The sequence below is a fragment of the Coregonus lavaretus genome, assembly GCF_964263955.1.
Source record: "Coregonus lavaretus genome assembly, chromosome: 15".
Taxonomy (NCBI): domain Eukaryota; kingdom Metazoa; phylum Chordata; class Actinopteri; order Salmoniformes; family Salmonidae; genus Coregonus; species Coregonus lavaretus.
This window is the reverse complement of record NC_140002.1, coordinates 28,969,482-29,032,251: the sequence shown is the minus strand read 5'-3', so window position 1 is coordinate 29,032,251 and position 62,770 is coordinate 28,969,482. Positions and strand designations below refer to the sequence as shown.

General features: G+C 41.8%; 1 protein-coding gene and 1 pseudogene across 2 annotated transcripts; one reads left to right on the top strand and one right to left on the bottom strand.

Moving 5' to 3' along the window:
- Positions 1-2,677: 2,677 nt before the first annotated feature.
- Positions 2,678-11,093, top strand: LOC311142509 (gamma-sarcoglycan-like; the record flags this gene model as incomplete). Its single annotated transcript, XM_084178169.1, has 7 exons — positions 2,678-2,875; positions 3,460-3,561; positions 3,678-3,768; positions 8,082-8,201; positions 8,389-8,461; positions 9,491-9,614; positions 9,899-11,093. 7 exons carry the CDS (start codon positions 2,678-2,680, stop codon positions 10,070-10,072), a joined length of 882 nt encoding a protein of 293 aa, XP_084034295.1. The 3' UTR covers positions 10,073-11,093.
- Positions 11,094-16,650: 5,557 nt separating this feature from the next.
- On the bottom strand, positions 16,651-34,757 carry LOC311143091 (mitochondrial intermediate peptidase-like; annotated as a pseudogene). The gene is made up of 20 exons: positions 34,738-34,757; positions 34,501-34,588; positions 34,176-34,349; positions 33,899-33,987; positions 33,712-33,790; positions 33,118-33,190; positions 29,850-30,023; positions 29,539-29,695; positions 29,356-29,404; positions 29,165-29,225; positions 29,018-29,070; positions 28,627-28,779; positions 28,343-28,420; positions 28,086-28,250; positions 22,208-22,317; positions 21,582-21,656; positions 21,352-21,471; positions 20,257-20,378; positions 19,639-19,712; positions 16,651-16,746 (listed from the first exon to the last, which is right to left on the bottom strand). The product of its transcript is annotated as a mitochondrial intermediate peptidase-like (transcript).
- Positions 34,758-62,770: the final 28,013 nt, after the last annotated feature.

Here is a 62,770-nt window from a genome sequence, read left to right as displayed (position 1 = left end):
GCGTTGTGAAAAATTCATACAACTATAACACCCGTGCATATTATTAAATGACACTGATGTTCAACATAGCTTGGTTTTAAATTCACCTTATGTACTGATAACAAATATTGATTGGCTATATGATGCAATACAACTACATTAGAAGTCCTACTTCATCCTAGAAACAAACAAAACCAGAACCGTGGGAAAACCTCAACACTTGTCATTTTGTATAAATATGAACCCTTTTACTGGTTTTCCTGTATCTGTGAATGAATCCTTCGAACACACTCCATTGTACAAAAGAAGTCAAGTTTCAAGTTGTATTAGTCATTTGTACAGGATACACATGGTCCGATAAAATACTTACTTGCAGGTTCCTTCTCGACAATGCAACAACAATAAGAAATAGTAAAATATATTAAAAATACAAACAAAGTAAATGGCTCAGTAGAATGGAATAAACATTTGAGCATCCCAATACTCCTTTGGTTTCACTGCCTTCTGGCACAACACAACTCTTAGGTTGGACAGGATATGCCTATGGCCAATGAGATAGGCCTACAGATGTAGCCCCACCCACATCAACGTCAATGAGAAATATACCCAATTCCGTTATTTTCTCTTATCATTATATTCTTCGAAAAACAGTTTTTTAAATGCAATATGACATCTTCCAATTTAAAAAGAAAACAACTAATTTTTTTTTGTATTTCGGATTTGAAGACATAAAAATGAAAATAAATGAATTCGTACTTGGAAAAATATTTTGTCTGCTACTGTTATCAAATTTGGAAATAAGTGGAAAGGTGGGAAATCAAAGCATTTAGCATTTGATCAGTTTTGGCTTTAAAATTGGCAAAAGGAAAAATAGGCCTTTTTTTATTCTTGTTTTGGTATTCCTCTTGTTTGGCCTTGCCGAGATTAAAGGAAATATGAATTATCCATAAGCACACGGACCGATTTGAATGGAGAAACGCATTGACCAACAGATAGCTTCGCGTGCGGAAAGAAACGTGAGGATACTTTTTCATTCCCACAGTTTAGGATATGTTGTCCAAATAATAAGTACCAGACAGTATCTTCACTTTGACCTTACATTGGGGTACATTTTCTTGTAGCTAAATGATGAATTACTGAATAATTAAAAAGGGTATCAAGACGTGATATTATTGGAGCTGTCCTTGGTGCTGATTGTTTGTCAACAGCACGTTTTAATGAATAATATTTCATTCTATATGCATTTTTTATCCTATGCAATGATTATTAATATTATTACAGAAATCTATAGGTAATTCTGAAATAATATCAGCAACCCTTCAGCAGAATTCTGTACTGAAAACACCTTCATTTTCTAATGAGACTGAGAATCACTTCAAACACTGAATCTCTTATGTCTCTTATCTAATATTCCTGACTGGGATCTTTTTTCTACTACTCTACAAAAAAGTTTTGGACAGAGAATAATGTCCTGGTTTTTCACCTCCAATGGATCTCTGCATAGGTAGTCCATAACTCAGGCTGAACAAAGAGAAGACCGAAGTGAGGCAGGCAGAGAAATGTGGGCTCCTTATAGACCGACCATATGATGCAGAGGGTGAACCGAAGTCCTCACGAGGAGGGATGCCAAGCCTCACTCAGTCAGTGCTGATTCAGTCAGATCGTGATTCATGGCATCTTGCTGTTAAATGCCAGGTCCAAGGACAGTCTGAGCTCCACACAAAAGCCCCATTGCCTCTGCAAAGGAGGGAAACTTTCTCTCTGAGACTTGGGTAAGAGATGCTTAATGTCATTAATGTATTTGTCATTTATTTATGAACATGCTAGTAGTCTGACGATTCTGCCCTAGTGTCATGCTGCATCTTGGTTTGCATTAAGTGCAAGTAACTTATGTTATTTGAAGATCAGAAGTATTTTTGTTGCTATGTTATGAAAATATGCAATACATCCCCTGAACATGAGTCAGGTGATGTAAAAACCAGCAATCACTTAAAGTTATATTATGGAAAATGAAGATTTCTTTTTAACCAATGTGACCACTTATTCCCATAGATAATTGTTCCTCTGTGTCAGTGGGGGGAATACTGAACTGCTCATTAGGATGCTGAACAGGAACTGAACTGACATAATTACTGGGGAGATTTAGCAGAGGAGCGCCTCCACTTGTATAATCAACTATTTTTCAGGGGTTCTTCACAACAAGATCTCATTAGTGTTCAGTGCTGTTCACCCTTTTTGGAGGGAAAGTTATCATTTCATCTAATCTCGATCCCATCCCTCATTTAAAGCATGTTATGTATAGATTGAAAAATGCAAAGTTCACAAATAAATGTGGGCTTTTGGGTCTCATATCCACTCTAAAAATATTTTCATCATACTGCAGAGATGCCATAAATTAAAGGCTTCTAAACATTTGAAATTCAAATTTACTGGGCTTCTGCTCAAAATTCAAATTACCACCCAGGATAATCTCTCTCCCACCAGTTTCTAAACAAGGTATAATCATTTTTTAAATCTAAATAAAGTAATAATGCAACAGCAGATTACATGACTTCAATGCAATGTGGTCACACATACAGCAGCACATTATTGTACATATTTTACTTGTACACATAACATTTGGTTTCACCTCTTTCTGCTATGTTCCCCAAAGTTGTAGCCTATTCTGCATCGGTGCTGTAACTGTCCTCCTCAGCTGATGGTTTTGCAGCAATACCCCCCACCAGCAGAGGTAACTGAAGGCCCTGACACAGAGGAGCAGTATGATGACCACAGGCAGGAGATATATGGCTGGAGGAAGCTCTGCCTCTACCTGCTGGCACTGCTCCTGCTCTCTACGCTGCTGGTCAACATTGCCCTGACCGTCTGGATCCTCAGGGTCTCCTGTCTCAACACAGTGAGTGCATCCCAATACTATTTTCTCGATTCCTCTCTTCTCACCGCCTCAAATGTCAGGGGTACCAAGAAGAGCATGGGGGGGGGGGGGGGGATCTGAGGTTCTTCCTCCAATACTATTCTCGCTTCCCTCTGATGTTTTGAGGAGGAGGCCAGGGGAGAGGATGCATGGAATCAAGTTAAATACTTCTGAGATTCACACAGTGAGTACATGCTCTGTCTGATCTGCTCAGTTCAGTATCACTGGGTTACAGTGATAAAACTGTCACTTTATTAGTACAAGAGCGGTTGCTTATTACTGGACATCCTGGATGAGAGCCTGTCTTGAAATAGGTTTGAGGATTGTCCCCCCCCTCTCATTTTACAAATGGCTTTATCTACAATGAAACACAGGTACTCATTTGTACACCTTTGTTTAATTAAAGACCGTCGAGGCATGTTGGCTGCATCACAAAACACTTCAGAGGTACGATAACAGAACTTTAACTTCTCTGGAGGAGAATATCGGCATAGCACAACAACAAGCGAGAAAGAATGACCAAACAGAGTTTGTATTAAAAGTTGATTTCCTCCTGACGATTTTAGGAAGGAATGGGGCAGCTGAGAATAACATCGGATCGGGTGAGGCTTGATGGAGTGTCCGAGTTCCTCTTCTCTCTTTATGCCCAAGAGATACACTCCATACAGGTAAACTAAGTCAAGTGGTTTACATTGAACATTTACATGTCCTCCTGTTTCCTTGAATTATCTGCTTACGTCATCAGAGTGACACTGCACAAAAATGCTGTTCTCTTGCTTCACAGGACACCTCCCTTCTTATCCATTCTGAGTCCCAGAATGTCACACTCCAAGCCTGCAATGGGAAAGGAGGTGTGTTAGGTAGCCTTACTCTGGGTAAGAGTCCACCTTTGAGTGACGGAGTTAAGAACGTACCGTAAGTTCACTCCACAGCTAGCTTGACAGAGCCATCCAATTGGTACCTTTTGGGTGTCTCAAACCATTGGAACGTTGTCAAGGAGGGCGGTCACGTGTTGGGAAAGCAGAGGTCCTGAGTTCGAGCTAGGTGTGAGCCGAATATGGGGGAGTGGTACTTGCTAAGCAAGCAACGTGACATTTGCTACATCTTTAATAACAATTGGATTTATAGTGGCTTGCAAAAGTATTCACCCCCCTTGGCATTTTTCCTATTTTGTTGCCTTACAACCTGGAATTAACATAGATTTTGGGGGGGGGGTTGTATTTTTTGATTTACACAACATGGCTACCACTTTGAAGATGCAAAATATTTTCTATTGTGAAACAAACAAGAAATAAGACAAAAAAACGTGCCCCCCCCCCCCCAAAGTCAATACTTTGTAGAGCCACCTTTTGCAGCAATTACAGCTGCAAGTCTCTTGGGGTATGTCTCTATAAACTTGGCACATCTAGCCAATGGGATTTTTGCCCATTCTTCAAGGCAAAACTTCTCCAGCTCATTCAAGTTGGATGGGTTCCGCTGGTGTACATTGTCCTGCTGGAAGGTGAACCTTCGTCCCAGTCTCAAATCTCTGGAAGACTGAAACAGGTTTCCCTCAAGAATTTCCCTGTATTTAGCGCCATCCATCATTCCTTCAATTCTGACCAGTTTCCCAGTCCCTGCCGATGAAAAACATCCCCACAGCATGATGCTGCCACCACCATGCTTCACTGTGGGGAGGGTTTTCTCGGGGTGATGAGAGGTGTTGGGTTTGCGCCAGACATAGCGTTTTCCTTGATGGCCAAAAAGCTCAATTTTAGTCTCATCTGACCAGAGTACCTTCTTCCATATGTTTGGGGTGTCTCCCACATGGCTTTTGGCGAACACCAAATGTGTTTGCTTATTTTTTTCTGTAAGCAATGGCTTTTTTCTGGCCACTCTTCTGTAAAGCCCAGCTCTATGGAGTGTATGGCATAAAGTGGTCCTATGGACAGATACTCCAATCTCCGCTGTGGAGCTTTGCAGCTCCTTCAGGGTTATCTTTGGTCTCTTTGTTGCCTCTCTGATTAATGCCCTCCTTGCCTGGTCTGTGAGTTTTGGTGGGCGGCCTTCTCTTGGCAGGTTTGTTGTGGTGCCATATTCTTTCAATTTTTTAATAATGGATTTAATGGTGCCCCTTGGGATGTTCAAAGTTTCTGATATTTTTTATAACCCAACCCTGATCTGTACTTCTCCACAACTTTGTCCCTGACCTGTTTGGAGAGCTCCTTGGTCTTCATGGTGTCGCTTGCTTGGTGGTGCCCCTTGCTTAGTGGTGTTGCAGACTCTGGGGCCTTTCAGAACAGGTGTGTATATATACTGACAGATCATGTGACACTTAGATTGCACACAGGTGGACTTTATTTAACTAATTATGTGACTTCTGAAGGTAATTGGTTGCACCAGATCTTATTTAGGGGCTTCATAGCAAAGGGGGTGAATACATATGCACGCACCACTTTTCAGTTATTTATTATTTAGAATTTTTTGAAACAAGTTATTTTTTTCATTTCACTTCACCAATTTGGACTATTTTGTGTATGTCCATTACATGAAATCCAAATAAAAATCAATTTAAATTACAGGCTATAATGCAACAAAATAGGAAAAACTTCAAGGGGGTTTAATACTTTTGCAAGGCACTGTATATAGTGCTTTTATTTGACCCAAAGGCGCTTCCAAGGAATCAAATCCAAAATGAGTATATACACTGAACAAAAATATAAACGCAACATGTAAAGTATTGGTCCCATGTTTCATGAGCTGAAATAAAAGATCCCCAACATTTCTCTCAAATGTTGTGCACAAATTTGTTTACATCCCTGTTAGTGAGCATTTCTCCTTTGCCAACATACTGTAATCCATCCACCTGACAGGAGTGGCATATCAAGAAGCTGATTAAACAGCATGATCATTACACAGGGGCACCCTGTGTTGGGGACAATAAAAGGCCACTCTAAAATGTGCAGTTTTGTCACACAACACAATGCTACAGATGTCTCAAGTTTTGAGGGAGCGTGCAATTGGCATGCTGACTGCAGGAATGTCCACCAGAGCTGTTGCCAGGGAATTTAATGCTCATTTCTCTACCATAAGCCGCCTCCTAGAGAATTTGGCAGTGCGTCCAACCGGTCTCACAACCGCAGACCACGTGTATGGCGTCATTTGGGCAAGCGGTTTGTGAACAGAGTGCCCCATAGTGGCGGTGTGGTTATGGTATGGGCAGGAATAAGCTACGGACAATGAACACAATTGCATTTTATCGATGACAATTTGAATGCACAGAGATACCATGATGAGATCCTGAGGCCCATTGTCGTGCCATTCATCTGCTGCCATCACCTCATGTTTCAGCATGATAATGCACGGCCCCATATCGCAAGGATCTGTACACAATTCCTGGAAGCTGAAAATGTCAAATTTCTTCCATGGCCTGCATACTCCCCAGACATGTCACCCAGTGAGCATATTTGGGATGCTCTGGATCGATGTGTACGGCATCGTGTTCCAGTTCCTGCCAATATCCAGCAACTTCGCACAACCATTGAAGAGGAGTGGGACAACATTCCACAGGCCACAATCAACAGCCTGATCAACTCTATGCAAAGGAGATGTGTCGCACTGAATGAGGCAATTGATGATCACACCAGATACTGACTGGTTTTCTGATCCACGCCCCTACCTTTTTTTGAGGTATATGTGACCAACAGACGCATATCTTTTTTCACAGTCATGTGAAATCCATAGATTAAGGCCTAATTCATTTATTTAAATTGACTTATATGAACTGTATGTAACTCAGTAAAATCTTTGAAATTCTTGCATGTTGCGTTTATATTTTTGTTCAGTATATATTTTTACTTTCCAAATGACACTTTTGGGGTTCAATAGATGACTGTGATATGAACTGTGAGCTGTGAGTTTCTCTGTGGCTCTGATAAGATGCAGACCTACTGGACTTCTAAATGGATTTATGAGAAATGGACATATCAATAAAGGCTAGGGGCAACTCTGAAGAATCAGAAAGGATAGCTTTAATGTATTCAAATCAAAATGCCATGGATGGGATGCCTCCACATGAGCCCTAAAAAATATGGGCTCATATATTAAATGTATGATGAATACTTTATTTCCCTACATTTGATGGCTATTATAAAGACCCTGTGTGTGTTTGACTAAAGCCCTAAAATGTACCCTTATTCATACCTTTCATTAACACTCTGAAATTCTGGCACAATTCCATATAATAAAATATTTAAAATATAAGAGGGTGAGAGCAGATGTCAACAGTAATTATCTCCCAATTTAATGTATTCGTGATCATTGCACTTTAAAATGGCAGTGTCCTCTCCTTGTACTATATGCCTCATGAGTGAAATATAAATGTGTTTCGGTAATGACCCTCATTAAGCTTACCGTATACTTCCCAGTCGAAACAGTTTGTGCATATGTCACATTTTGGTTCATTTTGGTCTTCTGCAGGGTTTTTTTGGCTGTTTGTGCACACACATTTTTTTCGTGAGGCAAGTCGGAATTCAGTAGCTGAAGACTACGCCCCTTCATCTGTGATTGGTCAACAGTACTACTCCTAGTAGGAGTGGGAACTGTTGACGGGAAGTGTTTGTTGTCATTCAACGAGAGACGACTAGTTTTCATGCACATTTTTTCACTTGAGAAATACTGCACCAAATATGTTAGATGTAAAATTACGCGACTAAGACCACTTTCTTGTTTTATCTCAGATTTATTTGGACTATTTTTAGGAAGTGTATACTGGCTATGTTGTTGCTACGGTGCCTTAAGTGGGACAAACAATAATATTGTCGCTTCTTTCTCGTTTTTCAAGCAAAGGTCTTTTAAGGGAGTATGTGAGCCACAGACGTTCGCTTCGCCTAGCCGAGATATGCTAAGAGCAAACCGAACCTAAGTATGCGGACGCCTTTAGCCAACTCAATGGATCCCATTTATGAAGCACCTTTCGTTTAAGAATCTTTATGTGTTTTTACATATTGGGGTTAACTCACATCTCCCACTACTTAATGTATGTATATGTGGGTGACAGAACATTTCTGTTCTGTTGCATCAAAATGCTATGTGGGTAGATGTCTAGGGAACATTTGAACTCAAACCACTGTGTGCATCTATTTACTTAAAAGTGTTAAATGTCTGTGTTTTAATCACTTTGATAATATAATTGATTATTTGTCTTTAGGTCCAAAGATCATGGAAACCGTAGGACAACATTTTGAGGTGATGTCGAGCACTGGGAAATTGCTATTTTCAGCTGGTACAGAACAGGTGGTTGTTGGAGCAGATAAACTAACAATTACAGGTATGTAGACATTTCACACTATTCAGAGAGACAGTCCAACTTTGTTGAATCATAAAACATCATATGCTAGTTTTGTCTGATGTAACTAAGGGATGTGGCAATACATACTGTATCTGCATACTGATTCACATGTTACTATAAGAACATAATCTAAATTGGGCAGTGCTCCTACATTTGTGTTCTACAGGGTCTGATGGTGCTTATTGTGAACATTCCATAGAGACATCCCTGGTCAGGGCAGAGCCTTCCAAGGACTTGAGGTAACTTTGAAACTTTGAAACCTAATGGGAGTTTTTCCTGATCATAGTGGAGAAAGGCCTTTGCTTTTCTTGTATTGTTAAATTAGACTTATGATAATATTGTAATCTATTTGTTGTAACAGAAATTATCCCACCTTTGGTAAACACATACCTTAAGTGATTAATGAGAATTGGACATTTTACAATTACCATATCTATCACACAGCAGGGCAACATTTCCCAAGACGTCTTCTCTCCTCAATATAAATGTCCCAGGCTGCAGCCCAGGTGTAACAGGAACAACAGTCCCCTGCGCTGGGGGTTCTGAGCAGCATGTGTCTCCTGTGCCATTGTTATCTCTCCCTCCAGCTTGGTTCCCCCAGTGTGTGGCCCTCAGAATGCACAGTGCTCTGCTCCTTCTCTCCCTCAGCATACAAAGTGTCCTACCTTATAACGAATCCTAATCCTAATGCCACACACTCCATGTGCTGCCAGTGGGTGGGAGTAAAGACCTCTGTTCTCTTGTGTACATGAGTGGGCAGACCAATAAGTTGGGACTTATGTATTCTGAGGCTTTACTGTTGATGTAAAAAGATCACGTAATGCTTTTGTAGAAATAAGGAAATCCAATTTACATATTTAATTAAGATAAGAGGTATCAGAGGGGTATTAAGCTGGTTTCTGATTTGGAGGGATCCAGGGGTCTCATAGCAACAGCTTGGAGATGCTGGGTATAAATAGCCCTGTCATTGGCTCATATTGTTAGGTGAAAACCCGAGTGAAGTTGCCCACAGTTCTTCCAGCCTCTGCCAACTAATGCAATTCAAACATGTTCTGAATTCTAATTGATAACATAATTGAATTAATTTTCATGTAGAATTAATAAATGTTCTAAACTGGTAATGTTTGGATTTTCTGCTACCTAAAGGCTTATCGTTGTACATGCAAATAATTAATAAGTCCTATTCCACCTTTAAGTGTGAAGTATGCACCACTTGTGTCCATTATCTTATATATTTTACTGTATACTCTGTCTTTCTGTGTGGTCAGGCTAGAGGCCCCCACCCGTTCCCTCCACCTGGATGCTCCAAAGGGAGTCCATATCAAAGCAGTGTCCGGCAGTGCCCAGGCCGTGTCCAGAATGGACATCTCTCTACTCTCTATGGATGGAGTGGTAAGAAAGAGGCTGGGGGTAGAACAACTAAATCTAGGATAGCATACATGCCAACACTTAACTTCAGTGTCCTGATTACAATACTTATTACACTGTATTTACGAATGTATTTGCATTGGAATAAGGACACTGTAAAGCAGTGTTTCCAAATATATTTCTTATTATTAGCAACAACAAAAAAACATCAACTGTCTTCTTTTAATTCAATGTGCCCAAACGAATAATGAATGGTGCATCATAGTGTGTAGGCTATCAGTTTAAATTATTTCCCCCTCTTTCTGCAGTTGATTCTGGATGCTGAGATGGTGCGGCTGCCCAGGTTACCTCTGAGTGGAGAGGGAGAGAGAGGAAGTCCTGGGGAGCAGCTGTATGAAGTGTGTGTGTGTCCTGATGGGAGACTATACCTGTCCAAGGCTGGTCACACTTCCACCTGCCATGACAACAGTCACAAGTGTTAACAGAACACACTCCATTATCTACCTGGGATTGTCTTTATACAGAATATCATCATAGATATACAGTCTCGCCTGAAATGTATGCAAAATGCCTTTTTAGAAAAATGTAAAGAAACATGTACATGCATGGTGATTGACTCTAGTGGCCACTTAAAATGCCACCCAACTCTGCTGCTTGTTTTGTCTGGGAAAAGTTGAATGCATTTGATCATGCAGAGTTTACAGATGTGAAGATTGTTCACAATGTTCAGAGGGATCTTGATGCGCTAGTATCTGGTGACGTCAAGGTAGGCGGCAACATAATTATTTGAAAAAGTAGCCTACCCATGTCTGCGCAAAATACTGACTGGGTATTTAGGAGTGGGACACCATATACTCTAGGAACCCGTTATGGAATAAAGGCTGTTGCCTGCATATGTCAGGTCTGCCAGATATCTACTTCTATTTATGTAGGCCTACTTAATAACTTATATCAATGAAGATTGGACGTATCAGAAGATGGACCATTTCATCGCATTATTATGAGCGTGGGTGGTATGAAAGTACTAGCCTATTGATTCCCATCCAGGTATTGGCAGAAAAATAAAAGTATTACCTAACTCTGAGACAAAATGGTTAACATGGAGTGGAAGCTAAAGAAGATTCTGTCCCTTTTACTGGAGCTGATTATTTTGTGCTATATGGTAAGGCATAATGTTTTTCATTTACACATTTACGAGTGGAGTTTTTCATTTGTTGTAGTGAATCTGAAGTTTGAGTGATGCCCTTGGGCAGTTCATGGAACAGCAGAGGAGGATAGAGAATGCAGGCAGTGTGGTCCTGGACAGGAGCTATCTATAGTGAGTAGTCAAACTTGGTATCTCCTGTCAATATTATTGATACAACCAGTCATGCTATTGTAGAAATATAATGAATGTCTTTCTTGTCACATACTGTGTTCACATACCACATTTATCCTATTTATCCTAACCCATACATAGTATCCTGTTTATGTTTTGAATTAAAAATAAATGCATAGGCTACTATATTTGTGCCAAGTATTCAAACTGTCTTACACAGCATCACACTATGTCTCCCAGAAATATGAATTTCAATCAGACACAGGTGGTTTAAACTCCTGGCAGTCAGACCAGCACAAAGTAAATTACTGTAGCTTTTCAAGCAGCTTCACAAATGTTGATGGTCACTTGCCAAGCCATCCAGTTCCATTGACTGCACCTGAGGAACCCCAGAATATGGGAAGGTTTGTAACATGCCTCTATGCAAGTTGTCTCTCTTTTTCTCTCAGCCACTGTCAGGGAACTTCCAACCCCCACATCACCACCTCCCCATCAGCTGGGTCTCCTGTATATGTGTTAATCCCCACAGGAATGTGTCTTTGGCTACAGGGCGGGTGCCCGCTGTGCGCCCTGCAGACCTGCAGGCCGTGTCTATCATGTGCCCACGCCAGCCGCCTCCAAAAGGCTAACTGCACCACCACAGGCAATGCCGTGTGTGGAGACTCACTGCCCGGGTGAGGACAGCTGCTGTCTGAACCTCCCCATTATCTCAGAAGTGTGCACCCATTGTGCCGCTAATGCTGTTGTTTATATTACAGGTTCTATAGGAAAACCAAACGGAGTGGGTTTCAGGACATGAACTGTGTACCCTGTAGAGACACTCCTCTTGCCTATGAGCCTCTCTGTGAGTTGGCCTTTTCATCAATGCAAATTATCTCCCATAGGCAAGATTGCGCTTCAGTCCATGTAGGGTGCATCCCTACCACATGCACACTTAATGTTACTGTACCACTTTTAGATTAATTCAAGAAAATATTATCAGGGAACATGTGAAATGAGCTTTACCGATGTCTGTCTGTTTAGCCATCTTTTTGAGATTGTTTGCCCACACGTCCATTATGTACCAGCCTCAATTCATATTCAGATGTAAAATACTCATTTAGATGATTTTGAGTTACAAAAATGTATTTCAAGAGCATCTGAGAGACCACGTGTTTTGATATTTTCCCACTCCACTTTTGTAGTTGAAATGTGAAATTCTTATGAGACAAATAGGTTATTGTATCCCAGAGTGAGGGTGCTCTCCAAGTGTCTTCTCACAACCTCTCACTACATGCCTCCAGTTGTGATGGAGCGGCATTTTATTCATAGTGACGATTAAAAAAACAAAAACAATGTCTAGGCCAGCACAAGTAAGTTCTTGCATATCCTTTCAACTGAAGAATCTTACTGTAGTTTGTACTTCCAAGCTAACCCCTTGATGATGCCCCGGTGGTATGTACCAAAGGGGTTTTGGCACAGAACAGTGTTATGATTAGATCAGCATGTGACCTTGTTTCAATAGGTTGTCCTCTATCTGAACTGATGAGCAGGAAGGCTTTGGGTAAACAGAGACAACCAGACTCGTGCTGCGTCTTTGGCTCTGAGAAGTCACTATTAAAGAGGACGACTTATGAGAGAGCATTCAATGCCTCACTGAAAGACAAAATATACACATGCCAACATACAGTAGCCTACAGACACATGTACACTCACACACACTGAACCTACATTCAATTACAAATCTGAATCATCCCACACTTAAAAACACACATCTGCATGGCATGCTTTGAGAAAATGGGTGTCGTAACTGTTGTGTGGGTGTGCAGTATTGCACCTAAGTATAAACAGCTTAATGATATATGTCCCTGTGCATGTGTATATGCGTGTTTACAGTGTAGGCAGTAGCAGGGTGAACCTGGTGCCCCTTTCATCCATGGTTTCGTCCAGCCCCAGGGACACAGTCCTGGCTGCGGTCATCTGTAGCGCCCTGGCCTCTGTCCTACTGGCCCTAGTGCTTCTCTGTGCTTCTACTGCAAGAGATAGTTGGAGAAGAAACCTCATGGTAACCCTGCCTCAATCACAGATTCTCCCTCATCCCCCTTGTGCTGACTAAGATTGTCCTCATGTGAATTAAAGTATAATGCAGATATTATGCTGTTTTTATACCATGCCAAATATGTACTGCTACAGTGCCTTGCAAAATTATTCATCCCCCTTGGTGTTTTTCCTATTTTGTTGCATTACTACCTGTCATTTAAATGGCTTTTTATTTGGATTTCATCTAATGGACATACACAGAATAGTCCAAATTGGTGAAGTGAAATGAAAAATACCTTCAGAAGTCACATAATTAGTTAAATAAAGTCCACCTGTGTGCAATCTAAGTGTCACATGATCTGTCAGTATATATACACACCTGTTCTGAAAGGCCCCAGAGTCTGCAACACCACTAAGCAAGGGCACCACCAAGCAAGCGGCACCATGAAGACCAAGGTGCTCTCCAAACAGGTCAGGGACAAAGTTGTGGAGAAGTAACGATCAGGGTTGGGTTATAAAAAATTTAATAAAACTTTGAACATCCGACGGAGCACCATTAAATCCATTATTAAAAAATGGAAAGAATATGGCACCACAACAAACCTGCCAAGAGAGGGCCGCCCACCAAAACTCACGGACCAGGCAAGGAGGGCATTAATCAGAGAGGCAACAAAGAGACCAAAGATAACCCTGAAGGAGCTGCAAAGCTCCACAGCGGAGATTGGAGTATCTGTCCATAGGACCACTTTAAGCCGTACACTCCACAGAGCTGGGCTTTACGGAAGATTGGCCAGAAAAAAGCCATTGCTTAAAGAAAAATAAATAAGCAAACATGTTTGGTGTTCGCCAAAAGCCATGTGGGAGACTCCCCAAACATATGGAAGAAGGTACTCTGGTCAGATGCGACTAAAATTGAGCTTTTTGGCCATCAAGGAAAATGTCTGGCGCAAACCCAACACCTCTCAGCACCCCAAGTAACACCATCCCCACAGTGAAGCATGGTGGTGGCAGCATCATGCTGTGGGGATGTTTTTCATCTGCAGGGACTGGGAAACTGGTCAGAATTGAAGGAATGATGGATGACGCTAAATACATGGAAATTCTTGAGGGAAACCTGTTTCAGTCTTCCAGAGATTTGAGAGTGGGACGGAGGTTCACCTTCCAGCAGGACAATGACCCTAAGTATACTGCTAAAGCAACACTCGAGTGGTTTATGGGGAAACATTTAAATGTATTGGAATGGCCTAGTCAAAGCCCAGACCTCAATCAAATTGAGAATATGTGGTATGACTTAAAGATTGCTGTACACCAGCAGAACCCATCCAACTTGAAGGAGCTGGAGCAGTTTTGCCTTGAAGAATGGGCAAAAATCCCAGTGGCTAGATGTGCCAAGCTTATAGAAACATACCCCAAGAGACTTGCAGCTGTAATTGCTGCCAAAGGTGGCTCTAAAAAGTATTGACTTTGGGGGGGGGGGGGGGGGGGGGTGAATAGTTATGCACGCTCAAGTTCTGTTTTTTTGTCTTATTTCTTGTTTGTTTCACAATAGAAAATATTTAGCATCTTCAAAGTGGTAGGCATGTTGAGTAAATCAAATGATATAACCCCCCAAAAAATAAATTTTAATTCCAGGTTGTAAGGCAACAAAATAGGAAAAATGCCAAGGGAGGTGAATACTTTCGCAAGCCACTGTATACACTTATTGTTTTGCACTATCAGAGCCATGCCAGGGTTGTAGCTGCTAAGACGCAGAGTTCCCCAGCTTTGAGCATATTCAGGTCCATCAGGTATCACATCAGGCACAGCCGTACCATGGCACGGCCGTAACTTGTTGAATGTTGTTCTGTTGTTAGCCTGGGCTTGCAAGGGACATTTTCATGTCCTTCAGGTGGTAGAGGTGTCTGTTGAGGAATTTACCCTAGAGCAGGGCTCTCCAGCCCTGTTCCTGGAGAGCTACCCACCTGTAGGTTTTCACTCCAACCCCAGTTGTAACTAACCTGATTCAGCTTATCAACTAGCTAATTATTAGAATCAGGTGCGATAGAATAGGGCTGGAGCAAAAACCTAAAGATCTGGGATTCACTAAACAAACTGTACTGAGTAGGCCTAAAAGCAAGGACCATTTCTTCATGAGGATAACATTTGATATGTTGACTGTGTCTCAATAGATTTGTGGTTATGTGACATAACATTGCAACTGCTCAACCTGACAGACGTGACTTGCTAGTTTCAAAAGCAATTAAAACCTGTAATTTTCCTCATACAGTATATCTTATTGCCATTACCAAAATGTGTGGGCTGGGGACTGATATAGTATAAAGCTAACATCTGCATAAGTTTAAACAGCGCCACTGGTCGCCCCAGGTGCATTTGTTATTGTTTTTTAAATGGGGCAGAGGCGCATCCTGCCTCGTGGTAAAATAATTTTAGTACATACTCTGCTGTTCTATCACGCATGCAATAATATGCAATGATGCCCGAGAGAAAAACTGTGCTCGTTGTTTGAAATAACGTTTTTGTTGTTGTAATATTGCATGTTTCACCGCTATGGATTCCAGCTTTAAATTTGACCAATTATCTCGGAATGTGTCTTTTCAGAATAATCTGTAACGTGTATGTAAATATATTCTAAATCTTGTCATTTAAATGAATGAATAATTACATGTTTACGACATTGTCATGAAGGCATAACGAGCAGGGTGTCAAGTGTTACCCATTGTTTTAATGGTGGTTGTTAGTATGAGGGAAAACCAGAGAATAGAGGAGAGCTCTTGCAGAGGCCAGCACAGTGCCAGATCCCTCTTACTGCTCCAGTGAGTCTCATTTATCTGCAGCCCCTCCAGACCCCCTGACAGACAGACAACCCACACACCTACCGTCCCCTTATCCTCCATGTCAAAACACTGGCAGCCCCACAGCTCTTTCACTTGTTTCACTAATCCGACTGCTGTCGGTCTGACTCGTAAAAGGAGCATTCAAGAATGATTCATTCAATAGCTTAAACCCTTAGCTAGAGTTATGAAGTGATCGCCTATCACACAAGAACACTAGTTGTTCAGATGGCAAATGACCGTAGACAACACAATATGAGGTTGGCACTGGCAACATGCAGATTTTATAAGGGTTCATTATTCACATTGGGACAAGGATGACGTCATAAAATACAATAATACAATATTATACACACTTCATATTTCATTCCGTCATACTCACCAGGACACTGCAGCGGAATAGCACTTAACATTCAACATGTATATTAAATATAATCAATTTATTTCAGGCCACCATTCAGTCATTACGCATTTCCATTCTCTGAATCTGAGGCTGTATCTCAATACATCCTTTACTATTCAGGTGAAAGTAATAATGCAGCCATTATGGCTTCCATCATATTACTATCACCTATCCAGAAAGGGATAGTGTGTCATAAAGGAGGCTTCAAAGTATTGAGATGCAAGACTCCAGATGTCAAGATTAAATAAGGATACTGAGGGATAGGTATGTGTGTGAGGGACGGGTGAATCTCAAGTCCTTCCTTGATTCCTTGTGCCCTCTTCTCACCTGCTCAAACAAGACAGAGGGAAGTGGAGACAGAGGACGCAAGGATTCGAGGAAGGACTTTTGACATTCGCTTTTTGTGTAGGATGAGGTAAGTGGGGAGGGGCACTGCACCTAATTTCCGGTGGTAATTCGCCGTAGGTAAAAAACAAAAGTAGGATTCGCTCATGAGGAATCATCACAGCAGGTTACAGTCTGTGTCCAGGTCAACTACTAGAGCGTCCACGAATTATTCAATGGTAGGGGACCTCTGAAGCAGATTTAGATACAAAGGACTTACAAGGACGTCCATGAAGAAAATTGGAAACTTGTTTGGAGGAAAGAAAATCTTTATTTTTTTTTGTGCGCTTTATCTATTGTTTTAACTCTGATTCGTTGTGTTTGAGTTCATTCATATTACAGAAATTAAACTACAGTTGAAGTCGGAAGTTTACATACACTTAGGTTGGAGTCATTAAAACTCATTTTTCAACCACTCCACTCATTTCTTGTTAACAAACTATAGTTTTGGCAAGTCGGTTAGGACATCTACTTTGTGCATGACACAAGTAATTTTTCCAACGATTGTTTACAAATAGATTATTTCACTTATAATTCACTGTATCACAATTCCAGTAGGTCAGAAGTTTACATACACTAAGTTGACTGTGCCTTTAAACAGCTTGGAAAATTCCAGAAAACGATGTCATGGCTTTAGAAGCTTCTGATAGGCTAATTGACATCATTTGAGTCAATTGAAGGTGTACTTGTGGATGTATTTCAAGGCATACCTTCAAACTCAGTGCCTCTTTGCTTGACATCATGGGAAAACCAAAAGAAATCAGCCAAGACATCAGAAAAAAAATTGTAGACCTCCACAAGTCTGGTTCATCCTTGGGAGCAATTTCCAAACGCCTGAAGGTACCACGTTCATCTGTACAAACAATAGTACGCAAGTATAAACACCATGGTACTACGCAGCCGTCATACCGCTCAGAAAGGAGACGCGTTCTGTCTCCTAGAGATGAACGTACTTTGGTGCGAAAAGTGCAAACCAATCCCAGAACAACAGCAAAGGACCTTGTGAAGATGCTGGAGGAAACAGGTACAAAATTATTTATAACCACAGTAAAACGAGTCCTATATCGACATAACCTGAAACGCCGCTCAGCAAGGAAGAAGCCACTGCTCCAAAACCGCCATAGAAAAGCCAGACTACGGTTTGCAACTGCACATGGGGACAAAGATAATACTTTTTGGAGAAATGTCCTCTGGTCTGATGAAACAAAAATAGAACTGTTTGCCCATAATGACCATCGTTATGTTTGGAGGAAAAAGGGGGATGCTTGCAAGCCGAAGAACACCATCCCAACTGTGAAGCATGGGGGTGGCAGCATCATGCTGTGGGGGTGTTTTGCTGCAGAAGGGACTGGTGCACTTCACAAAATAGATGGCATCATGAGGAAGGAAATCTATGTGGATATATTGAAGCAACATCTCAAGACATCAGTCAGGAAGTTAAAGCTTGGTCGCAAATGGGTCTTCCAAATGGACAATGACCCCAAGCATACTTCCAAAGTTATGGAAAAATGGCTTAAAGACAGCAAGTCAAGGTATTGGAGTGGCCATCACAAAGCCCTGACCTCAATCCTATAGAACATTTGTGGGCAGAACTGAAAAAGCGTGTGTGAACAAGGAGGCCTACACACCTGACTCAGTTACACCAGCTCTGTCAGGAGGAATGAGCCAAAATTCACCCAACTTATTGTGGGAAGCTTGTGGAAGGCTATCCGAAACGTTTGACCCATGTTAAACAATTTAAAGGTAATGCTACCAAATACTAATTGAGTGTATGTAAACATCTGACCCACTGGATAATGTGATGAAATAAATAGAAGCTGAAATAAATCATTCTCTCTACTATTATTCTGACATTTCACATTCTTAAAATAAAGTGGTGATCCTAACTGACTTAAGACAGGGAATTTTTACTAGGATTAAATGTCAGGAATTGTGAAAAACTGAGTTTAAATGTATTTGGCTAAGGTGTATGTAAACTTCCGACTTCAACTGTAGATGCAACCATGTTAAATTGGCCTGTAATACACCACTGATTAGCTGTGCTTGTTCTGTATTGGAACACATCTCAGCTTGGGCTATACTCATGTCATGCTGACAGCTACTAAGAGGTTCATTCCCAGTGATGCATGTCAACACTCTCAGAGCCTGATCGAGTAACCACGGCAATTGAAAATGAAAGCTCTGCCATATACCTCACTTGTGGGAGAGTGATCCCAGTGGTTCATCCATTTCACCTTCTTCAAATACAGACAAATCATGAATGTCAGCCAAATATTACACTTCGAGACTATAGAGCCCCACTGCAAAGGTGGATATGAAAAACAAGTTCGGAGTGACTCCAAGGAATGTTAATGAGGGTGGGTTTAGAGAGACTATTTGGCTGTGAGTGGATGCAATAACATCTAGTTTCAATGTTTTCTAATTGTTGATTACAACGTGGATGTAAAAATCTATCTGAAGAGCCTCCATGAGGTACCACTTTGAATAAAAGGAAAACCATCCAAAAACAATATTTTGGTATTTGTTTCATTAGTCCATTGTTGATATGGTCCCAAAATGTTTTGCATGTCAGCAGTAAGGAGATTATATAACTTTCAAAATACATCATGCAAAACGCATCATACCAGCTGTATTTCTGTATTTTGAAAGTTATACATCTTAAAATCTTGATTGCTGACATGAAAAACACACGTTAAAGTTTCCTGAGATTTACAGTGGTTTCAGGATAACCTGGGAGGCATCAGAGTTGCACAGTAGCAGCCCTTACCTGTTTCCAACCCCAGGGCAAAGCAACTGCCATCATCATACATACCCCTATAATTAAGAGTTTGAAGTAGCAGAGGCCTGCGCCTCAGCCATATACACCAGCAAAATAAACTTAAAGCGCTATGCATTGATGGCATTGCCAAAATGAAATCAGTTGATCATACTATACATAAAGGAGTGGTGACCTGGGGAAGGAACTAATGATCGTAAGTGCAAAACCCCCCATCTCATCATAGGAGGGGAAAGAGTGTGCAATAACCCAAAGTAGTAAGGAAAAGGAGGAAGGTAGCAGACAAAGAAAAGGGTGAGTTTGAGTGAGCTCCTTACCTTGCACCAAAAGCATGGGCTCCTTACTGCCTCCATGAGCTAGCATCTCCCTGTGATAGCGCTCTCTCATCTCCCTGTGGGGGAGATTAAGTGGAGGGGGTGAGTAGTCAGAGAGCGAGAGACAGGTAGAGAGGAAGAGGGAGAGAGGGCGTGAAAGAAGAAAGATGGAAAGAGAGAGGATTGGGGTTTATGCCAGACAGATGAGGATATGGCTGCCTCTGTGAATACTGTACTGGCTTAGTTTGCATGGGGGTTGAGCTGTGCTTTCACTGCCACTGACAGGGAACTGTAGTATGCCACTCTACAAGCCCCCATGACAGAGAAGAAAAGAGCAGAGAGAAAAACATTTCTGAGAAAGACATAACACCCCAGGCAAAACAATCATGCATTTCTAAACACAAATCCCCTGATGTGCAATGCAGGAAGTCACAGTGATATCCGTGATGTGGGCGTGCAGTCACTGTCATGTTCAGACTGGTGTGAGTGAATCCATTTATCAGGTAGTATAGATTTCTCTAAAGTCAAATAGCAGAGGAAGACATGGAAGACCAGACATATAAGACCTTTGAGAAAATAGAACATCTGCTTTTACAACATGGTCATGTGAGTTTCTCTCACCTGTTGAAGGGGTGTTTTAGGAAGCACTGCCTCCACACCATGGAGGCTACAGCGCGTGACATGAGGTAGGAGTAGTACTTCACACCATAGCCAATGAGGTGGCTGAATCTCAGCTTCCAGGCCTAGGGACGAATACCAGTTCCAACTAAAGACACTTATTTTCACTATATTGGAAAATATATATTTTTTAACTCTCTCGTAGCCACCTTCTCAAATATGACTTACACAAAGTAAAGTATTTCACCCAAAATTCAGAACATAAGTGAGACATGCAGTGCTTATCTTCTCTTGGTGAATAATTTGGTGTATTCTCTCTCTTGCAAGTTATTTTGTAACTCCTACACAGTCTTGTTTTAATGATAAGAGCTCGGCTGTCAATGTGGGGACTTGTTATAAGCCAAACCAAGTGGGAACCCTCCCCTTTGCTTCTCACGGTCAATGACAGATAAGGCCTATCAAAAGGCTAGCTGAGTGTCACGGTTCCAAACAAAGACCGGGGTGAAAGTGATTCCATATGGTCACTGCAACCAGCTGTAGTTGCTAGAGATTTTAAAACTCTAGCAACTTAAATAAACCTCAAATTAAACACTACATTTTCCAACTGTAAATAAAAAGTATATACATTGTCAGAAGAGCAGCATCATTTTGTGGTCCAACCTAAATTATATTTGAGTTTCACTACTATTGGTCTTTTTGCATTTGGGAAATGACTTTTATCTTAAATATACCCGAAGGAAGACTTGAGCTCTGCTATTTGGTAACAAAACAGATGGAATGGACTAGAAAATTGTATCTTGGAGTAGAGATTGGTTAGCTGTGGTTCAGCCATTTCAGGGAGCACAATCATTCTTATCGGCATTTCCCCCCACAACTGTAATTACAGTTGAAAAGAAATAGCCTCTGGAGGTCTCTGGGTTGTTCTATTCTATGTTTTATGTTCCTCTCTGGATATTAACTCTCTCACACACAGTAGGCAGGGGTACAGAGCGGATGGTTTATATCAGGGAGAGAGAGAATAGTCGATCTGACATTTACAGATCACTACCGTCCACAGTTTCAGTACTGAGACTCACTCTCAGATATCTATGCACGTACAGTATTTGGAATGTAAGGTAGTCCATAGAATTTCTCTTGCATCTCTTTTAGAATGTCTGTCGTTGACTGATTTTGTGGCTTGCCATGATACACTTGATCCAAAGCAACATTAAAAAAACAGTGAAAAAATAAACATAGCAATTATTTAATTATTTAATGAGTAAAGTGATAGTTTTCCCATTGGTTGTGGTACAACCAGCATAACTGCTAGACACAGACACTGTGGCTACCTGAAGCTGAGTGTCCGCAGCCACACAGATTCTCTTAGATTCACAAAGGCAGGAGACCATGCTCTTGGGCAGGGGCTGAAATAGAAAGAAATCATTCTGAGACAAACAAAACACACCCATCTATCGACTTCTTCTGTGTGGTGAACCTCTCCTTGCCTTCAGGATTTGGCTAAGTAAAACGTTTGCTATTAGCTTGACTTTGATATCAGGATACAACAGTAAGTTTGGATGATGTTGTCGTTTGTATGTGTATATTTTGTATTGTTTATAAAATACAAAATAAAATCTTACAACCAAAAAATAGTAAGTGCTCATGTTTGTGGTCTGTCTAGTCAGCAGACATTGTCTGATTCAGAACCATGACAAAAACCAACGTGTTCAAGTGCATTTGGTTCACAGCTTATGCAGAGCTAGTGATGTGTCTTGTAACTATTAAATAAAGGGCTGCCAAAGTCTACAGTATTATACCAGACAGTCTGATAGGACAGCTGAAGACAGCTTAGAACATTACCTTACCAAACAGCTAAATAACTAATGCTACTCCATATACATAGATTCCATAATGTTAAGAATGACTGTGTGAGAGGGAAAGTTACAGAAGACGGGTATGAACTTGTGTTGCCCACCTGTCCGGTCTGATAGTGCTGTGCAAACTGATTCAACACCTGATAGTCTGTGGCAAAGAACTCCATGAGGATGGAGGGTACTTCAACAAATTCAGTGGAGCATCTGGTTCCTGGAAAATACCATTGTCAGGAGAAGATGAGTCTCTCACAAAAGAGCTTGTTTACTAAAACTCTCTCACAAAATAGCTTGTTTACAAACTTTACTATGTAGTACCTTTTTCACGATAGCATGCAATGCTAGCCCTGTATCGCAGGAGGTCATACAAATACAAGAAGACTGTATGTCACACCCTGGCTCTGGGACTCTATTTGTTGAGCCAGGGTGTGTTTATTCTATGTGTTTATTTCTATGTTGGGTGTTCTAGTTTGTTGATTTCTATGTTTGCCTGAGTGACTCCCAATCAGAGGCAACGAGTGTTAGCTGTTGGCTGGTTGTCTCTGATTGGGAGCCATATTTAAACTGTATGTTTTCCCTTTGTGTTTGTGGGTTTTTGTTCCGTGTTCGGTCTTTGTCACCGTGGACTTCACGAGTCGTTTCTTGTTTACACTTTAACTAATTAAAGTATGTTTGTTCATCACGCTGCGCCTTGGTCTGTTCACTACGACGATCGACAGAAAAACCCACCATACCAGGACCAAGCAGCGTGTCCAGGAGCAGGCAGCCTGGACATGGGAGGAGATATTGGACGGGAAAGGGTCCTGGACCTGGGAGGCCACCTTGGTTACGGATACACCGCCCTGTACGTCCTGTGCGGATGCCTCACACAGAGTGTGTGAGGGTAGGCATTCAGCCAGGACGGGTTGTGGCCGCTCTTCACTCCAGGGCTCCTATCCGTCTCCACAGCCCGGTTCGGCCTGTCCCTGCTCCACGCACCAAGCCTACGGTGTGCGTCGCCAGCCCAGTCCGGCCAGTCCCTGCTCCACGCACCAAGCCTACGGTGTGCGTCGCCAGCCCAGTCCGGCCAGTCCCTGCTCCACGCACCAAGCCTACGGTGTGCGTCGACAGCCCGGCCCGGCCTGTCCCTGCTCCACGCACCAAGCCTACGGTGTGCGTCGCCAGCCCGGTCCGGCCTGTCCCTGCTCCACGCACCAAGCCTACGGTGTGCGTCGCCAGCCCAGTCCGGCCTGTCCCTGCTCCACGCACCAAGTCTACGGTGTGCGTCGCCAGCCCGGTCCGGCCTGTCCCTGCTCCACGCACCAAGCCTACGGTGTGCGTCGCCAGCCCAGTCCGGCCTGTCCCTGCTCCACGCACCAAGTCTACGGTGCGCGTCGCCAGCCCGGCCCGGCCTGTTCCTGCCACTCGCACCAAGTCTACGGTGCGCGTCGCCAGCCCGGCCCGGCCTGTTCCTGCCACTCGCACCAAGTCTACGGTGCGCGTTGCCAGCCCGGCCCGGCCTGCTCCTGCCACTCGCACCAAGTCTACGGTGCGCGTCGCCAGCCCGGCCCGGCCTGTTCCTGCCACTCGCACCAAGTATACGGTGGGCGTCGCCAGCCCGGCCCGGCCTGTTCCTGCCACTCGCACCAAGCCAGGGGTGCGAGTCGTCAGCCTGGTCCAGCCCGTTCCTGCCACTCGCACCAAGCCAGGGGTGCGAGTCGTCAGCCTGGTCCAGCCCGTTCCTGCTACTCGCACCAAGCCAGGGGTGCGAGTCGTCAGCCTGGTCCAGCCCGTTCCTGCCACTCGCACCAAGCCAGGGGTGCGAGTCGTCAGTCCGGTGAGGCCCGTTCCGGCTCCACGCACCAAGCCAGGGGTGCGCATCGTCAGCCAGGTCCGGTCCTTTCCTGCCTCACGCACCAAGCCAGGGGTGCGCGTCGTCTGTCCGGCACAACCCGTGCCTGGGTCACCGGTGCCTAACCAGGTACCGGTCAACGGCTCCACTACGGAGTTGAAGCTAACCGCTCCTGCTACGTCCAGTCCAGCTCCAGCCAGCGGGGCCAGACCGGACCAGGGGCGCTATGGGGGGTTTGTTGGAGGGTGGTGGGCAAGGCCGGAGCCAGAACCGCCGCCGAGGAGGTATGCCCACCCAGCCCTCCCCTGTTTTGCTCTTATTGAGGCGCGGTCGCAGTCCGCGCCTTTAGGGGGGGGTACTGTCACACCCTGGCTCTGGGACTCTATTTGTTGAGCCAGGGTGTGTTTATTCTATGTGTTTATTTCTATGTTGGGGGTTCTAGTTTGTTGATTTCTATGTTTGCCTGAGTGACTCCCAATCAGAGGCAACGAGTGTCAGCTGTTGGCTGGTTGTCTCTGATTGGGAGCCATATTTAAACTGTATGTTTTCCCTTTGTGTTTGTGGGTTTTTGTTCCGTGTTCGGTCTTTGTCACCGTGGACTTCACGAGTCGTTTCTTGTTTACACTTTAACTAATTAAAGTATGTTTGTTCATCACGCTGCGCCTTGGTCTGTTCACTACGACGATCGTGACACTGTAGGCCTTTTAGTCATATACGGTAGTTCACTTTGGATAAATGTGTCTGCTAAGCAAATATACACGAAGAGCTCTATTTTAACAAAGATAACGCAATGGTAAATCTTTGCTCTGGCCGTAGTGTTATAGGTTCGGGGGTGTGTCATAAATATTTGTGCTATTTTCACAACCGGAATTACGGGCGCAGTAGCTGGCGTGACCTTGTTATGATCAAATTGTGGGTGTGTCGAGCATAGGGTGTCGAGGCTTGGCCCCTCACTGGCCAATCAAAATGTGTTCCATGCCTAAATATGTGGTTGGTTCAAGTTGTGTATTTACAGTCTTTATGTATTGCGTTGTCATCAACTCCAATTCGAATATTGGTCCGTTATAGAGTTGATGACAGCCTAGTTCGTTAAATAGCCTTCCCCATATTTGCTAAATATGTTGAACATGTTTGCAGTCCATATTGTTCTAATTGCATTGCTTCAATATGGAAATTCATTGTTAAACATAGGCTATAGCATTCACATTAATATAGGGGCTAGGCCTACTGTAAATTGCAGTCTGGACATAGTCAAACGTAGTCAAAAAGCAAAATTAAATTCACTAAGCTATTGATAAGGCCTAAAAAGACTGTGTATAATTCTAATCAAACATCTAATAAAAACGAAACAACTTGTTTTAAATAGGCTATGTCTAAATACAGTTATAGGCACCATAATTGCTCCCTGACTGCATATAATACAGGCAAGGCAACTTAAGACTATTGAGGGTTTTAGATACATCCAAACTTTTCACAGGAGCTGGATAAAGATCCAATATAAAGAGAAAGCTGGAATGTCCACTCACCGTTATACTGCTCGCAAATGTAATGTTTTATAAACATCATGGAACCTCTTATAGATCATATTTGCAGACATTGCATTCGAGCCATGTACGTTCTCACCATAAACCCATGGACAGTGAATCATTCTAATAAGTTTGTTTTTTAATCAAATTAAACGAAAACCAATCAATCAATTTTTTAAACCAACAACAATATGTATAACTAGGATCAGATCAGAAGCATGATATCATAAACCACTTCTCTGGTTCCATGGCACTGTGTGCAAACGTAGGCCTAAATGTCTTTACGCATAACATTCGCACGTCTATAAAAAATACAAGGCTCCTGTCAATTATATCGTTGCCTATGTGCGAGGCAGATTCTCAAAAAAAATCTGCAGTTGCTGTCATTATAGGAGGACTGAATAGTTTGGAGGAGCGTGTCTTTGGTAATCAGACGAGGGGCGCTCTTTGAAAATGGAGATAGATAGCCTATTTGAACAAGCGAAATGCAGGTACAGTGGGGAAAAAAGTATTTAGTCACCCACCAATTGTGCAAGTTCTCCCACTTAAAAAGATGAGAGAGGCCTGTAATTTTCATCATAGGTACACGTCAACTATGACAGACAAAATGAGATTTTTTTTTCCTGAAAGTCACATTGTAGGATTTTTAATGAATTTATTTGCAAATTATGGTGGAAAATAAGTATTTGGTCAATAACAAAAGTTTCTCAATACTTTGTTATATACCCTTTGTTGGCAATGACACAGGTCAAACGTTTTCTGTAAGTCTTCACAAGGTTTTCACACACTGTTGATGGTATTTTGGCCCATTCCTACATGCAGATCTCCTCTAGAGCAGTGATGTTTTGGGGCTGTCGCTGGGCAACACGGACTTTCAACTCCCTCCAAAGATTTTCTATGGGGTTGAGATCTGGAGACTGGCTAGGCCACTCCAGGACCTTGAAATGCTTCTTACGAAGCCACTCCTTTGTTGCCCGGGCGGTGTGTTTGGGATCATTGTCATGCTGAAAGACCCAGCCACGTTTAATCTTCAATGCCCTTGCTGATGGAAGGAGGTTTTCACTCAAAATCTCACGATACATGGCCCCATTCATTCTTTCCTTTACACGGATCAGTCGTCCTGGTCCCTTTGCAGAAAAACAGCCCCAAAGCATGATGTTTCCACCCCCATGCTTCACAGTAGGTATGGTGTTCTTTGGATGCAACTCAGCATTCTTTGTCCTCCAAACACGACAAGTTGAGTTTTTACCAAAAAGTTATATTTTGGTTTCATCTGACCATATGACATTCTCCCAATCCTCTTATGGATCATCCAAATGCACTCTAGCAAACTTCAGACGGGCCTGGACATGTACTGGCTTAAGCAGGGGGACACGTCTGGCACTGCAGGATTTGAGTCCCTGGCGGCGTAGTGTGTTACTGATGGTAGGCTTTGTTACTTTGGTCCCAGCTCTCTGCAGGTCATTCACTAGGTCCCCCAGTGTGGTTCTTGTGATCATTTTGACCCCACGGGGTGAGATCTTGCGTGGAGCCCCAGATCGAGGGAGATTATCAGTGGTCTTGTATGTCTTCCATTTCCTAATAATTGCTCCCACAGTTGATTTCTTCAAACCAAGCTGCTTACCTATTGCAGATTCAGTCTTCCCAGCCTGGTGCAGGTCTACAACAGGTGTCTTTTATACTGATAACAAGTTCAAACAGGTGCCATTAATACAGGTAACGAGTGGAGGACAGAGGAGCCTCTTAAAGAAGAAGTTACAGGTCTGTGAGAGCCAGAAATCTTGCTTGTTTGTAGGTGACCAAATACTTATTTTCCACCATAATTTGCAAATAAATTCATTAAAAATCCTACAATGTGATTTTCTGGAGAAAAAAATTCTCAATTTGTCTGTCATAGTTGACGTGTACCTATGATGAAAATTACAGGCCTCTCTCATCTTTTTAAGTGGGAGAACTTGCACAATTGGTGGCTGACTAAATACTTTTTTCCCCACTGTATGTGAATTGTGAATAATGAAAAGGTATGAGGGCAAAAACCTCAAATATTTCAAAGCACTCTCAGTAGACCATTTAAACCCTTTTATTCACAGACTACTTTTGGCTAATGGCCAGGATAAAAAGATGCACTTAATGAGATGCCACTAAACCAGCTTTGATTAAGGGGAGGGTAGGCTATGCTTTTTATTTTTATTTTTATGTTTCTATGTACGAGATTCACCGGCACATCTCTCCTTCCATGGGCACTGTGCGTCACACCTGGATAGGCTGCGCTTCCCTTCTCATAATCTAAGCCATTATCAACAGCGTTATCGTTAAGACCTGCTTTTGGTGGGTCTTAAAACCGCCCTTTAGTGCTGCATGAAATTGTCACTTTTGTGCTTGTTTTTAAGGACACACCTGATAATATTGCCACCCCACCCACCTCAACACAAGCGAGCGGATGTTAGACAGGTAAATTGCCGAACCTGGCGTTAGTTTTTACATTACAAAATTGCAAACTATTGTGAGTTTGACATTTGCGCCACCTTAGCGCCAGCCGAAAATATAACTCTAAATATACCATGCAAAAATGAGAGAAGGGAAATCCCTCCAAAAGCATTGGGCCTTGGCCTGGCGTCAGGTCACCTGTGACGTGTTGGTAGCGTGTGCGTCCCAGCATGGAGTGCATGGCGTAAGCAGGGTGGGGGTGCTGCGTGTGGGAGGGGGCAGGCTCAGCATCAGGACAACCACAGGATGTTGGTACTGCCCATCCTCCTTCAGACGCCCCCCTCGGATGGTGAAGTGGCAGTCCTGGGGGCACAGAAAAGGCCTTGGTATGATCAGCACTGGTGTCTTACTCTAGCAGAGGCTTTAGACAGTATTTCTACAGCAGCTTGTATAACCTGGTGTGGTTTGTCAGGCCTTCGGAAGAAGTCACAGTAGATGTATCCCAGAAGACCTTCTGCCTCATGGACAACAGCCTGTTAAGAGAACCAACGGACATGCAGGACTGCATCCCCATGCAGGACTGCAAATCCATCCCCAGCTACCTAAACAGCAGAGTAATGAGACTTTAAAATGACAAAAAGCCAAGCAGCAACTATTACATTTTCTGCTAATTCACTCAAAGGGGCCCCCAGACATTGGTGTTAAGTGCCATTCAGACAGACAGAGACTGTTCTCTAACCAGCTTGCGGATGTCTTCGCTCCACACCTCTCCTGCCATGGGCTGTTCATTCTGGAAGGAGACCCCCAGCAGCTGACTGAACAGCATGATGAGGCCCTCCATGCAGGCCCCCAGGGAGACTGAGGACTGTACAGGCTGGGATCTATCTTATACCTGCACACACACATACACTCATAACATAGCCTTATCGCAGACTGTTTTCTGAATCCCGTTAAGCAATACACAAGCCCCCTCTAGAGGCCTTTTAGTAGAAAATAAAGCTCCTGTCAATCCTTCAATTGTTTATTAAGGATATTCCCTATGATTCCTTGTTGACAAGTTATATTCTGTACACTGAGAAAATATACATAGGTTTATTATAGTACTATATACCTTTGTATAGGTATCTTACCTCTCTGCCCGCACAGCACCGCTGAAGTAGGGGTGGTCCCATGGCATGAGTTCCTGAGATAAATAAATTGAAAGGATTGTCATGATCTCCTACACATGAACGTCAGAACCATGAGAGCTGATTAAATGCATTTATAAGATGACTCACGGTACTTCTTGAGTTCATTTTCATCTTCATATCCCTCATCAGATTAAAATCTTTGGCAGTTCTGAATTGAGAAATAGGGCAATTCTTGTGTGAGCATGTGCCGCATGTACAATATGTTTGAGATGGGCAAAACATTTGTGTGTTGTACAGAGTGGTCATGCCAGTGTCTGGGTCTCTGACTCGTACCATACCTGTCTGAGAGTTTGTCTGTCAGCAATTCAAGGAATTTCATGACAATCTCTGCCAAACAAAACATACACAACACACTGGTCAACACAGTACACACTTCTCTGTTAGAAGAATCAAAGTCAATTCAATCGTTTATCCAAGCAGCGGAGCACTAAGAAATTAGGTTAATGGCCAGAGTGCTTTACCTGGGGTCTTTGCCATGGTTCCATTTAAAGCCCTGTGTGCAAAAGATTCATAGCCCACTAAGTTGGCTAGCTTATTCCTACAAGCCAGCAGGTCATCCAGACAAAGCAGCAGACTTGAATTTGGGAAGAGAAAGATTTTATAAGCAGCCTCCCGCACCTAAGAGAAAAGACAAGCATATAATAACTATAGGCTACTGCACAGCAAACCATCAATGCCAATACCATTTCCTACTATGGGATGGTAGATGGAAGACCACTAATTATGTACAGAGATAGACCTGTGGGTTGCACACACACATGCAAACACACACCAGTTCATCAGGAGAGTCTGCATGGAGACCTCCTATCTGGATGGAGTTGCTGTCTATGGAGAAGCAGTGTCGGATGTGTTCTGGCAGGGCCCTCTTCTCTATCCTACTGGGCAGGTGGGAGCCATTTAGAAACTCATTGTTCAGATCCAGCAGGTTGACATTGAGGCTAACTGCCTTCCAGTGGCGGCTCCTGAAAAAACATTTTCAAAAACCTACACACATTTTCAAAAAGATATGTCCAGCAACAACATGAAGACAGGGGCAGCATATAAGTCAATGCCAGAAGCATTTATTGACTGATCTCAAAAGTGTTGGCTTACAAAAGCAAAATAAGTTATCACAGTAAAAATAATCAAGGGTGTTCTTTCACATTCCTCAACACTGCATAAACAATATGCATTTCCATAAACAAATGAAATATCAGCTGAAAATACAGCATCTTGGTATTTGTTCAGATTGCAGGATCAACAAGAGCTTTTACCACATTTTTTGCCTCATGGTTGAATTGGAAATATGTGCACCTGAGCATAATTCACAACAAGCAAGCAGGAGCTTTTGATAGAGGCTACTGAAAACATTGATGCAAGTTATTGGTAATAAGAAATTTTTATAGACTTCCATATTCTGCCCTCTTGTATATATTTGTGAAAATGAACAGTGATAGACATTTTGCCTGAAAACAGAATTTGAAAATAATTTATAGAAAAGGTAAACACAGCTATCTGTATGGCTTTGTAAAAATGAACAACCATATTCTGGCCAATTGTATAGATTTGTAAATATGAACAACCATATTCTGGCCAATTGTATAGATTTGTAAAAATGAACATGAACAGATTATTATTTTTTTTTTTACTTTTTTTAAAAATGAAAAATAACTATTTTAAACAACATCAACTGTGAACTGATTTGGGCGTGTGTGTGTTAAAGAGACAGACAGGGAGGGACAAAGAGAGAGAGAGGCTACATTACTTGTACTGAAACTGTTCTCTTCTCTCTTTCAATGCAGCAAAGCGGTCAATGACTTTCTCATTGAAATCAGGCATGCTGAGGACTAGTTCCCTCTCCATGGAAAGCATGGCCAGTGCATTCAGACGTTCCTGGCCCATTGAATTTCGCAGGAATGTCTTAACTCGTGTCAAAGTTGAGAAACATCTCTCAGCTTCAGCTGTTGTCATTGGAGTAGTTATGAGGATGTTCAACAGAGTCACAGTCTCAGAGAACGTCTCCTGGAGGTTGTAGCTCATGAGAACCTGGTACAGTGCCAGTGCACCACAGTTTGACTTTCTCGTCGTCGGCAAAAATACCGTTCAGTCTCTCCAAAAGCACACTGGCGATTGAGACTGAGGTTGATTCCGAGATGGGAAGGAACTCAAAAAAGCGCTCCTGCACTTTGTGGTTGCTATCTATGTACCTCAGCACAAGCACCAGCTGTGTCTGTGTAGAAACGTCCGTGGTCTCGTCAGCTTGGATAGCTACGAAGTTCGCCGACTTCACCTCCTCCACAATATGTTCCCTCATGACCGCTAGCATACACTCCAGTAGCTCGTTTTGAATGGTCTTTGATGTGAACTTCTTTCAAAGAGACAATCGAGTTGCACTGAACGTTAGCCATCTTGATAGTAGTACGTGAATTGATTGACGCTGCTACCCGCTCTTTTCTTAGTTACGTTCATGGTTATGTTACGTATGACGAAAGCGCGTAAGTGCAAGCCCTCAGAAACCCATAGAGATTGTATTGAAAGCTCTGATATTTGAAAAAAAAATGTTTTACATGAGAGTCTATGAGAGACTTCTGGGGCGATTTTCAACCTGACTGAAATCGCCCCAAAAGGGGGGGGGGGGCATTTGAAGCACGACTTTAGCCTGATTGGACATTTAGTGGCAGATCAGACGTCTAGATTAGAACACTGATAACTACTGTTGCCGTGATATAATTGATTAGAAAAAAATCCCTTCCTTTTCCCGTTTGGCAGTGCGTCGCCCATATCGCCCTAATGAACACACCGCCCCTGCTGCCTTCCCTCTCTGAGAAATAAAGAGTCACACAGTGAAACATAAAGGTGAAAGAGATGCTGTTAAGGTTACGCTCACATTGTGGTTATACTTCCCTGAGGATGTGGTATAGTTGGATAGCAAATTCATAGTGAATGAGTACATGACAAAAATGGATCACAAAATATATTCCATGAAGTGTCAGTGATAGAAATTACATTAATAGCTTATTACTAGCCAGAGTACCAGTCTCTTTAGCTAACATTCCACTCCTTGTCATTGCCAGAGACACTAGCCTTTTGGCGATCTCTTGCGCAATTCATGCATCTCCACTGGCACAGATGTCATAGGTTTTGAGGGAGTGTGCAATTGGCATGTTGACTGCAGGAATGTCCACCAGAGCTGTTGCCAGACAACTGAATGTTAATTTCTCTACCATAAGCTGCCTCCAATGTCATTTTAGAGAATTTGACAGTACGTCCAACAGGCCTCACAACCGCAGACCACATGTATGGCGTTGTGCTTGGGCGATTGACATGAACGACAGCGTGTTCCAGTTCCCGCCAATATCCAGAAACTTTGCACAGCAATTGAAGAGGAGTGGGACAACATTACACAGGCCACAATCAACAGCCTGATCAACTCTATGCAAAGGAGATGTGTTGCGCTGCATGAGGCAAATGGTGGTCACACCAGATACTGACTGGTTTTCTGATCCACACCCCTACCTTTTTGGGGGGGGTATCTGTGACCAACAGATGCATATCTGTATTCCCAGTCATGTGAAATCCATAGATTAGGGACTAAATCATTTATTTCAATTGACTGATTTCCTTATATGAACTGTAACTCAGTAAAATCTGACATTATGTTGCGTTTATATTTTTGTTCAGTATATTTACAATGAAAATGTATTACACCAGAATGCCCAATGTTAGAATGTTTCCAATATAATTTATGAATTAAGTTAGAACGTTTGCATATTATTATTTTTTATTTAACCTTTATTTAACTAGGCAAGTCAGTTAAGAACAAATTCTTATTTATAATGACGGCCTACACTGGCCAAACCCGGACAACGCTGGGCCAATTGTGCACCGCCCTATGAGACTCCCAATCACAGCCTGGAATCGAACCAGGGTCTGTAGTGACGCCTCTAGCACTGAGATTCAGTGCCTTAGACCGCTGCGCCACTCGGGAGCCCATATGACAAGGAGTGGCAAGGAGTGGAATGTTAGCTATAAATAGACTGGTACCCAGGCTAGCCTATTACACCACTAACCTTTGAATCATCCAGATGAATGCCACTGATCTCAAAATCAAACATGAACAGTTCTGCTACTCTCCTGCCAAATATATTGTGAAATATCTGTAAGACAAGATGCACTGCTACACATCATACAAACAGGAAGATAATAAAAAAGGATTTAAAGACATGCTCCGGAACTTTGGCGACTACTAAGTAATTTTTAAACCTCCCGCTTTGGGCTGGATGTGTCAATGTGTAGTTCATACATGCATAATCTATGAGCAGAATTACTGTCTCACCTCAATTAGCCACGAAATCCCTAGTTTCAAAGAGACTGTTTTTCTGGAAGCTGTGCTGCGCCATTTTCCCTACATTTTCCCCCACTTGGGCCTGCCCCTAGCAATTCGAGTTCTAGCCAATGAGCTTCAGCTCCTCACCATTTGAGTGAGGGTCACGTAAAGCAGAGTGAGCAATGATGTGGTGTACATATCTGCACATACTGTAAATTCCATAGTATGCCATTTTCGGGGCCCAATTTTGGCTACTTTCAGAACTACTGACTAAAAAGTATACAAAAGTACCAGAGAATCTCTTTAATTGATGAAGAATAGTACATGCCTTGTATCTGGTTCCAAAGTGTCCAGAATCTCTTTGTTATCTAATAGGTTCTTGAGACTCTTCGACATTAGTGTTCAGCCTATCTGGGCAAAATATAGAAAACATCAGAGAAAGCATATATTAAACATTTGTTTTGCTTGACATCATGTAATACTTTACTAGAGAAATTACAGAAGAGGGCTCATACTTTTCGATTACTGTCCCAATGTTTATGCATGCCTTCTGAGCAGCATTCCGAAACGCAGGGGCTGGAAGGCCTACTTTGACAAAATCTGCCTGTAAGAAAATAAATAGCCTACAACATCATGAGTGTATCATATTATATCTACACAGGGAGGAGCTTGGCTTGACAACAACATTGATGCCAATGATCTCTGAGTGTGACTAAATAATAAATCAGACTGATACCAATCGTTGATATCACTGTATGATTTATTAAGCAAAGTGTGACTGTGAGACATGACCAAATCTGCCACTTTGCACAGGCTGTCAGCCAGTTGATCGAAGGTTTCCACGGTGAGGGCGCCTGGTGGGTTACTGCAGGCTGTGTCTACCAGCTGTTCCGTTTCACTGAGCGCTCGATGCTAAACCACCTCGAAGCCAGCCGGAGTACTCAATTCTGGAACACCGAATAATCCCTGCGCCAATATAACACAATGTCATGTCAATAGTCTGTGGCCAATCTTGGGTTTCAAGGTTGATATTTGCAACAACAACCCCACCTGAGCCATAGCAGACATTGGGGACATTGCATATAGACAGCTTGAATTTGTTATGCTGCTAATTTACCATGTTCTTCTGAAACAAATCAACACCCCGCTGTTGGTCCTTGAGTTTCTTACAACACTCACAAATCGTTGACACGCCAACATCATAGCTAACAACGTATTCAACTGAGTGTTATGGATGGAAAGACAAGGTCGGTCAAAGGAAGAGGGAATTCCGTGGGTAACTTGGCTCGGGCTAAATGATTAAAGTTATCATAAGCATGCACGTTTTTAGCTTTTGTTCTGCATGCATCAGTACCTCCACGCTGACACTTTCATCATACAAATACTATTAAACTTTTGGATATTAAATTAGTATTTCACTGTCTATGATTATTGAGTTAGCTAGATAGCTGGGAGTGTCAAACATGCATGTAGAATGTTTACAATTTTCAAAATGGTTCTGAAGTTTCGTGTCTGCACTTTCGCGACTGGAGCCTATCTATTCCAAACCATTCACAAAATATAAAAACCAGTAGCAACAGTTTATAAAATGTACCAGCAAAAACTATTTTTGAACGAATCTCAATCAAAGTATAACGAAACTTCTAACTTGAACGAAGTTGATTCTGAGCTAGTCTTCACCCGAAATGTACAGCCATTGGTTGAAATGATGAAACAACTTCAACTTCTTCTTCTTCTGTGGGGTTTAACAGCGGTTGGCATCCAATATGTTGCATTACCGCCCCCAACTGGACTATAGTATAAATCCATTATGTTTTGCGATAAAAACTATTTTTTAAACACCCTTCCAACTAACCCTACACTCATTTAAAAACCACTACCCCAATTCCACTACTTTAACCCTATCTGCTCCTGCACCATGCCACTCTACACACCCTGTACCCACAGATAGAAAAATTACACAGATATTTCACCGGATGTATAAATGTGAAGCATCCGGTTGGCGTTTCCACTCACTACTAAATATGGTGGTGAGAGGAAGCCCAGTGGCTGGCAGTGGGAGAAGATTACTCGAGATGGATTTTGGCCGATATTCTGCTAATTTTCTCATTTGATCTCAATACAGTTTTCTGTTTCCAAAACTAGAATCTGTTACGAACAGATTGGACTTTTGGTAGACTTTACCATTTGCCAAAGTTTTTTTTGTTTGCATTGTTTAGAAGGAGTGCAAGGGTGAATTGAGTTAATGCAAACAAGCGCTTCACAGAGTAGGCGTTCCCTAACGGAAATATGCAAATGTATGCTAGAACACGCCAATAGGCTCTCGCTAGCTCGTGCTTGGCTCTGCCCACCTCCTTGCTTGTTCTGCCCACTATGATTCATTTGCTCCCATTGGAAACAACAGGCTGTGGTCTATCTTGGGTTAGTTATAAAAAATATTTGCTGTAACTCTTCTGAAGTCAAATCTTGTACAAATCAAATTGTATTTGTTACATGCGCCCAATACAACGGGCCTTACCGTGAAATGCTTACTTACGAGCCATTAACCAACAATGCAGAGTTTTTTTTTTTAAGTAAGTAAGAAACATTTGCTAAACTAAAATAGTGACAGTAAAATAATATTAAATAAAATAACACTCCCCACCGGGTCTGCATCACACCAAATGACGGGCGTCACAAACACCAGGAATCTTCTACTTCAATTGCTCCACCTCCACACTCAACGCTACCACAGAAATCACTCATTTCAATGGTGCCCTGTTCTTAAAAGCAAAGTAAGAAACAGATCTTGACCCGAGTTGCGTGGCATGGAGCGCCCGCTTCGTCTGGGCCGAAGAAACACAAACAAACATCACAAGTTCACTTCGGCTTACCTTCACACATTTAACAGTACCCAACATATTTTCCACCCAACCTGATACCACATATGGATCAGCCAAAGGGCCTGGATCCACTTTCTTCAAGAGTCTCACTCCCACTGTACCAGAGTATATGAGCGGAGCTGGAGCCGAGCTAGTAGCGGAGCGTGCCCGATTTGACTGAACCGTGGAGCGAGATTCCCAAAGGCGGGAGTGTCGGCCTTCTCGCCAGCTCCAGTAGCGCTCACTTCACGAGCTCATTTTTTGTCTACTTGTGTGCTGCTAATAGCCCCTTGCTTTAGCTACTGTTATGGAGTTCGGTAAATATTTTCATAAAGAAACTGATAAAACACATAGGTGCTAAATCAAGGTGACTTAAAAAGATGAGGACCAAGAGCAACAGAGGGAGTGATGTGATGTAGTGTCCACAACTATAAAATCATTGTGAAATCTGAAAAGACACGTATCCAAAAAGTATGATGGTGTACTTACTACATGCACATGCTAAAAGAAAGGAATGAGGTGGGTAGATAACTAAGTGTGTCATTGTAGCAAAGTATTTATAAACTAGAAGTCAGATCTCTTCATTTTCGTTCTATTATCTATACAATAGGCCATAATTTATTTTGGCCCAATAGGCCTGGCATATTCCCACGTTCAAGGAGCTTTCCGTTTTGATTGGGTTATTTTGCCTAAAAGCCTTTAGGCCTACCTATAGAAAAATAAGAAAACAACTCTGCATCTCTGCCCAGCCTGGCAAGAGTGGCCAAAAGGGTGTTTAGCATCCTCAGTGGCTCTGGAAGTGTGGAGAGGATATTCTCTGCTGCTGGCGGGCTCTCCAGACACCATCGCATGAGCCTGAAGCCACAGACTGGACAAACTGTTTCTAAAAATGAATTCTAAAAATGAATTCAAAGGCACTAATAAGTCATTTTTCGTTTAATTTGTATTTAATTCTAAGTAAGTCACAGCCTATATGGCAACTTATAGACTATAATGATTTAATACAACGAAATGTTGTTTAAATGCTGCATGCTTTATGTCACTACCAGCCTATTGTGTCGCACTCGCAAATGTATTTCTTTGTAGGCTATAGCCTTGAAATAATAGAAATAATATAGCCTAAATAATTCATTTTCGTTCCTTCTTAGGCTCCCTGTATGGCTCCTGAACTATTTAGAGTGTTTATATGCTGTTTAATATGACATGTAGCCTATTTGAAATGTTCACTTCTTACAGTACATTCCCCTTTTCATGTTTATTCAAATACTTTTCATTCAAATCCATATGGTTTGGTTCCAATACTTAAAAAACAATTGGTAGGTCCAGGTAGGCACACAAATATATGGGTGTTGGTTAAATTATGATTTTAATGAATGGAGCGAATTTGGAGCAGGAGTTTTTTTTCTCCAGTGAGTATGGAGCGGTTTTTAGCGGAACGGTAGTAAAGGACATAGAGCGCAAGTGTAGTGTCGAGTCAAAGTTGCTAGTCATTGCTGATAAACAAAGGAGTCCGCTCATACTGAACCTTTGATCATAAGTTTTATTCATATCACAAGATTCCAGCATAAGTTTTACAGATGTCATGACCACCCGGAGAGCGGCCTCCCAGATTGCAATGGCCGCTCTAACCTCTTCTTCGTTTTTACCCAGTGTATATAATCTTCCCAATATATGGGTGGCTCCCTCTACTGTCCAATCCCCTGTCTACAACACACACTTCCTGTCTGTTGTATGTGGCGTCACACTAAAACAATTCCCTCTGACACTAAAATAAACATCCTCTCAGGTTCCACTGAAAACATTAACAAAGTCATAATCTTAATACACTACATATTCCCCCCTTCGAGACTAACTAAAAGTCTCGAAAACAAACAGAATAGGATTATGACAAGTAACATTTTCTCTTATTGAGTATCTTTAACATTAAACCAAAAACATTTTTCTCTAGAGTGTAAATACCTTTCTATGAAATATGAACAAATCTTTATGGAGTGTGAATACATTACTATGAAATATGAACAAATCTTTATGGAGTGTAAGAGCGAAAAACCTGTCTGGCAGCCTTCTTCGTTTAAATCCATCCATCAATCAAGACAGTAAAATTCTCTCACGGTCCCTCTGCCCCAGGCAACCACCTAGGTACTCCAGATCAATTCATAAATCTTTATCAATGCATTTGAAACTATGATGCAATTAAATACACATGAAAGGCCCTGCAAACAAAATACTATCCAAAAAATATCCACACTAAGGCTGGTCGACCCATCGGACCCTACAGTGGATCTCTATCCCTGCCTAGACTCCATGTCCCTAAACATTCACGAAATAAACAAAAACATCTAAGATCCCCACATGTATTCAATAACATCAAATATCATTCTACAAAAATTAATACCTAAGAATATGACACAAATTATGTATTACACATGCAAATATGTCTATATTTCATTGCAGACACTGGAATGTAGTCCACTACACTTCATCTCCCCAGCAGTGTCGATCCAATGCACCGTTGATGATGGAATCGGAACATTTCCACACCTTCCTTGTTCCATCTCCTCCAGTCATTCTCCTTTCATATTGTCCCTTCATATTGTCCTTGTTTGAGTATTTCAATCTCTACATATTCCCCCAAATGCTTCTGGAAGAAAAGAAAAGACCAAACAGTATCTTTTGCAAAACAACACTTTCAAATTAAAACATCAATATCAACTAAGAATATAAAAAATGATATAAAATGATATATGAATCACATTATCCTATTTCCCCCATTTGATTCATAACATCATACTAAAATCACACTAATATTGAAAAAAAAAAATTTTTTTTAAATGATCAAATAATCAAAAAGGATATTTATCCATCAATACTCCATCCCGTCCCACTTGTCCATCTTCATCCAGATCAGGAACAGTCAACAACGGCATCTGAGCGTTGTCTCCAGGCATCACTACTCCAACCCATCTCAATATCCTAGCTTTCTCAAAGGTTAGTAACAATTTACAAAAGAAAACATCACACACAGTGCTATCAAAACTGCTATTAAATCTAAACCATCACTGCTCCCACTGGGCCTAACTGATCTTGCAACCAAGACTTTGCTGACCATCCAGCTCCTTCAGATCTACCAAATGCATCCCTTATATTCTTCAATGCATTTATAACTATCTGGAATCAAAGTATAGGTAATATTATCAATATGATCTTCCCAAATTTTACACCATACCATGGAAAAATCCCCACTTCTCTCTTAGACTTATCCTCCAATGATAGGCTTCCCAGACTATGAAATGTCGCCATGTCTCTTTTCACCCTATTTCCAAACCTAGATTCAGATTTATCTGTGTCCGGTGCTACCCCTCTTTTAATGGTAAAAACCTCATATGGAAGCTTCAACGTTGACATGTAACAACATCCTGTCCATCCATAGGGTAAGAATATATACGCTTTATCACCACAAACCCTCCAAATATCTCTAAAATTCCCAATAATCACATTGTCATGCCAAAAGCTAATCTTTCACCATCAAAGTCCTGCTCTTCTTACTAACTGGAACCTAAAAAGTAACATTATATTTCTCATTACTACCCTTAAGGTAATGCTTACCCAAAGTCATCATATAATCATCACAATCTGATATTCCCATAAACATACCCTTTCCATCATATGTTTTATTAGAACAAAAACAACTTTTAGCCCTCACTGGTTTCACCTCCAATGCTTCAGGGTTCGCTGTTAACAGATTTTCCTTCCCATCTAACAAATTCACATAGGGTAAACACCTAAACCTAGGCTTAAACAAATGTTTTGACAACAACATTATTTTATCTGTTAATGATTGTTGCTGATACAACAGCCATGACAAAGCATAAGATTGACACGTACTTGATAGAGGTTGAGCGACCGTCTCTAAAATGGAACCCCACGTGTCTGGTGCTGGAATTCTCAACAGACATGGACCCTCAAGATTCCTCACTGATCTTACAGAATGAGTTAACTGTTGGAACCAAAGATTCCTACCTGCCCATTCATCTTTAATCTTCAAAACAGAAGAATCAAATCCATATGCCTTCCATTTAGATTCTCTTTTCCCTAACGAGCGGTATTGATCAGATGTATCTTCTGATGTTATGTTGAAATCAAAGAACTCATCCTGTACCTCCAAGATAGTATCTTGCACTATTTCAGATGAATCTATATTCTTCTCTACCACCATCTGCTCTCCTATTTTAACCCTATCCTTACTACCATTGACAGCACTCTCCATCCGTACCATAAACTCCTGAGTCACTCTTGCTACATCCTTTAATTTCAGAAAAGTTGTTGTTGGTGTCTGTGTCATACTTCCTACATTTGTTATTGCCGTCGTACCATTAATCCCTTTCAAAGTTACCCTTAAAGTAGTTGATTTAGTTGATGTATTAACACCCTTAACTACTTCTAGTGGGAAAGCTACCGATATCCTCTGTGTATTATTTACTGTTGGAGTGGCTACTGTAATATACTTCTCCTGAACTCCTTCGGTGACTGTGGAAGCTTCAACAGACTTCAACTCTTCCATTATAAGCATCACTTTACGAATTACATAGCCTTTTAACCAATAATTCTTAACCGGAACAAATTTTAATGCTTGCACTAGATAAGTACACATATATTCTCCCTGATCTTTCTCTGTAACATTACGCAAAATAAGTGACAATCACTCATAACCCTCTTCCACTTCATATCGTTGTACAAAATATACTTCCTTTGACTAGGTGCAACAGCTTATACTTCTGGTCCTGATAACAATACTTCTCCATAATTATCTCTCCATGTGGGAGGAACATCACCATCCCCACTCCATCTCTCACAGTTACAAGGAAGATGAGCTGTATCACCCATCCTAACCCTAATAACAGTCTTTTCCTCTAAAATTGGTGCTGGAGCTATCTGCTCCCTTGTAATCAAATGCACAATATTTATGGCTTTAATAACTATCAATGTTGAAAGAGTTAAATTGCTTCTCACTGTTGTTATAATAGACTGAAGTGTTGATGTCCTTGTTGTTACTTCATCCATTCTCCCTAAGACTTTTAACTCCTTACTTGTATTTCCATCTATCACCACTAGTGTCACTACATTCACTCTCTCTTCCTACTCTAATCCCTCACTTTCAAACTGTTGATTATAAAAAATACACTTATAATCACCTTGATCTTCCTGCGGGGAATTGTAAATATAGATACTCAATCACCCTCCATCTTCTCTTATCATTCAGCAACGCATACTTTCTCAATGCATCTGATCCTAACAGATCTAAACTCCTACCATATCTATCTTCCCACTAAACACTAAACTCTAAATTTTCCCTCACCACTGTTCTCTCTCTCTTACTACTAACATTAAAACTTAGCTTACTGTCTTAGAGTTCCTTCAACCCTAGTTCTCCTAACTTTTTAAATCTAACTTTTCTCCTAACTTTTAAAAAACTCTTTCCACTGATTTATTCACAAAATCCTTTTACCACCAATTTTTAGAATATGTGATTGGGAAGTCCCCACCTGCTTCTGACTTCTTTACACACAGACTTGGCAAACTATCGAACATATTTTAGCCTAGTTTGAGATCTCTTGGTGTAGGAATGTAACCAAGAATAACAGTCACCCCTTTTAACTTTATTTTTCAGACAGATTGTCTAATAGGCAGTCTAATAGATTATCATCCTTCCTATGATATTATCTTTTCAAGCAAATATGATTCCCAAAAACCCTACTCTTTTAAAATCTTCTACCAGACAGCCGTCTAGTGTACATCTTATTGTACAGTTCAATTTACACAATGCATCTCTTCCCAACAATGCAATAGGTATATGTTCTAATATTAGTATGTCTATTTTAATTTCTCTTTGATTTTTATAGCCGAGCTCAATTGGTTCCTTAAGAGTAATCAACTGTTTTACCTTCTCAAATCCCTATCCTAATTAGTTAATTTTACATAATGAGATGTTTAACCTCTTTAGGCTCAACACAGATAAAAGCTTTTCCTCTATTCCTTCTCCTAGTCCTTTTTATTTTCCTCTTCAATTGTTGGATATTTTCTTCCTAATCGGTGCTATCAGCTGACACCCCCCTTCGGATCTTCTAGGCACTCTAGAATCCTTGCTCCTTTAAGGGTTCACCTGGAGAACAGGTGATCTTCACTTGCTCCTTTATCTTCCTCAGAAATTTCCTCTGTTGTTTCCTCCTGACGCATTGCAATCACAGGTAAAGTGACCAACCTGTCCACAATTTTAACACTCTTCTGAAAGTTGCTGGAAGTGTAGCTGAAATCTTCCTCCTCTTTCTAAGCCTTCTCGTCCTCTTCCTCTCCAATTCTGTGTCTGTCCAGAAACTGGCTGTGGATATGGAACAACTGGTACCGCCATTGGTGGCTGATACAATTGCATTTGACCTTGTTCAGTTGAAGCTATGGCAGTGATTGTTGATTTGGTGCACACTGATTCTTCATAACCAAAGCTTTTCTTCTCCTTCTTCTTCTCCACCAGTTGTATTTGATTGAGTTTTCTGAGAGTTTCTTGGTCCTGTTCTTTCTTGTTGTTGACATATCAGTATTCTTCAAAAGGTTATATTCTAAGTTCTGTCCTCGAAATATCATCTTCCATCATCTTCTTCCTAGTGGCCTTTTTCCTTGGCCTCAATGTATTCTTCTCCTCTAATTCTTGGGATCCTTTTCTCAGCAGTTTTTTCTTCTCTTCTGTATCTTCAGCTTCTCGAGTTGTACTTTGCAGTTCTCTTACTTCTTCTAAACTATTTGCTTTATCCAGGCATGATACGCATCGGTCTATATCTCTTTCTATTTCTTCTTTGCTAATCATTGTTGGATAAAATCCTCTTGAATATGAAGTACCTTTAATCTCCAAGTCTTCATCTTTGTCTTCATCTTTCCGAACCTCATTCTTCTCTTAGTTTCCAGACATCTCGGTTTGTCTTACTTCTGGAGTTTTGGATTCATTTTTATGGTCGTTTCTGCTTGTCCTCTCTCTATTATTCGTTCATCTTCATCTCTGATGCAATAATCACCCTCCTGGCTGATCACCCGAAGCTGAGGATAAACGTCCCTAAGCTCTACTTCCTTCTCATAAGGTGGGGGTCTTTTTGCTAAATCCGTATGTGAGAAAGGTATACTGACTTCTACCATTAGTTTTTCTGTCGCCTTCTCTTCCTTTAGCATTTTCTCTATACCTTTGTTTATCTTATCGCTGGAATCTTTTATCAGTTTTTGTTTGAGAATGAAGGACAACTTAAGAACACCCAGCTCTCTTTGTGTCTTTTCTTTACGTTGTTCCCTTTTTTTCCCTTCTTTTGATCTGCTTTATGAATTGACAGAAGCACTTTCATTATGTTGATTACGTCAGGGTTAAGAGTCCCTCTACTAGCTATGGTTTGTTCAATGTCAGGCCAACTTTTGTTTCATTTGCCGGATAACCTAGCAATACTTTAGTTAAAGGATTACTATTTTGTACTATATCAACTGGTGTAATTACCTTCATAGTCCTTATACCCTTTTTCCCCATTGTAACAACTCTTTTATATTCCTTTATTGTGAATTATTTTATTTTAGACTATATAGCCTATGGCTTCCTCCCTTTAATTTTTAATATAAACCAAATTTTTTATTTTATTTTTTTTGTAAATCCAAACAAAAATCAATAAAAATATGAATATTCAAAAATAATTAATTAAAAAACTTTTCCCAATTAAACAATTACTCAATAAATGTATGAATAGTCAAAAATATTATTTTTTATTTCTATATCCTATTTTACTAATTTATCAATTAGTGGCTATCTTACCACATCCCATCAGGAAAGTAAATGCAAGTAGTCAACTTCAGAGCAATCCAAAAAATAAAGACTTCTAATCCTACAACACTACAATACCCATAAACCCCCTTGCTTTATAAGCACCCAATTATCTTAATTTTACAGAATAATGTCAGTACTCGATTTCCAATAGAACTCTTAATCAAACCCACTCATGCACAGAAACTCCAAAATACAATTTTTAATGAATCAGTCTTTTGCCAAGTCTCTGTGAAATTGTCATAACATCAAATATCCTGTAAGGGAAAGTTTTGTAAACAAAACAGCACTAGCCTGATTTTGACTCGATCCTCTGTCGCGTCACACCTTGTCACGTGATGTACACGTCAGCACCTCCTCTCTTTCTCCTCCTTCTCCTATCATTCCTATTTCCTCTCATATGACAAAAGAGCAGAGAAACAGACAAGAATTTAGCAGTTTATGCAATCACTGATTCACTTCAACCATTCAATATTCCTCCAGTCACATTCGCTCTAAGAATTAACTCAGGAATAATTATAGATAGCTCAATAACATTTTTATTTTATTTATTTTAATCCGTCATTTAATTTAATTTAATTTTAATCCGTCAACATATATCTAACTTATAAATTCAATAGATCTCAACAAATAGTTTCATCTTCAAACAGCAGCCGACATAACAACTAGAACATTCCATTCGTGTTCAAATCTCTACGTTCGTCCGTGTCTGTGTCTCCCCGCAGCACAGTGTAACAGAGGAATGACCTATTTACCCCTACGTCACTCTAGTGTCGTAACATCCCACGTGTCGTAATCTAGTGTAGTAAAATCCCACGTGTCGTAATGTAGTGCCGTCAAATCACACGCATGCGCAGTACATTCAACAATACGATTACACCGTTGAAGGGAGCTTCTCAGCTCTCTCCCCAAGTCAAACAGACAGTTAACAGTCCAGCTGTAACTCCGTTTTCTCCTCATAGTCAAACAACATTTAACAGAGCTCACAAAGCATAGAACCTAAATTCTACACACACAAACATAATTTAAGAGGCTTTTTTCCATCCCTCTAAGGTCACATGGTAGCATGTAGCATAATTAGCATTTAGCATTAGCATTAGCATGTATGTAACATGTGGCATGTACCCTACATTGCGCCTTAAATTTCTTTTTCTTTGTTCCTAACTTTAGGCTGCCGTGAGTTATGGATATTCTATGAGAGGTCACATCAGACAAATGCTTCGTCAAACACCAGCTGAGCGGTAACATGCAATAGAATGTACATTCCACTCTCCAGTTCCCAGAACTCACCTAAAACACCGAATGCGTTATCAGGAGTTATGGCCCACCCTAGGGGTCGCCTCATTTCGAGGTCTTACCAAATCCGCAATGTTCTAAATTGTATACATATCTTGGCCTTATTCACTTCCATCGATTGTTCTAGAATTCCTATTCAAGCCTATTTCTATAGACACTCCCTGAGGTCTCTCTCCCCCCTTTTGCGCTGTCTACCAGTGCAAACAAATGTATGGTTAGCCAGACCCCCAGTTCTCAGCAATAAAGCAACACAAGGCACACATCGGTCCTAACGGTACATCTCTCCAGTGCACACTCAAATCGCCTCCAAACTAACAAATGCCCAAAGTGGTGAGAAAAAAAATTCACCCTTATCTGGCCATGACTTCAGAACGAGTCAGCTTGGCGTGTAGTATCGCGTCAATGCTGGTAATTATTGCTGTCAAAAAAAGAGTCCGCTTAGGCTGTACTTTGATTATAAGTTTTATTTATATCACAAGATGTCAGCATAAGTTTACAGACCCTGCAGGGTTGGAGAACAGTGTCCAAAGATAATCTGTCTGTTCTAACCTCTTCTTCGCTTTTACCCAGTATATATAATCTTCCCAAGATATGGGTGGCTCCCTCTACTGTCCAATCCCCTGTCTACAACACACACTTCCTGTCTGTTGTATGTGGCGTCACTCTAAAACATTCCCTCTAACACTAAATAAACATCCTCTCAGGTTCCACTTAAAAAACATTAACAAAGTCATAATCTTAATACACTACATTCCCCCCTTCGAGACGAACTAAAAGTCTCGAAAACAAAAAGAACAGGATTATGACAAGTAACAATTTATCTTATTGAGTATCTTTAACATTAAACCAAAAACATTTTTCTCTAGAGTGTAAATACCTTTCTATGAAATATGAACAAATGTATATGAAGTGTGAATACATTACTATGAAATATGAACAAATCTTTATGAAGTGTGAATACATTACTATGAAATATGAACAAATCTTTATGGAGTGTGAGAGCGAAAAACTGTCTGGCAGCCTTCGTTCCAAATATCCATCCATCAATCAAGGCAGTAAAATTCTCTCACGGTCCCTCTGCCCCAGGCAACCACCTAGGTACTCCAGATCAACTCATAAATCTTTATCAATGCATTTGAAACTATGATGCAATTAAATACACATGAAAGCCCCAGCAAACAAAATACTATCCAAAATGTCCACTCTCAGGCTGGTCGACCCATCGGACCCTACAGTGGCTCTCTGTCCCTGCCTAGACTCCCTGTCCCTAAGCATTCACGAAATAAACAAAAACATCTAAGATCCCCACATGTATCCAATAACATCAAATATCATTCTACAAAAATTAATACAGAAAGAATATGACACAAATTATGTATTACACATGCAAATATGTCTATATTTCATTGCAGACACTGGAATGTAGTCCACTACACTTCATCTCCTCAGCAGTGTCGATCCAATGCATTGTTGATGATGGAATCGGAACCTTTCCACACCTTCCTTGTTCCATCTCCTCCAGTCATTGTCCTTTCATATTGTCCTTGTTTGCGTATTTCAATCTCTACATATTCCCCCGTATGCTTCTGGAAGAAAAGAAAAGACCAAACAGTATCTTTTGCAAAACAACACTTTCAAATTAAAACATCAATATCAACTAAGAATAAACTAAGAATATAAAAAATGATATATAAATGATGTATGAATCACATTATCCTATTTCCCCCCTTTGATTCATAACATCATACTAAAATCACACTAATATTGATTTTTTTTTTGAAAAATGATCAAATAATCAAAAAGGATATTTATCCATCAATACTCCATCCAGTCCCACTTGTCCATCTTCATCCAGATCAGGAACAGTCAACAACGGCATCTGAGTGTTGTCTCCAGGCATCATAACTCCAACCCATCTTAAAATCATAGCTTTCGCAAAGGTCAGTAACAAAGTACAAAAGCAAAACATCACACAAAGCGCTATCAGAGCTGCAACTAAAATCTGAACCATCACTGCTCCTACTGGGCCTAACTGATCTTGCAACCAAGTCTTCGCTGACCATCCAGCTCCTTCAGATCTACCAAACGCATCCCTTATATTCTTCAATGCATAGTGATACTATCTGAACTATCTGGAATCAAAGTATAGCTAATATTATCAATATGATCTTCCCAAATTTTACACCATACCATGGAAAAATCCCCCCTTCTCTCTTAGACTTATCCTCCAATGATAGGCTTCCCAGACTATAAAATTCCTCTAAAATTGATGCTGGAGCTATCTGCTCCCTTGTAATCAAATGCAATATATTTATGGCTTTAATAACTATCAATGTTGAAAGAGTTAAATTGCTTCTCACTGTTGTTATAATAGACTGAAGTGTTGATGTCCCTGTTGTTACTTCCTCCATTCTCCCTAAGACTTTTAACTCCTTACTTGTATTTCCATCTATCACCACTAGTGTCACTACATTCACTCTCAGTCCCAACTCTAAACCCTCACTTCCAAACTTTTGATTATAAAAAATACACTTACAATTACCTTGATCTTCCTGCTGGGAATTGTAAATATAGATACTCAATCACCCTCAATCTTCTCTTATCATTCAGCAACGCATACTTTCTCAATGCATCTGCTCCTAACAGATCTAAACTCCTACCATATCTATCTTCCCACTAAACTCTAAATTTCCCTTCACCACTGTTCTCTCTCTCTTACTACTAACATTAAAACTTAGCTTACTGTCTTAGAGTTCCTTCAACCCTAGTTCTCCTAACTTTTTTAATCTAACTTTTCTCCTAACTTTTAAAAAACTCTTTCCACTGATTTATTCACAAAATCCTCTTACCACCAATTTTTAGAATATGTGATTGGGAAGTCCCCACCTGCTTCTGACTTCTTTACACACAGACTTGGCAAACGACTAAACATCTTTTAGCCTAGTTTGAAATCCCTTGGTGTAGGAATGTAACCAAGAATAACAGTCACCCCTTGTAATTTTATTCTTCAGACAGATTGTCTAATAGGCAGTCTAATAGATTCTCAAAAACCCTACTCTTTTAAAATATTCTACCAGACAGCCGTCTAGTGTACATCTTATTGTAAAGTTCAATTTACACCATGCATCTCTTCCCAACAATGCAATAGGTATATGTTCTAATATTAGTATGTCTATTTTAATTTCTCCTTGATTGTTATAGCAGATCTCAATTGGTTCCTTAAGAGTAATCAGCTGTTTTACTCCCTCAAATCCTATCCTAATTAGTTAATTTGACATAGTGAGATGTTGTCTCCCGAGTGGCGCAGTGGTCTAAGGCACTGCATCGCAGTGCTAGCTGTGCCACTAGAGATCCTGGTTCGAATCCAGGCTCTGTCGTAGCCGGCCGCGACCGGGAGACCCATGGGGCGGCGCACAATTGGCCCAGCGTCGTCCAGGGTAGGGGAGGGAATGGCCGGCAGGGGATGTAGAGCATGGCGTTTGCAACGCCAGGGTTGTGGGTTCGATAAAATAATGTATGCGCTAACTGTAAGTCGCTCTGGATAAGAGCGTCTGCTAAATGATGTAAATGTAATGTTTAACCTCTTTAGGCTGAACACAGATAAAAGCTTTTCCACTATTCACCTCTCCTAGTCCTTTGTTTTCACTTCAATTGTTAGATATTTTCTCTTCTTCTCTAATCGGTGCTATCAGCTGACACCCCCCTTCGTATCTTCTAGGCACTCTAGAATCCTTGCTCCTTTAAGGGTTCACCTGGAGAACAGGTGATCTTCACTTACTCCTTTATCTTCCTCAGAAATTCCCTCTGATGTTTCCTCCTGACTTATTGCAGTCACGGGCATAGTGACCACCCTGTCCACAATTATAACACTCTTCTGAAAGTTGCATTTGACCTTGTTCAGTTGAAGCTGTAGCAGTGATTGTTGATTTGGTTCACTCTGATTCTTCATAACCAAAGCTTGTTTCTTCTCCTTCTTATTCTCCACCAGTTGTATTTGATTGAGTTTTCTGAGAGTTTCTTGGTCCTGTTCTTTCTTGTTGTTGACATATCAGTATTCTTCAAAAGGTTATATTCTAAGTTCTGTCCTCGAAATATCATCTTCCATCATCTTCTTACTTTTCTCTCTTTCCTTGGCCTCAATGTATTCTTCTCCTCCAATTCTTGGGATTCTTTTCTCAGCAGTTTTTCTTCTCTTCTGTATCTTCAGCTTCTCGAGTTGTACTTTGCAGTTCTCTTACTTCTTCTAAATTATTCCCCTTATCCAGGCATGATACGCATCGGTCTATATCTCTTTCTATTTCTTCTGTGCTAATCATTGTTGAATAAAATCCTCTTGAACATAAAGCACCTTTAATCTCCAAGTCTTCATCTTTATCTTCATCTTTCCGAACCTCATTCTTCTCTTAGTTTCCAGACATCTCGGTTTTTTCTTACTTCTGGAGTTTTGGATTCATTTTTATTGTCGTTTCTGCTTGTCCTCTCTCTATTATTGGTTCATCTTCATCTCTGATGCAATAATCACCCTCCTGGATGATCACCGGAAGCTGAGGATAAACATCCCTAAGCTCTACTTCCTTCTCATAAGGTGGGGGTCTTTTTGCTGAATCCGTATGTGAGAAAGGTGTACTAACTTCTGCCATTAGTTTTTCTGTCGCCTTCTCTTCCTTTAGCATTTTCTCTATACCTTTGTTTATCTTATCGCTGGAATCTTTTATCAGTTTTTGTTTGAGAATGAAGGACAACTTAAGAACACCCAGCTCTCTTTGTGTCTTTTCTTTACGTTGTTCCCTTTTTTTCCCTTCTTTTGAACTGCTTTATGAATTGACAGAAGCACTTTCATGATGTTGATGACGTCAGGGTTAAGAGTCCCTTCCACTGGCCATGGTTGTTCAATGTCAGGCCAACGTTTGTTCCATTTGCCGGATAACCTAGCAATACTTTAGTTAAAGGATTACTATTTTGTACTATATCAACAGGTGTAATTACCTTCATAGCCTTGATGTCGTTTTTCCCCATTGTAACAACTCTTTTATATTCCTTTATTGTGAATTATTTTATTTTAGACTATATAGCCTATGGCTTCCCCCCTTTAATTATTAATATAAACTAAACAACCCCAAAAAATCAATCAATCAACAAAAATATGAATATTAAAAAATTCAAAATAAATATATTTATTTAAAAAATATATTTTTAATTAAAATAAAAAAAATCTATAAAAAAATCAATTAAAAAAATATGAATAATCAAAAAAAATAATTTATTTCTATATCCTATTTTACCAATTTATCAATTAGTGGCTATCTTACCACATCCCATCAGGAAAGTAAATGCAAGTAGTCAACTTCACAGCAATCCCAAAAAATAAAGACTTCTAATCCTACAACACTACAATACCCATAAACCCCCTTGCTTTATAAGCACCCAATTATCTTAATTTTACAGAATAATGTCAGTACTCGATTCCCAACACAACTGTAATCAAACCAAGTGATGCACAGAAACTCCAAAATGCAAATTTTATTCAATTGATCAGTCTGTTGCCAAGTCTCTGTGAAATTGTCATAACATCAAATATCCTGTAGGGGAAGATTTTGTAAACAGAACAGCACCAAAACCTTTTGACTCGATCCTCTGTCGCGTCACCCCTTGTCACGTGATGTACACGTCAGCACCTCCTCTCTTTCTCTCTCTCTCCTCTCGTCCTATCGCCTCTCATATGACAAAAGAACAGAAACAGACAAGAATTTAGCAGTTTATGCAGTTACCGAGTCACTTCAACCATTCAATATTCCTCCGTTCACATTCGCTCTAAGAATTAACTCAGGAATAAATAGCTCAATAACATTTTTATTTACTTTAATCCGTCATTTTATTTTATTTATCTTAATCCGTCAACATATATCTAATTTATAAATTCAATAGATCTCAACAAATAGTTTCATTTTCAAACAACAGCCGACGTAACAACTAGAACATTCCATTCGTTTTCAAATCTCTACGTTCGTCTGTGTCTGTCTCTCCCCGCAGCACAGTCTAACAGAGGAATGACCGATTTACCCAAAATCCCACGTGTTGTAGTTTTAGTAAAATCACACGCATCGTAGTGTAGTGCCGTAAAATCACACGCATGCGCGGTACATTTATCAATACGATTTCACCGTGGACGGGAGCTTCTCAGCTCTCTCCCCAACCCAAACAGACAGTTAATAGTCCTGCTGTAACTTCGTTTTCTCCTCATAGTCAAACAACATTTAACAGAGCTCACAAAGCATAGAACCTAAATTCTACACACACAAACATAATTTAAGAGGCTTTATTCCATCGAAATGGCCCTCTAAGGTCACATGTTAGCATGCAGCATGTAGCATTAGCATTTAGCATTAGCCTGTATGCAACATGTGGCATGAAACAATGTAACCTGCATTGCGCCTTAAATTCCTTTTTCCTTTGTCACTAACTTTAGGCTGCCGTGAGTTATGGATATTCTATGAGAGGCGACATCAGACAAATACTTCGTCAAACACCAGCTGAGCGGTAACATCAATAGAATGTATATTCCACTCTCCAGTTCCCAGAACTCACCTGAAACACCGAATGCGTTATCAGGATTTATGGCCCACCATGGAGGTCGCCTCGTTCCGAGGGCTTGCCAAATCCGCAATGCTCTAAATAGTATACGTATATCTGCCTTGTATATCTGCCTTATTCACTACCATCAATTGTTCTAGAATTCCTATTCAAGCCTATTCCTTCTCCTTTTGCGCCGTTCACCAATGCAACCAACATTTTGAATAATTATTACAAACCCTTAGTCGACAGCAACAAAAACACATCAGCACACACCCAAGTAATTTACACGGTACATCTCTCCAATGCACCCATAAGCCAGCGAACCAACTAGCGCCCAAAATTTGTGAGGAATCTCACCTTATAGCTTGAGCTGGAGTCACCTCGCGGCTCACGAATGGAACAAAAGGAAGATGCAGACCGATCTCAGCGGAGCCTCCATTTGTAGTATCGCGTCAATGCTGGTAATTATTGCTGTCAAACAAAGAGTCCGCTTAGGCTGTACTTTGATTATAAGTTTTATTTATATCACAAGATGTCAGCATAAGTTTACAGACCCTGCAGGATAATCCAAAAATAATCTGTCTGTTCTAACCTCTTCTTCGCTTTTACCCAGTATATATAATCTTCCCAAGATATGGGTGGCTCCCTCTACTGTCCAATCCCCTGTCTACAACACACACTTCCTGTCTGTTGTATGTGGCGTCACTCTAAAACATTCCCTCTGACACTAAATAAACATCCTCTCAGGTTCCACTTAAAAAACATTAACAAAGTCATAATCTTAATACACTACAGGCGCTTGAATGGAACAAAGGAGAGATGCAGACCCTCCCTTTTCGTGACGCCATTTGTAGTGTCGAGTCAAAGTTGCTAGTCATTACTGATAAACAAAGGAGTCCGCTCATACTGAACCTTTGATCATAAGTTTTATTCATATCACAAGATTCCAGCATAAGTTTTACAGATGTCATGACCACCCGGAGAGCGGCGTCCCAGATTGCAATGGCCGCTCTAACCTCTTCTTCGTTTCTACCCAGTATATATAATCTTCCCAAGATATGGGTGGCTCCCTCTACTGTCCAATCCCCTGTCTACAACACACACTTCCTGTCTGTTGTATGTGGCGTCACACTAAAACAATTCCCTCTGACACTAAAATAAACATCCTCTCAGGTTCCACTGAAAACATTAACAAAGTCATAATCTTAATACACTACACAAGCACCACTCCATGAGCGAAAAGCGGGATTTCCAACCGCTCAACTCCGCTCACATACTCTGCACTGTATGCAAGACACCACACCTTCCACCTCACTTAAAATCTCCCTCATTCACTCCCAGTTTTCTTCTTCTCCCGGCTTTGCTAGCGGTGTAACTCCATCTCATAATCGTCTTGCTCACCTCGGAAACGTGTCTTCTCCGGGCGCTGACATTGAGCAGTGGCACAAGTCTCGTCTCAACTTTTCCCCAGTGTCCACAACCTCCTTGAATGCCATGATGAAACATAATTACAGGAACACCTTTAAAACTTTCCGCAGGAAATCTCAAAAATGGAGGATCATTTGGTCACAGAGTTTCTAAACCCAGAGGTGCAACATTGTGAGACTTCCGGGAAGTCAAGGAGACCAGGTTGGGGTTTGAAGTTTGAGAAGTCAATGAGAGAAGTTAAAAATTCCCCCTTAGTTGTAAATGTTTTCAAAAACTAAATTAGCTATATGGAATTGTTTTAATAAGGTCATACAAAGTATCATTTAGCTATTTGATTTAGAATTTTAAGACCCCTTGAAGTATAAAAATAAAATAAAGAAAGTTTGATGAAAAATAATTTTGGGCCTTATTGCTATTAGCCCATACAAATGCATTGAATAACAGATTCACTACATGGAACAACAGATAGTCCCTCAACAAAATCTAAAGGAAGTTTGTTCTGAAGTGTCTGTCCTTTATCTGAGAGATATAAGAAAGATCAGGAATGTTATTTTATTAAATATATTTTTTTGTACATGTATTTAACCCCATATTTTTGGCACTGAACAGTCTCCAAATATAGTTCCATTCATTATTTCAACTGGTACCGGGACCTTCAGAGGAGTCATGTGAGGCCTGTGGGCATCCTAGAGCAAAACAACTGACATGTACCTGTTTGTGAGAGTCTCACCTTTCTGACACTACAGTACTAATTTTATGAGAAGACCGATTATTGGGATGTCTCATGGTCTGACAAATACTGCTCTAGCTCTGTCACCTTTCACTGCAGATGCGGAAGTGCGACATCTCTAGTGTAAATTGATGGATCTTTTATTATTATGCTAATTCGATTTACACAGGGGAGCGGACATCGACTCTAGGGGGATAAACAATCAGAAATGAACAGTAAACATCTACTAAATGTATTGGTAAAGTAAGGGACGTGATTCTTCCTGTGTTCCCCTTACACTACTCTTTCTCTCTCTGGGCCATTTTGCCACACCACTGAAAGCCACTATTGTCGGCAGGTTTCCCTGATGTCTGTCTCCCTCTCGTTCAGCACCGGAGGCGGTGACGTCGCCAAGCAGAGTCTTAGACTGGGCGCGTTCCAGGACAGGGAGCTGTGTGGATCTGGATATCGCCAGACAGACCTTTATTCTATTTTTGTGGGGACATGGTTCTTGTCGGGCCCTAGAACCCACCCTCTGTCTGTCTTTCCCCCTCCCTATTTTGTTTTACAGCAGGAGAGTCCTTTAGAGGGGTTGGTAGAGCAGAGCCAAGGGTGTTTCCCATATTGTGTGCAGCACCAGAGTGAGATGTTTTACAGCAGGAGAGTCCTTTAGAGGGGTTGGTAGAGCAGAGCCAAGGGTGGTTCCCATATTGTGTGCAGCACCAAAGTGAGATTGTAGTGCCTTACACCATATTGTTGCAGTGCCATATCAGAATAATTCAGTGTGTAGTGTCACTTTTGCATGCCTGATATTTATCTGAGGGAGTACGGGGAGGGTAAACTACCTGAGGGGAGGCTCTATTGTGTCGACACGTACAGTCTGCTGTGGGGAAATGGGGTCCAATCGATGTTAACCCATGAATTGAAAATGAAACTTACCCTGAGCATACTTACCTGTCCTGGTCTTCTGTGTGGGGATTGTGTGCTGGAGAACATTACATCCTGTGCTGGGTGGAGTTAAAAGGGGTTCACACTAAACTGTGGCATTAGCTAAAATGCTCTCCTAAACTGGAATGAATAGTCACTTCTGGTCATAGCTGTACTGCCTCTAGTCACAACCGGTTCATTTTGCCCTGGCTGGATCAGCTGAATGGGCTTGGCGACATGGCCAAAGAGAATAATCTAGATGTTTTTTACAGGTTCAAAAACTCTGAAGTGGCATTGGAAGGTCACCAGGGCCGGTTCCAGGCATAAACGGTCGCTTAGGGTCCCCAGACGTTTTTATGAACTCAGTCGGGGTATCAACTTACTATTGTGAGTTAATTTTTCCCTCGGTCAGTCAGTAGCTATGTTTCCATTAACTTGTTCCGTTTTTGGGGGGTCGACGTTTAGAAAGTTGTCATAGACAGATGTGACAATTGCCTGCTACGGTGAGTCTCCATTTAACTATCTTGTCTAAAAACATCTGGATGTAATGTCACACCTAAAAACACTTTCCAACAAAATCCTAGTGTTGGAAAAAAATTCAGTGGTTAAAGGGTTACCATTACCCATTTAGGCAAATTGCACCAAAAAAAATGGCGACAGCCTGTATGCAGGGGCGTCAATTGGGCAGTCGCCATACCCTAGCTCAACACCAACACTTAAAATGGCTGAATTTAGGACCATGCGGACGCCTGGGATCGGGATGGAAGGCTGTATGGCTGGCTCAATGAGGGGTGCTTTCCCGCAATTCTGTTAAGGGCAAGGGCAGGCGTTAGCGAAGGACACGGTGTGCTAGCTAACTAGGACTCTGGTACACAGCAGGCGGGATAATAATACTTTTATTTCCCTTTTGACTCACATTTTAATCAAATCAAATCAAATCAAATCAAATCAAATTGTATTGGTCACATGCGCCGAATACAACAGGTGCAGACATCACAGTGAAATGCTTACTTACAGCCCTTAACCAACAGTGCATTTATTTTTTACAAAAAATGTAAAAATAAAACAACAACAAAAAAAGTGTTGAGAGAAAAAAGAGCAGAAGTAAAATAAAGTGACAGTAGGGAGGCTATATATACAGGGGGGTACCGTTGCAGAGTCAATGTGCGGGGGCACCGGCTAGTTGAGGTAGTTGAGGTAATATGTACATGTGGGTAGAGTTAAAGTGACTATGCATAAATAATTAACAGAGTAGCAGCAGCGTAAAAAGGATGGGGTGGGGGGGCAGTGCAAATAGTCAGGGTAGCCATGATTAGCTGTTCAGGAGTCTTATGGCTTGGGGGTAGAAGCTGTTGAGAAGTCTTTTGGACCTAGACTTGGCACTCCGGTACCGCTTGCCGTGCGGTTGCAGAGAGAACAGTCTATGACTAGGGTGGCTGGAGTCTTTGACAATTTTGAGGGCCTTCCTCTGACACCGCCTGGTATAGAGGTCCTGGATGGCAGGAAGCTTGGCCCCAGTGATGTACTGGGCCGTACGCACTACCCTCTGTAGTGCCTTGCGGTCGGAGGCCAAGCAGTTGCCATACCAGGCGGTGATGCAACCAGTCAGGATGCTCTCGATGGTGCAGCTGTAGAATTTTTTGAGGATCTGAGGACCCATGCCAAATCTTTTCAGTCTCCTGAGGGGGAATAGGCTTTGTCGTGCCCTCTTCACGACTGTCTTGGTGTGTTTGGACCATGATAGTTCGTTGGTGATGTGGACACCAAGGAACTTGAAGCTCTCAACCTGTTCCACTACAGCCCCGTCGATGAGAATGGGGGCGTGCTCAGTCCTCTTTTTTTTCCTGTAGTCCACAATCATCTCCTTTGTCTTGGTCACGTTGAGGGAGAGGTTGTTGTCCTGGCACCACACGGCCAGGTCTCTGACCTCCTCCCTATAGGCTGTCTCATCGTTGTCGGTGATCAGGTCTACCACTGTTGTGTCGTCGGCAAACTTAATGATGGTGTTGGAGTCGTGCCTGGCCATGCAGTCATGGGTGAACAGAGAGTACAGGAGGGGACTGAGCACGCACCCCTGAGGGGCCCCCGTGTTGAGGATCAGTGTGGCAGATGTGTTGTTACCTACCCTTACCACCTGGGGGCGGCCCGTCAGGAAGTCCAGGATCCAGTTGCAGAGGGAGGTGTTTAGTCCCAGGATCCTTAGCTTAGTGATGAGCTTAGAGGGCACTATGGTGTTGAATGCTGAGCTGTAGTCAATGAATAGCATTCTCACGTAGGTGTTCCTCTTGTCCAGGTGGGAAAGGGCAGTGTGGAGTGCAATAGAGATTGCATCATCTGTGGATCTGTTGGGGCGGTATGCAAATTGGAGTGGGTCCAGGGTTTCTGGGATAATGCTGTGTATGTGAGCCATGACCAGCCTTTCAAAGCACTTCATGGCTACAGACATCAGTGCTACGGGTCGGTAGTCATTTAGGCAGGTTATCTTAGAGTCCTTGGGCACGGGGACTATGGTGGTCCGCTTGAAACATGTTGGTATTACAGACTCAGTCAGGGACATGTTGAAAATGTCAGTGAAGACACTTGCCAGTTGGTCAGCACATGCTCGGAGTACACGTCCTGGTAATCCGTCTGGCCCTGCGGCCTTGTGAATGTTGACCTGCTTAAAAGTCTTACTCACATCGGCTACGGAGAGCGTGATCACATAGTCATCCGGAACAGCTGGTGCTCTCATGCATGCTTCAGTGTTGCTTGCCTCGAAGCGAGCATAGAAGTGGTTTAGCTCGTCTGGTAGGCTTGTGTCACTGGGCAGCTCGCGGCTGTGCTTCCCTTTGTAGTCTGTGATAGTTTTCAAGCCCTGCCACATCCGACGAGCGTCAGAGCCAGTGTAGTACGATTCAATCTTAGTCCTGTATTGACTCTTTGCCTGTTTGATGGTTCGTCGGAGGTCATAGCGGGATTTCTTATAAGCGTCCGGGTTAGAGTCCCGTTCCTTGAAAGCGGCAGCTCTACCCTTTAGCTCAGTGCGGATGTTTCCTGTAATCCATGGCTTCTGGTTGGGGTATGTACGTACGGTCACTGTGGGGACGACATCATCGATGCACTTATTGATGAAGCCAGTGACTGATGTGGTGTACTCCTCAATGCTGTCTGAAGAATCCCGGAACATGTTCCAGTCTGTGCTAGCAAAACAGTCCTGTAGCTTAGCATCTGCGTCATCTGACCACTTTTTTATTAACCGAGTCACTGGTGCTTCCTGCTTTAGTTTTTGCTTATAAGCAGGAATCAGGAGGATAGAGTTATGGTCAGATTTGCCAAATGGAGGGCGAGGGAGAGCTTTGTATGCGTCTCTGTGTGTGGAGTAAAGGTGGTCTAGAGTTTTTTTTCCTCTGGTTGCACATTTAACATGCTGGTAGAAATTAGGTAGAACAGATTTAAGTTTCCCTGCATTAAAGTCCCCGGCCACTAGGAGCGCTGCATCTGGATGAGCGTTTTCCTGTTGATTTATGGCCTTGTACAACTCATTCAGTGCAATCTTAATGCCAGCATTGGTTTGTGGTGGTAAATAGACAGCTATGAAAAATATAGATGAAAACTCTCTTGGTAAATAGTGTGGTCTACAGCTTATCATAAGATACTCTACCTCAGGCGAGCAAAACCTCGAGACTTCCTTAGTATTTGATTTTGTGCACCAGCTGTTGTTTACAAATATACACAGACCGCCACCCCTTGTCTTACCGGAGTCAGCCGTTCTATCCTGCCGATGTAGCGTATAGCCCGCTAGCTGTATGAAATCCATGTCGTCGTTCAGCCACGACTTGGTGAAACATAAGATATTACAGTTTTTAATGTCCCATTGGTAGGATAACCGTAATCTTAAGTCGTCCAATTTGTTCTCCAATGATTGAACGTTGGCTAATAGGATTGATGGAAGAGGCAGTTTACTCGCTCGCCGTTGGATCCTTACAAGGCACCCCGATCTACGTCCACGATATCTCCGTCTCTTCCTCACGCGAATGACGGGGATTTGGGCCTTGTCGGGTGTCTGTATGATATCCTTCGCGGCCGCCTCATTGAAGAAAAAATCTTCGTCCAATACGAGGTGAGTAATCGCTGTCCTGATATCCAGAAGCTCTTTTTGGTTATAAGAGACGATGGCAGAAACATTATGTACAAAATAAATTACAAATAACGCGGAAAAACACACATAATAGTACAATTGGTTAGAGGGCTGTAAAACGGCAGACATCTTCTCCGGCGCTGTTCTAATCGCATAGACAATCAGGGGAAATCCAGAATATAAGTGTCACACAAACATGAAGACGAAGTGCTCGAGGGGGGGCATTCATGCAGGGACCAATGGGATGCTCGAGGGGGGGGGGGGGGGGGGGGGTTGTTCTTACAGATGCCGACATGCAGGAACGCCCCGAATTGCGTGCCGCAATCACACACTATTGTGCTCAATGGGCGGGTTGGCTTTATGGAGAGCGCATTGACGCAGCTGCAGGGAACAGTGCAACTTTTTCTCAAAACAGTGCAGAAGTAAAGATGGCTGTTATAAATTGGCTTTGGCTAGGTAACTGCTGTTTCACTTGACATGAAACTAAACAAGAGTTTTAATCCCAGTGTTAAACTAGTGTGTAGCGGCTAATACTTGTATGACTTGTGTTTGTATAATGTTAAGTCCCCTATTGACTGAGGTGAATGAAGCTACAGCAACAAGGTAATAATGGCTGGAGTACATTTGGCTTGTTTTTGCTGTTCTCCAAATGGCATTTTGTGTAGAAATGCATTAAATGAGCTTCAATTTGATAAATTCCTCCACTGTCACTTTGCCATACCCTAGGTTTAGCTGAAATGATGCCCCTGCCACCTCAACTGGAATCCCACCTGTCTGTCATCTGTGCCCTTACAAGCACCTGGGAAGAACACATTACATTAAACAGGAAATGAGGAAACTTGTGGAGAAGGTCTGCAGTCTCCAATGAGGAAGCTTGTGGAAGGGAACATCAGGCATCCCAGTGCACCCTCAAGAAGCTTGGCATTCTCTGCCAGGGAAAGCATCTACAAGTCCTTCATGAGGTCAACGCCAGACCCCCTACTGTCCATCATTCCTCCTACTTCTGAGCTGTTCAGATTGACACCCTACAGTTCCGGAATGAGAAAGAGGTTATCTGGTCGAGGCAGGACCAGGAAGCCGTCGACCTGCTCGAAGCCAAGACTGCACGTGTGGAGGCAGACGGAGTGCTTCGCTACGCCACCCTGACACTGTGCAAGAGCGATACGCCCTGCTCCCAAGGACCAAAGGAAGCGGTGATTCCAAACCTTAGAAGCACGGAGAGATGGCTTGCTAAGAATCCAGAGAGAGCTGCAGCCTACAGTGCTGAGATACATAAGCTGGTGTAGGCAGGCTCAGCTAGAAAGTTAAGCCCAGACGTGCTCACTCAAGAAGGAGAACTGTGGTACATCCCCCACCACATGGGGATTCACAATGGCAAGAATAGCATCGTATTCAACTGCTCCTACCAGTTCCAGGGTTACAACCTACTGTGCCTTGGCGGCGTCACTCCTGGGAGTACTGCTGCGGTTCCACGAGCACGCTGTCGGGATCAGTGGAGACATCAAGGAGATGTTTCATCAGGCCTGCCTCCTGCCTGAAGATAGGCCCCTCCTACGGTTTGTGTGGCACAACATGAAGAGAGAAGCGCCCCTTGATGTCTTCAAATGGCAGGTGCTTCCCTTTGGCACCACCTGCAGCCCATGCTGCGCAACCTTTGCCCTTGAGAGGCATGCCACAGAAAACAGCGAGCCTGGCAAAGATGTTCGGTCCTCCGTAGAGAGGTGCTTCTACGTTTACAACTTCCTCCAGAGCGTGCCAATCCCAGCAGAAGCCAGACAGCTAGTGGACAAGCTACAAATTATTAGGGTGAGGCACATGGGCTACTAACAGCTTACTACACAACATACACTTAGTATTACTTTCTTAGCTACAGTATACAGTCGTGGTCAAAGGTTTTGACAATGACACATATACTAATTTTCACAAAGTCTGCTGCCTCAGTTTTGATGATGGCAATTTGCATATACTCCAGAATGTCATGAAGAGTGATCAGATGAATTGCAATTAATTGCAAAGTCCCTCTTTGCCATGAAAATGAACTTAATCCCCAAAAAACTTTTCCACTGCATTTCAGCCCTGCCACAAAAGGACCAGCTGACATCATGTCAGTGATTATCTTGTTAACACAGGTGAGAGTGTTTACGAGGACAAGGCTGGAGATCACTCTGTCATGCTGATTGAGTTAGAATAACAGACTGGAAGCTTTAAAAGGAGGGTGGTGCTTGAAATCATTGTTCTTCCTCTGTTAACCATGGTTACCTGCAAGGAAACACGTGCCATCCTCATTGCTTTGCACAAAAAGGGCTTCACAGGAAGGATATTGCTGCAAGTAAGATTGCACCTAAATCAACCATTTATCGGATCATCAAGAACTTCAAGGAGAGAGGTTCAATTGTTGTGAAGAAGGCATCAGGGCGCCCAAGAATGTCCAGCAAGCACCAGGACCATCTCCTAAAGTTGATTAAGCTGCGGGATCGGGGCACCACCATTGCAGAGCTTTCTCAGGAATGGCAGCAGGCAGGTTTGAGTGCATCTGCACGCACAGTGAGGCGAAGACTTTTGGAGGATGGCCTGGTGTCAAGGAGGGCAGCAAAGAAGCCACTTCTCTCCAGGAAAAACATCAGGGACAGACTGATATTCTGCAAAAGGTACAGGGATTGGACTGCTGAGGACTGGGGTAAAGTCATTTTCTCTGATGAATCCCCTTTCCGATTGTTTGGGGCATCTGGAAAACACCTTGTCCGGAGAAACAAGGTGAGCGCTACCATCAGTCATGTGTCATGCCAACAGTAAAGCATCCTGAGACCATTCATGTGTGGGGTTGCTTCTCAGCCAAGGGGTGGGCTCACTCACAAATTTGCCTAAGAACACAGCCATGAATAAAGAATGGTACCAACACATCCTCCGAGAGCAACTTCTCCCAACCATCCAAGAACAGTTTGGTGACAACCAATGCCTTTTGGAGCACCTTGCCATAAGGCAAAAGTGATAACTAAGTGGCTCAGGGAACAAAACATCGACATTTTGGGTCCATGGCCAGAAAACTCCCCAGACCTTAATCCCATTGAGAACTTGTGGTCGATCCTCAAGAGGCGGGTGGACAAACAAAAACCCTCAAATTCGGACAAACTCCAAGCATTGCTTATGCAAGAATGGGCTGCCATCAGTCAGGCCTAGAAGTTAATTGACAGCATGCCAGGGTGGATTGCAGAGGTCTTGAAAAAGAAGGGTCAACACTGCAAATATTAACTCTTTGCATAAACTTAATGTAATTGTCAATAAAAGCCTTTGACACTTATGGAATGCTTGTAATTATACTTCAGTATACCATAGTAACATCTGACAAAAACATCTCATAACACTGAAGCAGCGAACTTTGTGAATACCAATACTTGTATCATTCTCAAAACTTTTGACCACGACTGTATATATCTCCCTTGCATATTACATTATTTATGCAGCAGCATACAATACATTTTTGGACTCAAGTTGTTGTGCTGTGCTCACTTAAAAAGGAAGGTGGTGCGGCGGTCCTTTGTGGGCAAATTTTGTCATCAAACTTTGTCATCAAAGTCTGGCATTCTCTGGATTTATGGTGGGAACTCAGAAAAAAACCACACAGCCCCACCACTG